This window comes from Aegilops tauschii, chromosome 3 (assembly GCF_002575655.3).
Source record: "Aegilops tauschii subsp. strangulata cultivar AL8/78 chromosome 3, Aet v6.0, whole genome shotgun sequence".
NCBI lineage: Eukaryota > Viridiplantae > Streptophyta > Magnoliopsida > Poales > Poaceae > Aegilops > Aegilops tauschii.
Window position 1 is genome coordinate 109,684,432 of NC_053037.3, and position 72,089 is coordinate 109,756,520.

Here is a 72,089-nt window from a genome sequence, read left to right on the forward strand (position 1 = left end):
AGGCGATGTACCAAGATGGCATCGTTCACTCAGTTTTGCCCTGCAGTTCCATGTATTGATTCATATATTGTATTCTGCATGCAACCTGTTTGCCGATATGCCAGTGTGATATCGTTGATCTCCTAATCGATTTTCTCCGTGCATGTAGCTCTTAGATGGGCTGGTGTCTCTTCTTGGCATTAATCCTCTACCAACCTCCAACTTTGTCAAGCAAGGAAGCTACTGCTGCAAGATCAATTCTTCCATCAGTTGCGATGCGGAGAAGTCATCAAGGTTCGCTTACAGAGCTATCTGATCATACTTACTTGTATTTTTTTTAACTCATCACAACTGATGCTTCTCTGTTACCATCGGTATCCTGGCTAGGATCAGGGACTCAGGGTCTACAATACCATCACAGTTGCCATCAGTATCAGTGCTGAGACCTCAATCAAGAGATAATGAGATTAAAGAAGCTTCATCATTCCAACAGGGTCTGCACACATTTACAAAAACAGAGTGATGTAAATGATTGGTAATTTTTTAAGAAAATAAGAACAATGTCTTGCGAAATGTGAGTGATCTTACTGATCCAATAACTGATCTTGCAAAATTATAGTAGACAAGAAATGATACTATTTTTGGTTTTCGACTTTAGGGAAGCCGAATATTTCTGCACAACAGGGCACGGATATGCAGTGGAATTATTACACCTTTCTTTCCTCAGGTTTAGCATTTAATCAAAAATCATATTTTAAATTAGAGCATGCGATTCTATTGTATCATTCATAGTTTAGTGAAGCAATCTCTTAATGTTCAAAATAACAAACAATTCTAAGATAGTTATTAATTTGGTTTAGATTGCATTTTGGAAGAAGTATGAAGATTTTGGGTAGAATTACACATGTGGTATACCATATAACAGGCAAAGCATTACACATGCTCTAATGGGCTAATATATTTTGTTGGACTTAAATATGCCATATTATTGATACTCTGGTTTCGAGGGCAACTAAGTGAACGTAAACTCTGACTCTGCTTTCGTACTAATATAGTACTATGAGTCACTTATGCTAGGAGTTAATAATGGGGATAATGAAAAGCAAGTTTTTTCTGCTACAAGATACACAACAAAAGTTACAGGCAAATCTTGATAATGCAGAGTGTCTCTCTTTGATAGGGTAGTGTGTGTTGTTGTCAGCCTGATCTTTATGCTGGTAGTCTTTTGTGGGTGCATCTATGCTGGGTTTGTCTGTTTGGTTGGTTTTATGCTGCCAAATTCTTTCATTTTGTTTTTAGTTTATCTTTTTTTGCTACACTTGGAGAGGACAAAAAAAATAATCTGGGTAAACTTGGTATGGTTGTTTTGTTTTTCTATGAGGAATGGAACGGGAGGAGGGGGGCTGCTCCTGTTGATCAAAAAAATAAGTCCACGGAAGAGAAACATTTTCTTGGTGCTGGGTGTACTCGATTATTTGTTTAAGGTGGGTCTAAATGGCCGGGTTTAAAATTAATGATATGGTAACATGCTTACACATAATTTATTTATTTCATATTAATGCCATCGTAGAAATCGGTAGAAAGAATTACCGAAAAAGGCTTTCGCCCCACTTTATATATAAAGCACCGAACCACAAGAAAGAATTAGAAGTACAAGAAAGGTATTTTATTCATTAGTCGTCGAATTATTGCAAGAACAATGGATGAATGAAATTATTTTACTACACAGTTCAGTGTTCATTCCTTCTAGATTAGGGCTTAGCAGGGTAGAAGAGTATTTTCACTACCTGCGAGACAACTAATTATTTTCTTGTGCTTGATGATAGCATTGATGAGCGGATCCCACGGCGTGGCTCAGACGATGACCTTAGTACTACAGTCTACAGAAGGTTCCTCCCTACTCTGAACCTTCGTTGTATTGGTTAACATTAACTTTAGTTTCAATTTGGTTGAGTTGTTTGTTATTGCCCAAACATAGTCTGTTACCAAGTTTTGTTGCATATGTGCTGCTAATACCAGAAATTGTCACCGACGGCTGCATCTATGAAAGGTAGCATAACTGTGGTTGTTTTCTTCGAACCTGACATGACATCCATTTTGCATTGCTCTAATCATGTTTTGTGAATGCATTTTTTGGTTACAGAGACCAAATAGCTCATGGAGAAGGCAGAAACTCACTTTGGAGGACGAGTTCGAATGAGCCCTATATTTTGAATAGTGCCAAAAGGTATTTTCAATAGTGCCAAAAAGTCACTCATGGAGAAGGATGTTAACAAAGCGACAAAAGTTGCATAGATTGAAAAATCAAAGTTGAGACAACTGAATAAAGATGTAAATTAATACGCACCATGCATGTAATTTTTGCCAACAAATACATGAGAAGTACTCATAATAATCCAATAGTAATGCACTCTTATAGATTTGATGTATGCTTCTTCACTATGAATAATCACAAGCTCTTCAACTCATGTTTAGAAAAATCTTGCAAACAGAGAAAAGCCAGGCTTTCCTAAGGAATTTAGGTGTGGACCGACCTCAGACACCAACAACCTGCTCCCAGTATTCTCTTGCTTGGCTTTTTTGTCACCGACCATACAAGAGGTCCATCATATATAGTTGAAGTATTTTATCATTATAAAAGAACTATATTTTTTCTGATAAGATTTAGTGTTGCTTACTTTGATTATCATAGGAGTCATGCACAACATCATCATCAATATGAGATGCTCAGACCTGCTTTAGCTTTTGAGGCTGTTTAATATAATGTCCTTGTCATACCAAGAAGGATTTAGCTGAAGGTTTGTGACTGAGGAGAATGAACCGGTGATATTAACCTAAAGAGTTATTTGGCCACTGATGTCGCACAATGTCTTTATTTCGAAAACCATCACATACTGCTTTTGGTTAATAGATTTGTTTAGTACGAAATGCTTATTACATTTCTGTGAAGGACGATGGCAATATCATGATGAAAAACAATTTAACAATAATGTGTGATACGTTGTATTTTTTATGCACTGTTTGATCACTGGATTTGAAAAAACATCTATCTAATTATATGGCATTTGTAGAACGGAACGCCTCTTTGAAATGCTCTGCAAATGAAAACATACATGAATATGTTGATCCTCATCTTTTTCTATCTCAGCGGATGAAAGTACTATGCACAGCTAGAGGAAGACACCACCATTGCTCTCCATGTGTGGCTGCCAAATGCGAGGGACAAAACACCTCTTTGAAATGCTCTGCAAATGGAAACATACATGAATATGTTAATCCGCATCTTTTTGTGTCTCAATGGATAAAAGTACTATGCAGAGCTACAGGAAGACACCGCCGTTGCTCTTCGTGTGTGGCTGCCGAATGCGAGGTTACAGTTGCTGCATGGTCTCAATTCTTCATTTTCATCCATCGGCTCTGCTGTTGGGAACCTTGGTCAAGACAAATTTGTGAAGCCATGCATGGAAGTGGCAGCAAGGCATAGTCCAAATGTCACAACAGAAAGGAAGTGACAGTGTGTACTGGTAATAAAAAGGGAAGGGAGCCACCCCCTGTGTTTGTGACAGCATAGAATGAATAGTTTGTCTATATATTTGTGTTCTGTACAAATGAAAGGTTTGGGATTGGAATAAGTGAGTCACTAGGGTGCATGCTGATAGTAAGAGAGGTACGACTATACAATATAAAAAAATTCAGATTATGCGTTTATTTCTCTTTTCATGAAAATGATTGTAGTCCGTGGCAACGCACGGGCAGTCAACTAATATTGTTCTAAAGGGCTACATGGTGCGGCCGACCGGCGCCTAGCTCTGGCCAATAATCTATATCTATATCTATACCTACTATTAAAGCAAGGTGATATTCTTGGTTTCGTCCCGTTTAGAGTTTTTTTTACGCGCCGTTGATTATTTTTCTAATATGCGAGGTGGTACTAATTGATACAGCGCCAATTTTTCTTACAATGCGCTCTGGCCCAATAAACAATCAATGGTAGCCCGTTAAGTTTTAAAAAAGCCCTTTCGTACCTATTCTGGGTCATTGGGCCTTTGTCATGTTTGTCCATCCAAAAAAAAAGTCAATTCAATAGGATTCGAACACACAACCTGCAGTTCAGAAAAGAAGTCATGACCAACTCAGCTAGCTCACATTGTGCGTACAGCATAAGGTTGTTTCTTTATTAAATACTACTACATCGCCCTCTTAGGTAAAATCTATCCAATTTATATACACCATCTAAGGGATAATGACGCAGAAGTACGAAAGGGAAGAAAGGCTAATAAAGGAAAGAGAGGCTAATTAACTACACAGACATTTAAAATTAATAAGAAAGATTGATTGACGTAGAGGAAAGGAAATAAGGGAGCGAGAAATAAGCAACGACAGAGAGGCTAATAATATACCTTCTATATATGTGGTGGGCTGCTATTAAACGGATTTCAGAGGGCCAAACATTCTATATGTGTGTAACAAATTCATGACATTTGCCTAAAAAGCAGATTCATAGGATATCATCAATAATTTAAAAAGGGGCATTCCTGAGACATGCATGTTGCATTTTTTTTTTTTGAATTTTTGATTTTTTTGAGATAGCTAACCGCTTATTCCAAGCGGCATGCATGCTCCATATTTTAACGAGAAGGGTCACATTGTGATGCCCTTAATCAATGTATAATGGAAAAGGTAGCCAGAAGGGGACGTACGAAATGCGGAGCTAATGAGAATAATTCAAACTCAACTCCATGCATGTGCCGGGTTGAAAGTCTCAAGAAAAAGTTATCAACATGGTTTTTGGTGCCGATCATTTTAAATTGAATTTGATGTTTGTTTCTGTCCTTCACACACTGGTATTAAACTACTACAACGTAAAAGCGAGAATAAAATTATGTAGATGTGGTTGAGATCTCAAACGCGATCGTTCGCCAACTTGTGCATCTAGGCCATGCAATTCTTTATTATTTCCAGGCTTATGTGAAATGTCGGTCGTGTAGTGGACAATGTGACTATCATCAACGATGGTGACAAAGAAGAGAAGTGGTAACATGGATAGGGCGCAAGGGGTGAAATTTGTTTCTCCCGTTGCAACGCACGGGCTCTTTTGCTAGTATACTTTAAATGCCTGATTGTTAGGCGCGTATGTGGGGGTAGATCCCGAAATAAGTTTTTCTGGGGAAGGGGACGAGTACTGTGCTAATTAAGTTTCTTGAGTGGCCATTTAGTAAAAATAACACCACTAGTAGTCACGTTACTATTGCCACAAGTGACACATGCTCTCTCGTTGTCCTGTCCACGACCTTCATCCAAGCGCAGTATTGACTTTTTGAACTGCATATTCGTCCCTTATTTAACATCACCGTTGCCAGATGCAAGCAATGAAGGCCAGACTCTCGGTTTTCACCCAGTGATCGCACCTGGTACTTGGAATGCACCACCAAATCGGACCTGGTACTTGGAATGCACCGCCAAACCGAAAGTCGTCGCGTGTTGCATGCCACCACTTCTCGAAGAAGATGATGTTGCATGGAGGGGCCCGCCCACACACCATGATCACAAAAACCTAAAATCCAAACTATTCCACGGCAATATATGCCCGGACAGCCGCTCGCATGCATAACCTTGACATGGCATCACCACGCGACCAAAGCCATGCCTTTCAAACACGAACTGTTGCACCACACGGAGAGTCAAACATCATCATGAGAATTTCAACACCTCGCCCGCACGTGCTCCAAAGTCGTTGTGGTAGAGGTCGACGACATTCGGACGTGGCAACACGTAGCCGCACCTTCACAATTTCACACCGCTTCCATTGATGTTGCATCGCCGAGTTAGGCCGCCCCTAAACAGCTCCCGGACCACCACCGGCCACATCAAGGGAGGCACTGATCCGCCGCCAAGAGTCGCCGGCCAGGTCAGCGTACCCTGATATGCCGCAATGGGCGTCCGTGGCCGCATGCCATACCTCATGTACTTCCCACAAACATCATGGAAAGGGGCGCGGCCCCGCGCCCGAGAGCCAACCGCCGCCGCCGCCTGAGGAGAGGGAGCGCCTGACCACCACATCATTGGCATTTGCGCGAGCTTTGCCCGGGGAGTTCTTCGATGGCGGTAAGATGGGAGGAAGGGAGTGGTGGGTGAAGTATTCAGCGGGCTAGGGTTCTCCGTTTTGCCGGGCTAGGGCAACACGGGGTCTGGTTGCACGACCCAGTGGTATAAGACTATCTTCCAAGGATTTTCCACCGCATGAAAAGATTAGGCTGGTTTCTATTCGGCACCTTCTTCACCAGTTAACGTTCGTTAACCGGCACCTCAAGGCGTTCTGCATGGCCCAACCCATCTAAGCTTTGTAGCGAGACAGAGTTGTTCCCGGTTTTGAGAAGCTTCTCATCCGGGTTTTTTTCGTTTAGGTTATTCTGGTGTGGTTTTGTTTGTTTTTTCTTTTTAGTTTTTTTCTTTTATATTTTTCTTTTTCCTTGTTCCTTTTTTAAAATGAATGACCTTTTTTTGAAAACCAAAACTTTTCCTCAAATCCGTGTAATTTTATCAATTTTGTGATTTAAAAAAAATATAAGATCTTTTTTCAAATTCGTGAACTTATTTTTTCAAATCGGTGAACTTGTTTCAATTCCGTGTTTTTTTTCAAAAACCCGCAATCTTTTTTCAAATTCATGAACTTTTTTTCAAAATTGATGAACTTTTTAAAATTGTTATTTTTTTAAATCAATGAACTTTTCCCAAATTGGTGATTTTTTCATACTTCATGAACATTTTCCAGTTTCCCCATCCTGTTTTCAAATTTGTGAACTTTTTTCATTTTTATGTTTTTTTTATTTTTTTTACATACTTTTTTGTGAACTTTTCTCAAATTCGCAATTATTTTCAAAAATAGTTGTAAACTATTTTCAGATTTGCAAATTTTCTTAATTTTTATGAACTTAAATTCAGTGGTCAACCGGTCAATTGGTCAGCCAGCCAACCAGCGAGAATGAGCTAATTCGGCCCACTTCGGCCACTAGCCCTCGCATTGGAGCCCCAAGTAGGTTAAGCGGCGCTGAGGGGCTTTTTTGCTTTGAGCAGGGGCGCTTAAAGAGTAGCATGAGGCGCCCCCTATCAGCTGAGACATATACGATCCTAAATTGAACCTTTTTTTTTAAATCCCAACTGAACTGTTCCATGCTCAAACCGCATAAGAACTCTGCACTTTAGAGCAACTCCAATACGCTGACCCAAACGGACGACCCTTTTTGTCCGCATTTTGTCTGTTTGGATCGGCGGCTGCGTCCGCCCTTTTTTTGATTTGGGTCGGCAATGCCCAACGCCCGCGACCCATTTCATGTTGGCACACAAATTTAAAAAAGGCCCGCGGCTGTAGATCATGCCAGCGACCATGTCGTCGCCCAAAGTTCATGCCAGCACCATATGCCAGCGGCCGGCATACAATGCCAACTCCCAAAAAACACCACACAGTTCATGTTGGCGCACTTGCTAGCGGCCGACACACATGCCAGCACAGAAAAATAGAACGGAGTTCGACCACGCCATCGCGACCGTGGTCATGCCAGCACACTTGTCGGCATACAAAAAGGGATGGCGCCTCGAGAGGGAGTTCACTTGGGAGGAAATCGTCGAAGCTATCAACCACTCACCAAACAACCGCAACCCTGGCCCGGATGGCTTCACTAATGAGTTTTATAAAGTCTTTCACGGTGTTATTAAAACTGACTTGCAACTCTTCTTCTCCCAATTCTATCAGAATCAGCTGGACATGTCTGGCATTAACCTGGCTCACATCTCCCTCCTGCCCAAGAAGGAAACCCCGCTTGAGCTCAAGGACTTCAGGCCAATCTCTAGTACACAGCGTGCCCAAACTTGCAAGCAAAGTACTGACCAGGAGGCTTCAAACTCAGATCCCCGGTCTAATTCACTCCCTGCAATCCGGTTTTATCAAGGGTCGGGCCATTGTGGAAAACTTTGCTTTGGCTGCAGACATGATCCAAGCGGCACATAAAAGGAAGTTGCCCATGGTGGCCCTTAAGTTGGATTTTCAAAAAGCTTTCGACTACGTCAGTTGGTCATGCCTTCTCAGAGTTTTGTCTATCCGAGGTTTCCCTCAGCGTTGGATCAGTTGGATTGAGAATGCCTGCTGTCTATGGCAACCTCTCGCGTCATGTTGAATGGGGAGCTGGGTGACTCTTTTGCTAATAAGCGAGGCTTCAGGCAGGGCGATTCCATCTCGCCGTATCTCTTCATTCTAGTGGCTGATGTTCTGCAACGCCTTTGCTACTCTGCTTTTGAAAATGGCAGTTTGATACACCCTCTTGGATCGGACAGGATGTTCCCAGTTCTGCAATACGCCGATGACAACCTGATCCTCTTCCATGGAAGCATGGAGCAAGCTACCATCATCAAGCAGATTCTATCTGATTTCTCTGGGTTGCAGATCAACTACCACAAGAGCACTCTCATCCCAATTTATATAGATAGCTCTACCACTGATGTGATCGTTGGTTTGTTTGGATGCCCAACCTCAAGTTTCCCTTGCACATACCTCGGCTTGCCCCTCTCTTTGCACAATGTTGGGCATGACTTGCTGCTACCAGTCATTCACAAGGTGGACAAGAGACTATCTGGCTGGCTGGCTACTCTCTTGTCTTGGGGCGGCAGGCTTACACTGATCAATTCGGTCCTGGCCAGCATTCCAAGTTACTTCATGACATGCTTCCGCTGGCCAAAGGAATCCATCCACAAGCTAGAGGGCTTGTTGAGATCGTTCTTATGGCAAGGCACGAGCACAACAAAAGGGGGCCAGTGTCTAGTTGCTTGGCATTTCGTCACCATAACGCGATCTGCTGGTGGCCTGGGTGTTAGAGATCTATCTGCGCACAATCAGGCTCTCCTGACCAAGTTTACAGCTTGGGTTCTTCAACACTCAAATGTTCCCTGCTATCAATGGTTTGCCCAACAATACTGCCACAATACTTTACCCAGGAGAAACTACGTTCGGGACACTGCAATCTGGAATGGTTTTAAGCAGTCCATCACCATGATCCTCGCCTCTTCAAAATGCTCCTTGGGTTCTGGGAGGTTAATCTCTTTCTAGCATGATTGCTAGCTCCCGGTGGGACGTTTAAGCTCTGCCCTACCTACCTTATACACTTTTGCAAGAAACCAGGACTGCTCAGTGGCCTCTCAACGCTCTCAAGAGTTTTGGCACTTACAACTTCACCCCAACCTATCAGCCACGACCAACTATGAGTTACAACTCCTTCACTCACTCCTGGCTTCTGCCATGCCATCGCCAGATCGTCCAGACACCAGGTTTTCTGCCATCAATAACAAGTCTATCACTGCAGCTCACGTCTATGAGCTACTCACCTTCAGAGGAATGTCTTGTGTTTATAGTTCATGGGTTTGTGACCGGATCATTCCCGTCAAGCACCGTGTCTTCTTATGGCTCCTGTTCTGGGGCCGGCTCAACACTCGAGATAATATGATGAAGAAACACTGGACGTCTATCGTGACACACCAGGATTATGATATCCGTCCTGCTTCTGAATCTGCATCCCACCTGGTGCTACGTTGCTATCCGGCTTCAGTGATTTGGAACGTGTTCAACCTGAATGACCTTGCCTCCAGTTCTCTAGACCTCATAAGCTTTGTGGAGCAAGCTGAACAGCGTTGGTCGGCCACTAGTAAGTTTCACATTCTCTTTGCTGCCACCGCTGTCACCACATGGCACGCCTGGAATGACAGGGTTTTCAACTCTAAGAGATGGTCCTCGGCTTGTGTAAAACAGTCTGTGACACAGTTGCTTCATCTATGGCAAAGTAGGAGCTGTGAGCAAGATGACAACGATGCTATAGCCGCTTGGATACATTGCCTAGCTTAAGCTAGTTTCAGTTTAAGTTAGCTAGTTGTATATCTCTCTTCTCTCCCCCCCTCTTACTTGTATCTCTCCAAACTGGCAGCTTATAACCAGGGCACCTTGGTGCTAAATATAAGCTTCATGTAATCACCCCTCCGGTCCCCAGGCTTTGTTGCCTGTTTTGAAATATATAAGGTAGACCATATCTACCTTTCATTTCAAAAAAAGGATGGCGCTCGCCGCCATAGATCACTCGTCGTCGAACTTGAGCATGTCGGCCTTCATCTTCTCGAACCACGGCCTCTTCCTCGACGACACGGTGTTGAGGTCCACCTTCATGATCTCCACGCCCATCATCATGCTAGCGAGAGCCACTTCTTTCGCCCTGGTCTTGGCATTTGCGGCCTCGATCTCTAGCATCTTGGCTTGCTTCTCTGCCTCCATCTCAAGCCTCATTCTTTAGATCTCCATGAAGGCATTCATTTGCTCTTCCTTGTCTTGCCGGTGCTTCTCCTCCCTTGAGTCCTTCTTGGTCATCATGCCCTCCACGGTTGCGATCAAGGCGATCAACGCCATATCCCGCTTGTTCTCCTTCTTCGAGTTGGTCTTCCCTCGCGGCCGTGGCTTCTCGCCCTCCCCAACCTCCTCCACGGCTTTCTCCCCCCCCCCCCCACGCGCCATGATGACGACATATTGGGCCTTGAACTCCTCGTCTTTGATGACTCTCCAACAATGGGAGAGGTTGAAGGACTTGCCTTCGTGTTGGACCTTGAATGCCTCCAAAGCTTTGAATGCCTACAAATGAAATGCATGCAAGCATAAACGGAACGAAAACAAAGAGGGGCGCATGCATGCATACCATGTCTTGCATGCCGATGCCGCTCACGGGGCGTGCCTTGATGCTCTCAAAAGTGGCACAAAACTTGTTGCACTCTTGTTGAATCACCTTCCATCGCTTCGAAATGGACACCCACTGATGAGACCCGAGTAGACGGCGAGTCGTTCGTTGGCCCAATCTTTCACAGTACACGAAAAACAACGACAAACCACGACAATTCTCGTAACAGCAGCAAACAAACGAAGAAGTAGACGAACGGCTCTTTGGATCAAGCAGGACGTCAGAAGACCAAAGTGCACAAAAACCAGCGTATAATCAATCACAGATCAATTCCACGCCAAGCAACTCTAGGATCCCTCGTGGATCAGCAAGCAAATATCTTTAGCGCAACCATAACGTTGCTTTTATGTATGTTATTCAACTCTCAAAACTCCCGTACAAAGGCCTAAGCCTGCCCATTATATAGGCGACGCGCACGCTGACCCCAAACGACCCTAACAAACCAAGCTAGAAGCGGACTCTATCTCTTTCATATTTAAACTAATCAGAATTTAACTAATTAAGTATCCGGCACCTTTGATCACTAGAATCCAAACAAACCTGGAATAGGACTCACGACGTGAACTGCTACTAGAAAATAACCAATGGGACACTACGTTTTTTAACCCATACTACTTATCTACTCCGGCCACGGTTGATTACCATGGTGGGGTCCTGAAGTTTGGCTTGATTTCTTGTGTAACGACAAGTTTAACTGAAACTTCTCCAATGAAAATACTTGGCGCTTCCTCTCCTAGATTTGCCAAACTGTAATAATTAGAAGAAGTTGCCTCCTGTTCTTCCTTCGTGAAAGCACATGGAATAAGACCCAGTATACTTGCAGTTTCCCTCTCCTTTAGTGTTTTCTTCTTCTCACTTAGCAAATTATGTGCCTGCAAAAAAGTAGTAACTACAGAACTAGCACAACTTTGTAATGGCACAACAACAGCATCTGTGTTCACATCATCCCCTCCCCCTTCAAAGGAAACCGTCCTCGGTTTCAGGGCAGTCTTTCCAACCTTCCTCTTCGATGCAACATGTCCATCCACCTTGATTGCGTTGTCAAACATTGGTCGTAGCACACACCGCTTTCCAGCAGCCCAAAATGAATAAGTGTTTGTCCGACCTTCATGTGTAGCACTATGATCATACTGCCATGGTCTTCCCAATAACAAGTGACATGCATCCATCGGTATGACATCGCATATTACCATATCAGTATAATCACCGACAGAGAATTTGACGCGCCCTTATGAGTGACCTTGAGCTTTTCGGTATGGTACATCCACTCGACACGGTGGGGCTGCGGGTGCTTCCATGCAGGCAACCCCAAAGCATCAACTAACCCTTTACTGACTGCATTGGTGTAGCTTCCACCATCTATTATTAGTTTGCAGTTGGTGTTGTTGATCTTACACTCAGACTGGAAAATATTCCATCGCTGCCCCTTATCCTGAATACAGTCTTCTTTCACTCGTTGCACCATTAATGATGGGTATGCTTCGGCAGCTTCAAAACTCACAGTCACTTTTTCATCATCTTCAGATTTCTCGCTAGTTGTGTCATTATTTTTTTCTCCATCACTCATGGACATGTATCCTTCTTGTGCTGAAATTTTTGCGGTTGTTATTCAATCAAGTGAGGAAGAGGTCAACTCAAAACCGAGGACGGTTTTGTTTCAAGGGGGAGAGGATGATACGACCCGTTGTAGTATACACACTAAGGTCGTTGATATTTCACCAGAAGCCGGTTGTGTTCAAAAATACGCTGCCTTTACACTGGAGTATCTACGGCCAAGTTACAAAAATGAACATACAATAGTAGATAGATGCATGCATGCTGAAGCGTTGCAAGCTATGTGCAACAGGAGAGAAGAGAAGTATGTTCAGGTTGAGATGATAATTGCTTCGGCGTTAGACTTTCATGCGTTAAGAGGAAACCAAGCAAAGGAATACTTTAATTATCTTGGTAAGCCTCATTTAGATGGAGGAATTAAGGAGTCTACGATGGATCTTGTTTGTTGGCTTGGCAGGAATAGTTGCCGCGTGAGAAACAAGTACATAAAATATTTTATAGTTCTTTTCTTACCATGGAAGGAACGTGTGTGGAAGGGATGCTTGATACGTGATCAATTCTCCTTGCAAGAATGCGGTTGGGGTCCACCTGTAGAAGACATCATGATGGTACACTCATTTACATAATAAAGTCTGATTTTTTTTAGGGTGGGTCGTTCGGTTGTAAAGGTTATCTTGCTAATCTATAAAGCAAGAAATCTATTAGACAGTTAAGGGTCCAAATACTTTTGTATACGTACGAAGAGTTTTTGTTGGTTAGTCAGCATGTTTTCCAAGCTATGTCACTTGGGTCGGCTCTTAAAGCCTAGGGTGTGCGTCATGTAAGACAGGTTATATTTTTATGAAATAGACAGATGTGTTTTTGAAGGTAGATACCCGTATCAAATTTTGGAGGGATCTTTAGAAAACCTCTTTGTTGCGATTTCTTTGTAGAAATTGTATTACGCGTGAGGTGCCGTCGTCCAGATTGTTTCTCTCGTGCTAAGCCGCAAGGTTCAAACCCTCTACTTCGTGTACATCGCGTGCGCGGGCGAGAGGCTACTGCTGTTTGAAGGAGGAGTGTCGTGAAAGATTGGGCCGCAACAACCGATCAAATCTTGCCACGAGGTTCGGTCTTCATCAGGTGGTATTCAGAGCATCAGGTTGTTCACGACACTATGGAGAAGATGGCGAACGCATCGTTATTCAGTAAGTTAAGCTATGGATTTCAGTTGGAGGAGGAAGGTCGATGGGATGGGCTTTTTCATACTCGTGTTGTGGTACAGGAGAGATCTTGTGCCATGACAATTGACCACATGAGTTTGATCAACGCTGCAAGCATCGAGATGGTGGAGAAGCTAGATCTACCAATGACACCACGAGCACAACCATACTTGTTTCGTTGGGGTCATGAAGAGCTCAGTGTCACACATCAAACAAAGGTACCGTTTTTGCTAGGAAAATATTTTTGCACGGTTTTGTGTGACGTGATTCCGGCATCGATGGTTTCATGTCACTTATTGTTGGGAAAGCCATGGTACAAAGAGCATGATGTTGTATGATTGTCAAACGCACATATATATACCGTCAAGAAGGGTAAGAAGTACGATCTCGTGCCCATGGGTCTGGATCGTTTTATTGCTTGGAGGGAAGAACATCTTGAGAAGATAAGAGAGCAAAAAGAAGAAGGCGAGAAGAAGGTCGAAGGTGCTAAAAATTTGACGGTCATCGTTCAATCTGCACATGAACATATTACTGAAGAGATTGACTCGAAACCGAGGACGGTTTCTCTTCAAGAAGGAGAGGACGATGCGGCCACGTTTAATGTTAGTGTTCTCACTATTTATAAAAGTTTTCCACAGGTCAATGAATTAGAGCGCAGAGATTTATACATGCCAAAATACAATAGTTTTGATGAGAACTACCATGAGAAGGTTGCACGCCTAGTTGAAGTCATGTGCATGCATTCTAGTTGGTTGCATGGTACGGATCAAGCAAAGAAAGGTCGGCTACATGCATGCATGCCAGTTTGCCAGGGAAACAAATTACTAGAAAGGCAATATACACGGGACTCCTACAAGTATGAATCATTAAGTGATGAAGCTAATTCTTTTTCTGAGATCCTGAGAGCACCAGCACAGATATTGCGTCAAGAAATTTGGGAAGCAAACACATATATATATTAATCAGAAGGAAATCAAAGATTGCATCGGTTGTTAAAAATAGAGACCGGAATTACTACTACTTCTGTTGGGGTCGACCACCAGTAAAGATTACGAGCATCAGGAAGTTACTCACGTGGAATTTTACATGTTTACAGGAGATTGGATGGGGCCCACCAAGCTTGCCGATCCCGGAGTTAGTTTAAACTAAGAAAGAGTCTACAAATTAGGAAACATGTGTACGTGTGTCTTTTGGAACCTTTTAGGTATGCGTGTGTTTCAAGTTGGCTACTTCTATAAAGCCTAGGTGTGCGTCGTTGTAAAGGGGGCAGGTTATATTTTGATAATAAACACAATGTGTTTTTAGGGTAATACCCGTATTGAGTTTTGGAGGAAGCTGTCTAAAAATCCCTAAGTTTTGGAGGAAGCTTTAGAAAATCTCTATGTTGCGATTTCTCTGTGAGGAAATTGTTTTGCGCGTGAGTACCGTCATCGAGATTGGTTTTCTCGTGCTGAGCCGCAAGGTTCAAACCCTCTATTTCGTGTACATCGCGTGCGCGGGCGAGAGGTTATTGCTGCTGCTGGTGGTGTGTCGTGAAAGATCGGGCCGCAACAACAGATCGGATCTCATCACGAGGTTCGGTCTTCATCACCCACCCGCGCGTGCTTTGCATTTGGTACGGCGGAAACTTCTTGCGTTCATGGAACTCACGATGGACACGAGTCCAAAAGTTTGTTGCTCGACGCTGACCTTGGGGTCTTGCCCAATGTCCCTCCAACACTCAAAAAGGAGCTTGTCCTCGGTGGCCGTGTATGCCTTCGTCCGCTTGCTCTTGCGCTTCGGCTTCACCCCGGCGGCTTGGTTGGCGAGCCCGTCCTCGAACAAAGGCTCCCCGTCGATGTCCAACTCATCCTCTTCCTCGAGACCGTAGTCCTTCGGAAACTCGTGGTCGAGCGGGAAGCCATCCAAGTCCAGGCCGACCTGATCTTGCATGAAGTCGTCCTGCATGCCAGCTTGATCATAGGCCAATGGCGTGAATGACCCTCGGTCGTCCTGGTTTTGGGTCTCCTCGGGATCGTAGCCAGCCGCGGCGGCACCGCCAGTGGCCGCCGTATCACTTTCGAAGATGATGCTCTGCATGAAACGGTTGGTCGTCTCGTCGTCGCCGGTCGCTGGCATTCTGTCTAACAGCTTGCGGGCGCCGGGGAGCATGTCGGCGATCTCCCGCGCGAATTTCCTCGCGCCCTCCGGATGATGATCCACCGGCCACCGGCATGGCGTTGAGGTCGATGGGCGCGAGCGCGGGCGTGGAAGGCGCCACCATGCTCACCTCTGGCGAGCATTCCCCAGAGAGTCGGGAGGCTTGCGGGTAGACGTGGAAGCCGGGAATCGGGTAAGTCGTCGACGTGTGGGGCTACTCTGGCGGCACCATCCGAGGAACACGGACGAGACGGTGCTGGTCGCGGCCACGGCGGCGTTGACGAGCCCATGCTGGCTAGGGTTTAACCCTAGGTAGATCAACGCCTCCCTTGTTGCCGCCACCACACGGGCGACGGTGTCCTCCTGTTGCGCGGCGGTGGCTATGGCGGCGACGGCCGCTGCTTCGTCCCTTCCTCCGCCGCGTGCCTCCGGCCCTTTCTCTTCGCCGACTCCATGGCCAGCTCCTCGGGCGTCAGCTGCTTCTTCTTCTTGGGCGCGGCGGCGGTCTTGCGTGGGGCGCGGGGCTTGCCTTTGCCGGAGGGGACGAACGTGATGCCGGACGAGGCGAGGGAGGCGAGGCCGGCGGCGGCATCGAGGTTGTCGTCCATGACAAGCGGCCGGGAGCGCGCGCGAGCGGAAGGGTTTTTGGGAAGTGGAGGGAAATGGTGGAGGCTTTGCTACTCACTGGCGGCCCAGAAGTAGTTGGCCCACGGCGCGCGTCCGTCTCGTGTCGACACAAATGAAACTTAAAATTGGCCGGGAATAGGTTGGAAGGCGGACGAAAAGCAGACGCGCGTCCGTTTAAATCGGTGCATTGAGCCGATTTGTCTGTCCGCCGTGATTCAAAGAAACACGTGAGGACAAAATGGGTCGCCGCTTTGGATTGCTGCTCATACTCTCTCCGTAGCGCTTTTGACACTAGAGTACGATATTTTGACAGGCAGTAGATACGTGACCAGTTTCGGAGCACATTTCCTTTGCTGACTGTCCACTGTTTTTTTGGATGGTCAGATTTCCAAGTGACCAAGTCCAAAGAAGACTGATCCCGTTCATACTAGTGCAAGAACCGAGCTGTCTTTACTGAAGTGACAAGTCATGGTAGCAGGTACTCGTAGGCTCGTAGTAGCCTTTTTGCTTGGCACGGTGCCGGAGTAAAGACATACTGTACTGTATTAGTAGGCGCCCCTGCCATGCAGAAGCAGGCTGCCTCCTATGTTCTTCTTCCTTCCATAAGAAGGAGCTCCTATCCATCCATCCACACCAGCGACTCAAACTCAAATCTGCGACGCCCCGAAGGAACCTTGATTAGCGCCCTAGGCTCGACGGAGATGCGCGCAGCTCGAGGGGCGGCACGACCAGCGAGCGGACCCTCTGGCGCAGCGTCGGCTCGCGGAGCTCGGCGAGGCGGCGGCCGTGCGGGTGCTGCAGAGGATCGGGCGGTCCAGGCAGCCGGTGCAGAATCTGTCCGCCTACATCCAGTGGATGATGAAGCACGAGTCAGAGGAGCGCGCCGCCGCCGGCGGCTCCGTGCCGTCACAGCGAGGAGGTGCGAACACTGCCTCTCTCTCTCTCTCTCTCTCTCTCTCTCTCTCTCTCTCTCTTCCTCTGCTTGTGTGTTGGATGGTTGATTTTTATTTGCTTAATCAAGAACTGGGTTAGTACGAGTAGGACTACCGGTGCAAGGCATTGCGATTTTCTTCTTCTTTCAAGAACCGGTCGCTCGGTTTCGGGAGTCGAACGATCGATTTGGATAGAACTAGAAATAGCTTGATTTGGCTGAGAGGAGTAAGGAGTAAGCAGAAGCAGAAGGAGACGAGGAAATGGGAGAAGGAAGAGAAGGCCGTGGATGAACTGTGTCTCTTTTTCACTATATACTACTAGTACTAGTACATTTGTTTTAGTTTTGTACTAACTGGAGCAGTAGTTCTCACTACGGGGATTCGGGGAAGGTTTTGAGTTTTTTGTTTGGCAAAAGAAAGACTAGTGAAGATGGAGTAGGGAATCCATTCGTCATCCGGCAGAAGATAGGCCCGGCTGTAGAGATCCTCTGCAGTACTGTATGGTGCTGTAGTGTGGATGCCATGTGGGGCCAGGTCCCACATGGCAGTGACTGTACAGCACCGTACAGTACTGCAGAGGATCCTAAGGTGTGCTCTTGGAACATTAGGTTAGCGGGGTGTGGCTGTGGCTGTGGCGGCGGGGTTAGGGGAGCCGGCGGGGCCGAGCTCTTGGCAGTTGTGAGGACGAGGAAGCAGGGAGGGGGTGCAGAGAAGCAGTTGGTGAGTACAGCGCAGAAGAGGGAGGGCCGGGTGAGATTCCGTTTGTATTAGCGTCGCGTGGTAGCGCGCGTCTCCTTCATCTTTTACTTGAGCTGTAACCGAGGCTTCCAGTTCAGTTCAAGCATGATGTTCCTTCTTGTTCCTCTTTGTCTGTCAAGCCCTACAGAAAGTTACGTGATTTCGGAGCATGATGTTCCTCTTTGATCCGTGTGTGTGGTGTGGCTATTTATTAAGAGAGTACCAGTATACACCTCACATTATGCCAATTTACACTTCTCCCCGAACGTCACATTCAAGTTAATTTTCTTTCTTTCTAATCGTCTGAATTCATGATCAAGCAGGTGATGCTGTATTGGGGACGGTGAATCATCACATTCACATTTCCTTGGGTCTCCCAACCCATGCCACGATCAATGCCGGGAGCCCTGCCCGATCGACGCATTACAGTTTGCAGCTGCCAGGAAGCTCTGGCCATGGCCTTGCGTCTGGGCCGCAGCATCAGGCGGGGATCGAGAGCCCGGCCCGGCATGCCATTGCTTCACCTACAAGAACGGTGTCCTCCCCAAGCCCCGTGAGGAACATCGTAAAATCTCTGCATCAGTTGGCACTAGGAGGCCTACCGAGAAACGTAGGGGCTGAACTCGATACACAGCCGACACCGGCGCGCATGATGCAAGCAGACCTTTCTCTTGTCAATGCAAACACATCAAAGGCAACAGCGAACCTGCACATGACCACGATGGCGCTTGGGGAGCTAGAGTTCAACGAGGTTTTCTTGATATATGTGTACCTTGGCCGGTAAATCTCGTTTAGTCCTTCCTGCTTCCAGCTTTTGCAAATTATGTTCTGGGTGAGTGTTATATTTTTGCTAACCTGTCCTGCCTTTCTTTTATAGCAACAAGATAGAAGATGTGTGTGAGTTACGAGAAGATTATATTAGGTCACTGCCTTCACTTTCAATGAAAGATTTTGAACCAGAAATTTGGCACAGATTTGGTCACAAGTTTGTAGCCGAATCAGATAGAAGGAGGGTTGTACTATATTTGAACTTGCTCTTGTTCATTACTATCTGTTATATTTGCTCATGGCTGCAGCCAACATATAATATTTTTTAGTAGCTTATGATTTCTCAGGTTTCAAGTTCATAATCTGGAACATAGACATTTGTAGGATTTTCTTCCCATGATGTTCCACATATTTAATTTTGTCAAATACTAGTATTGTTTGGTTAATTTACTTGATACCCAAGAATAGGATCACTAACTACTGCTAGTACCAAGCTGTCATCTCTATATGAAGAACTGATATTAGGATCACAAGTTTTCACTTTGCACTACTGCACCAGGTATTTTATTCCCAAGTTTCGACAAAAGTACATTTTGCTTACCAAATATATCTATGTTTCATGAAAACACAATTTTATGAAATTTCTAGGGAAGCAAAATAAATCAACAGTATAATTATAACCCTTGTCACAGCTTGAATAATGTTCCTATCTGCAAGCTATTATGCATGTCCCGCAACTTGCTGTAGATTCAACTAGTAGTATATGTATACCCCAGTGTTGATTACTATCTGAATGTGAAATTTGTCGTCCCTGTTCAGATAAGTCAAGTATATTTGCTGCCTACCCCAACTTGTTTGGGACTAAAGGCTTTGTTGTTGTTGTATGTTTTTTGTTTTCAGTATAGTACGTGCACTTGTCTTATGGAATTGTTGTTCAACTGATACTTGCAGAACCTTGACTGGGGGGATTCAAGTAAGGCAAGAGTGTATCATTGCTGTTTGGAGATAGCAGATGGCTCCGTAGTTACCATCTTTAAGGTTTAAAAGTTCCCTAGTCTTCCTGTCGTGGAAATTTTTATATTTACTCTTTCCTCTGATATTTTCATATCTCCTAGTGGAATATTTCATTGGTGCCCTGTTAAACATCATCATGTCACGCATCATGTCACGATGACTTGTGTCACGTAGCTTCGGCAGGAGGTAGTTAGGAGATAGTTTAGATTCTCTCTAAACCGCATGTACTTATCTCTATCTCTTATCTCTTCCTTGTCCTCAAGATGTAATCTCTCCAAACTACTTGTATGCATATCCAGGGATAAGCCCCTGTCTATATAACACGCAGGCGCGACCCCGATCAGGGTACGACGCTTCACGCCTTTCGCACATGGTATACAGAGCCCCTTTTCGTCATCACGTCTAGTTCGCTAGGGTTTTCCTACCACCAAAGCTCGCCGCCATGTCCTCCTCTGCTGCAGCCAACTCCAACCTCTCCGGTCAAGTTACCGAGAGGCTATCCCGCACCAACTATGTTCTCTGGCGCACCCAGATAACCCCGCAGATCAGAGGAGCCGGCTTCTTCGGATACGTGGATGGAACCACACCGGAGCCGGCCAAGCACGTCGTCACCAAGGACAAGGATGGGAAAGAAGAGACGATTCCCAATCCCCTCCACTCGGTTTGGATCCGAGAAGATCAATAGGTATTGGGCTATCTGTTGAACAATCTGACAAAGAAGTACTAGTGCAGGTCACATCCATCGATCATGCACATGAGCTCTGGGCGGCACTAGCAGGGATGTTTTCCTCGCAGTCGCTGTCTAGGGTAAACAACATCCGCATCGCGCTCTCTCATGCTCAGAAGGGAACGCAGTCCGTGGCGACGTACTTCGCATATATGCGGTCGCTCGCGGACGAACTTGCTGCTGCGGGCAAGCCTCTTCAAGACGGCGAGCTAGTCTCCTACATCCGCGCCGGCCTCGACATGGAGTACCTGCCCCTCGTCTCCGCCCTCGACGCGCGCACACAGCCGGTCACCATCGACGAGCTCTTCTCCCAGATGAGCAACTTCGACCAGCGTGTTGTGCTCTTCCAGGGGAACGGCGGCTTCAAGTCGTCGGCCAATGCTGCCACTCGCGGCCGTGGTGGTGGCGGCGGCGGCGGATCACGCTACCGCGGCCCACCGCGGAAGGGAAAAACCAGCAACGGCGGCAACTTCAACAGCAACCCCCGCGGCCCCGGCAACAACAACGGCAGTGGGCGGCCCTCCTACACCAACTCCAAGGGCCGTCGCAACTCCCCCAAGTCACGCCCTGACACCATTCGGTGTCAAATCTGTTGAAAACCGGGGCACTCAGCAAAGGATTGCTGGTATCGCTTCGAAGAGGATGAAGACTCCTCCCAAGATGAGAAAGTTGCTGGCGGGGCAGAGGCCTCGTATGGGGTCGACACCAACTGGTATGTTGACAGTGGTGCTACAAACCACATCACCGGCGAGTTAGAGAAGGTCACCATGAGGGAGAAATACCGTGGCCCGGAGCAAGTCCACGCCGCAAATGGAGAAGGTATGAGAATTAGTCATATTGGTCACTCAATTATTAAAACCCCTCACCGAAAAATCCATCTTAGAAAAATATTGCATGTCCCTAGAGCTTCCATGAATCTCCTTTCAGTTCATCGCATTGCCATTGATAACCATGTCTTTCTTGAGTTTCACCCCTATTTCTTTTTGATTCGAGATCAGGTCACGAAGAAAATCCTCTATCGAGGTAGATGCGTTCGAGGGCTATATCCGTTGATTCCCGAGCTTAGGAGATTCAATAAAACAACATGTGTTGTCACCAAGTTATCTTCAACCCGGTGGCATGATCGTCTAGGGCATGCATCTTTTTCTTTAGTAGAACGAGTGCTTAGGAAAAATAAGCTCCCATATGTTGGAGAGCGTAATGTTGAAACAGTTTGTGATTCTTGCCAAAGAGCTAAAAGTCATCAGTTGCCATATCCTGTTTCTATGAGTGTTTCTACTAAACCATTGCAACTTATTTTCTCTGATGTTTGGGGTCGTGCCCCCTCTTCTGTGGGTAGACACACTTATTACGTAAGTTTTATTGATGACTATAGTAAATTCTCTTGAATCTATCTACTTAAAAAACGATCCGATGTTTTTCCAGTCTTTCAAAATTTCCAAGCACTCGTTGAACGAAAATTCGATAGCAAGATCATTGCTGTCCAATCCGATTGGGGAGGGGAATACGAAAAATTGAATTCCTTCTTCCAAAAACTTGGTATTTCTCACCACGTGTCATGCCCACATGCTCACCAACAGAATGGGTCTGCTGAATGCAAACACCGTCATATCGTAGAGGTTGGTCTCTCTCTTTTAGCCGGCGCATCCATGCCCTTGAAATTCTGGGATGAGGCTTTCCTCACAGCCGTGCACATCATAAACATGTTACCTAGTTGTGTCATTAATAATGAAACGCCTATGGAACGTCTTCTTCATACTAAACCCGACTACACCACTCTTCGCGTGTTTGGGTGTGCCTGTTGGCCAAATTTGCGCCCATACAACAAGCGTAAGCTCATGTTTCGGTCAAAACAGTGTGTCTTCATAGGGTATAGTGCTCAACACAAAGGTGTCAAATGCCTTGATGTCTCTACTGGCCGAGTATATATTTCTCGTGATGTAGTCTTTGATGAAACAAAATTTCCATTTTCTGATCTACATCCTAATGTCGGCGCTCTTCTACGTCAAGGAATTCTTCTTCTCCCATCTCACCTAACCGGCGCAGACCCACGGGGAAATAATTGTGATGATACAATATTGACTGACCCTCATAACACCAGTTTGGCTGAGCGTTGTTGTGGAACAGGACAAGAAAATGGCGAAGAAACCGTGCAAAACGGTGAAGAAATCACCCTAAACAGGCAGTATTTCATGTGTCCAGCACCAGGGAGCATATCCCTCTCGGGATCGTCACCGCCGCAGACTGCTGCGCAATCTTCTGCGGATCCGTGCCGCCGCAGGAAACCTGCGCCTCGGGTTCAGCGCCAGCAGACAGCAGCGACCGTGCGGGCGCACCAGGCGACAACCGCGCTAGCAGCGGCGGTCCCGCATCCGCCACGCGGGCTTCTCCCGTTCGTCAAGCAGCGGACACCGGGCCGCGCCAATCAGCACCGGCCACTGGGTCGCCCCTGAGTCGGTGGCCCACGGGAGTGGACCGCTACTATGCGCGCCGTTCCACGAGCCACTCCACCGGTCGGCCTGATCCCCTCATCGGCTCGGGATCCAGCGCAGATCCTTGTCGGCCGGTGTCATCATCGCCCCCTAACGAGCCGCTGGCAGGGGCCGGGTCCCGGATCTTCTGCGCCGGGTCACGTGTCCTCTTCATCAGCTGAAGCCGCAGAAGATCCCGGCTTCATCTCCCGTGGACAGATCTGGTGCAGGACCGAGGCGGCTGATGGATCTTCTGTGCATCCTGCGGCTATACCTTCCTCACAAACACGTACACGTCTTCAAAAAGGGGTAATTAAACCTGTCAATTACAAGCATATTACCAAGTTTGGCATGGCATGTACCACGGGTGAACCGACTTCTTTGCAAGAAGCATTTGGTGATTTGAAGTGGAAAAGGGCTATGGAAGAAGAATACATGGCTCTTCAGAAGAACAAAACATGGCATTTGGTTCCCCCAAAGCAAGGTAAAAATTTGATAGATTGCAAATGGGTATTCAGAATCAAGAGAAAATCTGATGGAACAATAGATCGCTATAAAGCTAGACTGGTTGCAAAAGGATTCAAACAAAGGTATGGCATAGGCTATGAAGATACCTTTAGTCCAGTTATAAAAATTGATACCATTCGTCTTGTTCTGTCTATTGCTGTTTCAAGAGGATGGAGTCTCAGGCAACTAGACGTACAGAACGCGTTCCTCCATGGTGTTCTGGAAGAAGAGGTTTACATGAAACAGCCTCCTGGGTTTGAAAACAGAAAATTTCCCTCTCATGTCTCCAGGCTTGATAAGGCCATTTATGGGTTGAAGCAAGCTCCTAGAGCATGGTATTCCAGGCTCAGTCATAAACTGCAAGCTCTTGGTTTCATTCCTTCTAAGTCTGACACTTCCTTGTTTATATACAATAGGTCAAATACATCTATATTTGTACTTATTTATGTGGATGATATAATTGTTACAAGCTTATCTGATGAGGCAGTGGCAGGACTATTAAAGGATTTGAGTGCTGAGTTTGCTTTGAAGGATCTTGGAGACTTGCATTTTTTCTTAGGGATTGAAGTCAAGAAACATGGTAATGATCTTCATCTCTCTCTCAAGAAAAGTATGCTACTGACCTAGTCAAACGAGTAGGGTTGCAAGGTTGTAAACCATCACCCACTCCCTTATCTAGTTCAGAAAATTTGTCACTTATAGAAGGAGATCCCTTGAATCAAGAGGACAGTACAAACTACAGAAGTCTGGTAGGTGCACTTCAATATTTGACGCTTACAAGACCAGATATTTCATTTGCTGTTAATAAAGTATGCCAGTTTCTTCATGCTCCTACAACAGTTCATTGGACTGCAGCCAAACGCATAGTCAGATATATCAAAAATACTCTGAACACTGGTCTTACTTTCAGCAAATCTCCATCAACTCTGGTTACTGCTTTTTCTGACTCTGACTGGGCAGGATGTCTGGATGATAGACGGTCTACAGGTGGATTTGCAATCTTCTTTGGACCAAATCTTATATCTTGGTGTGCCAAGAAACAAGCTACAGTATCCAGGTCAAGTACAGAAGCAGAGTATAAAGCCTTAGCAAATGCAACGGCATAAATTATATGGGTTCAGTCTTTACTCAGAGAGCTTGGCATAAGACGAATCCCAGCACCATGCTTGTGGTGTGATAATCTTGGTGCTACATATCTCTCTGCAAATCCAGTTTTCCATGCCAGAACAAAACATATTGAGATTGATTTCCATTTTGTCAGAGAACATGTTGCTAACAAACAATTGGAAATCCGGTTTGTTCATTCCAGAGATCAGCTTGCAGATGGGTTTACCAAGGCATTACCTACACTGAGCTTTGAAGAGTTCAAACATAATCTCAACTTGTCCAAGTTGTGATTAAGGGAGGGTGTTAAACATCATCATGTCACGCATCATGTCACGATGACTTGTGTCACGTAGCTTCGGCAAGAGGTAGTTAGGAGATAGTTTAGATTCTCTCTAAACCGCATGTACTTATCTCTATCTCTTATCTCTTCCTTGCTCCTCAAGATGTAATCTCTCCAAACTACTTGTATGCATATCCAGGGATAAGCCCCTGTCTATATAACACGCAGGCGCGACCCCGATCAGGGTACGACGCTTCACGCCTTTCGCACATGCCCAACTGCCCATGTACTACACCAAATATACCCAAACTTGCACAGTGTTATATGTACCTGCAAACATTTCCTATTGAATTTCATTGCCGTGATGTATTCTTTAACATGGATATTGCATGCCACTCAGCGATATGTGGAAACTGTGTACTGGCATCCATACTCTTGTTGATTAATTTTATAGCTGAATGTTGAATGGTCATCATTCAGTATTCATCGTAGGCCAAGTTTGAATGTATTTTTTTTCTCTAATGTTGGAATATTATATAGAGAATATCTGTAGTTAGTTAGTTACCTATGATAAAGGCAAGTGCAGCTTGCCTTGAATTGCAGTAGATAAGTCCTGATTGTTGTGACTGTCCAGTGGACACCATCATTACAATGACTTCCTTCATTCTTATTTGTTTTCTACAACTTATAACCTCTTGTTTGATACTGCACATGGCGTACCAGTACATTCATATATTCCAGAACTTCATGTTGTTTTACTGGGTTTCAGGGGCCATATCTTGAAACCTCGAGGAACAAGCTGCAGAAAGTTGTTGGCGATGAAAACATTCTTGTTGTGAAGTTCTCGGATATACCTGGGCAAAGAAACTTTGGCAATAACGTCGGTGCCTACTATAGTGTTTACCATAAGGTTGCTGAAGATGGCATCAGCTTGGGTTTGCGTCGTTACCGTTATCTCAGTAATTTTCCATATCCTGGAATGCAACCTTTACTGGGATATATGCAAATGCCAGACTAAATAACGGATTTTGAAATATTAAGTGCACTAGTATTACACATGCACACTGATGTCAATTGCAGCTTTCTCTAAAAAAGGTCAATTGCAACATCCAAAAACAAAGCATTCCAGAGTAACCTATAAAGTGCCCGTGATGAATGAATCACCATTAAAGTTACTACTACTGCCAAGGAAAACTACAGAAGCACTGTTGCTAAAAATATTGACACATGCTACAGAGTAGGAGACTGAGTTTTAGCTAGAAGTCAGAATATTTAAATCTTGTCTAGACCACCCAGCTAAATCTTATTCTAGTTCAGTCTTTATTTACCATAGAAGAAGAATTATGCTAGGCTGCTACAAGAGATTACATATAGTTTGGTCAAGTAGAAGCTGCTGACCAACCAGCCTTGGCTGTTAATCAGGATGTAGACACCATGCCTAGAAAACATGCTATGATACCAAGGACCAAGAGAAACAAATACAGAGAGATCACATAATACAACACACCCTCTAGCTGGTGGACATCATGGAAATAAATTAAAAGTGTACTTCTTTCTCCTTGGCGAAAGTTTAAATACATGTTGATCGTGGCATGCCAGTTGTACTCTTCTCATAAGAAAATTATGCCTGTCTTTTTTTGTTTCTCAAGTAACGTATTGAACTGTAAATTACGACATAAGTCTTCCAGCACATCCTAGTTATGTAAACCATAGCGCAGTAAAATTGAAGTGAATTCATGAAAAGTTCCTCTGCTCTTAATTTTTCATAAAAAATCCTGTCTTATTTCCAAGGAAAAGATAGTTTTCAGTTGACGGTTCCGGATTTTGCTAGAAGCCACTCGGTTACTTGGATAGAAGTGGACAGTTCGCTAGTTTTACATGTTTTCCATACCAGTGTGAACCATCGGTGCTACTCTTTTATGTAGCTAAGTAGCTACACTGGTTAAGTTGAATTATTTGTCTTGACTTGTCTGCCTGTGTTGCCAGTTCACAAAGACGGGGGCAAGGAGGAGAAACGAAAAGAGGGAACCAAGAAATTTTCTTCCGGTGTTAAATGCTACTTTCTACGCACTGAATCTGGGTGGAACAGAGATGATGGTTATATCCTCTCCAATAAAACAATTGATGAGGCCCGCAAACTTTTTATGCACGTTCACACTGTTCCCACCTTGGCAAAATATTTGGCCAGGTTAAGAATCTTACTACTTCTGTTCAACAGTAGTAACTATTTAATGCATACCTTTAAGGATATATTCTAGGATATGCCCTGTTGTCAGTGTGCTCTTGCTATCTGCCTTAGAGTTTGGACTGCTGACAAAAATAATCAAAAAGATTTGCTCCATTGTTAAAACATGAAATTTTAATCGATTTGACAACAAGTATGATGTTTCTGCAGAAGTTCACAGCCTACTTTTGTTTTTCAATGTAACTGTGCTTGGGGTGTTTCAACATCCTACACAGTCGAAATAAACAATGGATGCCTTTTGCCTTCTTTTGTGGCTGCAATCACTGTCCCTATTTGTGGGTGATATTTATGTGGTTGCTCTCTGACTGAATCATCAGGTTTGCTTTGGTATTGTCCAAAGCTACAACACTACTACTCCCTCCGTTCCTAAATATAAGTCTTTTTAGACATTTCAAATGGACAACAACATACGGATGTATGTAGACATATTTTAGAGTGTATATTCACTCATTTTGCTCCGTATGTAGTCACTTGTTGGAATCTCTAGAAAGACTTATATTTGGGAACGGAGGGAGTAGATGCGAACGACCTATCAAAGGTTAATGTTATAATTAGCGAGGACATACCTTGCAAGGTAAATATCTCTCTTCCTCTCTGATGTTTTGGATTGGTACTTGACTGTACCATTTACATTTAGTGGAATATTTCAGGATAGAAATGGAAACATTGTTTTCAGTCATGGGGAGCCTTTGATCCACACTGATGGGACTGGCCTAATCTCAGAAGATATAGCCAATAAATGCCCGACGAGTGTCGTCAAGGGAAACTTTTCGAGGACACCTGACCTGCAAGTGTGTGATTCTCTTTTTACCCATATCTGCATGATATATTCCAGCATAGTTATTTTTTCCCAGTTATTTTATCTTTTCTTACAGAAATATTTTTTGGGGATGGTTTAACAGAATGATTGGATTTCTTGTCTCAGTTATCATATGTTTTTTAACAGAAATATTGGATCTCTGTGAAGGTTATTATTTTTGCTAATACAGGAAACATTTTAATATTTCTGTGAAGGTTATTATCCTCTACTTGTAAAATCCTGTACTGAACTTGAAGAGTTTGGCAGGGCAATGTCAAGTCAACATTAGTTTCCCCCACTTGAAAAATACCTTGAGGACATTTCAAGTTGCATTAGCAAATGTATCAGTAGGTTGATGATGCCCATGTCATGTTAACGTTAGTTCGGCTATGTAATCCTTGGACTGAAACATATGCCGAGCTTATTTGTTTCTTCTCAAATGCTCTATTATTTAACTAATCAGTCTTGCTCTTTCGCTCCCTCTCTCTAGCCTCTACTTTTGCAGATCCGTATGTTCTACTCCCTCCGTTCCTAAATATTTGTCTTTTTAGAGATGTCAAATGGTTACCACATACGGATGTATATAGACATATTTTAGAGTATAGATTCACTCATTTTGCTCCGTATGTAGTCACTTGTTGAAATCTCTAGAAAGACAAATATTTAGGAACGGAGGGAGTATAATGGACTTGCTGTAAAGGGAACCCTTCTCGTTGATAGAAGGGTACGTATAACTTAATTTAAGTTTTAGTAGGCTTGTTGTTGTTTAGAAAATGGCAGGTTCAATGAACAAATGGTTGTTTGCAATGTTACCTTGATTAGTACCTTTCTTATTTATCATCTCTGTTGATTATACTTTTTGTGCTTTAAATGCTTCTATTTGTACAATCTATGTTATATTTATTTATTGTATTGGCCTGAAATTTGGTTCTATTAATATGACCAAACTTCACAGTAAAGATTATTTATAATTCTCTGTTATATTGTCATCATCATGGATGAGTTGAAGCAAAAAAATTGGGTTCTTTTGCAAGCAAACCATTTTTCTTGACCTTATGGACTGTCAATTTTCTGAACTTTTTCCATGGAAGTGAAAATTTTAAATTGTATTCTTCTAAGTGAAGTCTGTAAATTGTATTCTTCTCTACTGCAGCTTCTTCCTGGAACTATTAAGATACGGCGGTCAATGATCAAAACAGCATCTGATCCAAATCTACAGGACGAGCAGTCCTTTAACTCACTGGAAATAGTTGGTACAAGGTAAGCAACGTAGGCTTGTGCTTAAATCCAGTAAATGCAAACATGCAAACCAATTTGGTTCGAGTAACTGCTGGGAAAGCTCCCATCAAATTGTGGAAACAAGTTCAGTTCCAGGATCATATTGGAATTGCCACCAACCAAACAAGAAATAGAAATCAATAACATGCTATAAATTTAAAGGAACAGGGAAAAGAGGACAGCTTACAAAGCCCACTGTTCACAACAAAAATTTCCTATTTGTTCCAACTAACTTGTTCAAAACCAAATTTGACTTGGAATTTGAGAGGATATTCATAGCCGTCCCCCTCCCCTCCAATCATTTTGATTTGGTTGTCAGACAATAGTTACTAAAAGATATCAATCTGCTACTGGAGGTGTCCTTCTTCGAGCTTATATGCCGAACAAGTGTTCTGTGTTAATGCATGAGTAGGGTTGTTCATGCTTACCCACTGCTTTTGTTCAGGACGAATTGGTTTATATAGCTAATATTCATAAGTCTAATTTCTCTGTAGTGGTAATCCTTGGAAGTTTTTTCCATCGAAGTATGCTTTCATTAATTGTACGGATTTTTCCATGAAAATTTCTACAGCTGTTGGAATCCTTTCCTTTTGGCTAACACTTGAACACTATTCTTTCTCAGCAAATATCCAAAAAGAGCCTTTACATCAAGGTTTTTAATCGCACTGCTTCACTATGGAGGGGTTCCAGCAGATTATTTTTTGGAGCTTGTAAGGAAGGCACTAAAAGATGTTGAGAAAGCTTGTTATAAAGCTAGTGATTCTCTCGAAGGTCAGTTAAAAATATTGTGAATAGATCTTTTGGTCATGTATGGCAGGAGTTGTATTTTTTTAATGTGAAATTTTGGCTTTCCGACTATCGTACCTTGTCATACCTTGTCACACTGAAGCGTTGGCTTGGAGCTTCTGTTAACATGGCCCCTATTTGCAGTTGCATATAACCATGCCAACTTGGATGATTCCATGTCGGCACGAATGATTCTTTCTGGAATTCAACCTGAAGATGATGCATATTTGCAATACCAGCTGGCTTTTATGAGTCGAGAAGAAAGAGAAGGAATCAAATTAGGAAGGATTCCTATTGAGGAGAGTTACTATCTGATGGGCACATCAGACCCTACAGGGACACTAAAGCCCAATGAAGTTTGTGTGATACAGTAAGTTGTAGCTATATTGCCAATATCCACCATGTCGTCCTGATGTTTTTTGATTTTTCCTCCGTCGCAATTTTTGAATCTAAAAATATCTTAGTCACAGTTTTACATGAACAAGACAATGGTTCATCTCAAATTAGTTTTTCATGTTTATTAGGTAAAGATAAAGATTTGTGTGCGCGTAAAATTTCATGAAAAAAAATTACAACCAGTATTACAAAGTAAGTTAAGTGCTTAGAACTGCTTCTCTTAGAGCACTGCTTGTTTTTTCAGGACACGAAACTTGTCTTCTTTTTACGAAACTTTAAACTCGCATAATTGACAAAATGTACATGTGTGAACAAATTCAGAAGTTTTTTGATTTTTCCTCCGTCGCAATTTTTGAATCTAAAAATATCTTAGTCACAGTTTTACATGAACAAGACAATGGTTCATCTCAAATTAGTTTTTCATGTTTATTATAGGGGTGATCTAATGGCTGCTGGGAGCTTGTACTACCAGGATGAACGATAAATTCGCAAAAAAAAGTTAAAATTTCATAAACTTCTGAATTTGTTCACACATGTACATTTTGTCAATTATGCGAGTTTAAAGTTTCGTAAAAAGAAGACAAGTTTCGTGTCCTGAAAAAACAAGCAGTGCTCTAAGAGAAGCAGTTCTAAGCACTTAACTTACTTTGTAATACTGGTTGTAATTTTTTTTCATGAAATTTTACGCGCACACAAATCTTTATCTTTACCTAATATTAAAGGGAGGATTGTTTTTCCACTTTTTTTTTGTTTGTGATGGGATTCAGATTGTTTTTCGTCCGTTGCAAATCCTCTAGCGCGAGATTGCTTTTTGTCTGGTGGTGCCCTGGTGGGAATCGAACACGCAACCGTAAGGTGGTACGCCTGCGCTGCTCGCCAGTACGACAAGCTAACTTTAGTGCAATATTTGTAGCGCGGGACTTAAAGAAAACAGCCGCAGTGGCAAAACATAAAACAGTGAGCAAAAAGTTATGCGTGAGTGGGATCAATCATGTGACCTCCAGTAAGTTAACAACATCCCTAGCCACTGTACTTCTTCGATTCTTCTGTAAAAATTGCAGCGGAAGATTTAAACCTTTTTGAGTTTTCAAACTATTTTGAAAAGAAGTGAATTTTTTTGAATACTAAACCACTTTTGAATTTTTGGACAATTTTTTTAAAAAGGATTCATTTCTAAAAAATGAACTAATTTTTAAAAATGCAAACATTTTTTAATATTCTGAACATTATATTGAAAAAAGATAAAACCTTGAGTGGGTAAATTGAGCTAGCTCGTACTTCTGTCTATTACCTCCATCCATCATTATTAAGCCAGGTGCAATGAGTACGTCCGTTATTTTTGGGTCATTCATGAAAAATGTTTGATTTAATCTCCCCAGCAGATTGTTATAGAACACCAGCCAATGCATGCGATGGGTTTTCTTTCCTCCAATTGGTGCATTGTATGCGAGCCCAATTATCGCACGTGGCAGCCAAAATATAATATTTACATGGAAACTGCTTATTCATGCGGTCACTGGCTACAGTTAGATGCATTTAATCTTCGCGTGAGGTTGTTTCTTGGTCGTAGATTTTTGCCCCCCCCCCCCCCCCTCCCCGAGCCCTTTAAATCCAAATGAGAGGGTTTGTTTACTTATCAAATTAAACAACCGCTTCTTATTTTCTTACACTAAATTTCATCAGTTTATATACATTTGCAAGTTGTATGAAAAACAATAAAGCTTCGGGAATCGATAGAGGGTGAGGAGTGGGTCCTGATTATCCCTGGAGAAACGAACACACAATTATTTTGTTACAGTTGAGAAGGAAGGATTTAACTCACATATCTAAAAAAAGAAAAAATTAACTCCCAATACTTTGGATGCTTTGTACACAAGATTTTCGGTGAACATGAGATAGATGGTATATAACTAAATATATAATTGCAATCCAACAGTGTTTAACTTCGTCGTGTTGTAAGTTCATCGGCTGCACGTTCACAACCTAGATTTAGGGTTAATACAAATGATTATAAGTTCAAATATAGTGGGGAGTTCCCTTAGGGCAATTGAGTGTGTCAGTTAAACTACTTAATGAGTTGATATGTTGTGCTTGCGCATCCAATGTTTCCTAAATTTAAGTACATATCAATTTTCATCCCCGTTGCAACGCACGGGAATATGTGCTAGTGATACAAAATGTACATGCATAGTTTGTTTCAGAATTTTGTACATTCGAACTCCTGTGCAACTTCGGATTACTCTTTTAATGTTGACATACCAACTTGTACCATCTTTCGAACTTTTGTATGTAGGCTTTACTGTAGAACATCAAGTCTTGTTATTGAATACCCTGCAGTTTTGTACTTAACTTTAGCATAGATGGTTTCATACTATTTCATATCATGAAGATGTCGAGTCATCAGTAGTTTGACTGTCCTTCTAGTAGTACTAGAATAGCTGAAGCAGTATGTTCAGCAACAAATTTTTAATTATATTGTCTGGAGTCTGGCTTCATGGTTACTGAACGATATGTAATACCCCCTCCATCTCAAAATGTAAGACCATTTTTGACACTATGATAGTGTCAAAAATGATCTTACATTTGGGTATACTCCCTCCGTCTCAAAATTCTTGTCTTAGATTTGTCTAGATACGTGTTAGATACATCCGTATCTAGACAAATCTAAGGCAAGAATTTTGGAACGGAGAGAGTACTAATAATGTATTATCAGGTTCCCACAGAATGTGGGACTTCTAGAAGCGTACTGCATTTAATTAATGTTGATAGCAAACCTTTTCGAGATCATTCCAAAGCGAAGTGTCAAATTATATTTTTCTAACTATTTCTTTATTTCATTAAACAGCGAGAATGGACAAATTTCTGGAGATGTTCTTGTCTATACAAATCCTGGGTTACATTTTGGCGATATACATGTGTTAACTGCAACTCCAATTCCTAATTTGGAGAAGGAGATTGTAGGATTTTCCAAATATGTTATAATATTTCCTATTTCTGGTCCACGGTCTTTGGCTGACAAGATGGCTAACAGCGACTTCGACGGTGATATGTACTTTGTATCAAGAAATCCCCAGGTAGGTTTATTTTTTCCTAGCATTTTGCAGTGAACTATTCATTTCAACTATATCTGCTTACCAATGGAATCCACTGGAGAACACTGATTGCTAGTATATTATATTTTTCTTCCATCAAAAGGCTGGAATTTGCGATATTGTTTCTGATAGTTGAAATCATATTACTACTTACCACGTGCATTGCTTGTTTATCTCAGCTCAACTGCATGTTTGTATTACGATATAATGTGGATGGTTTCTACCAATTTATACAATGTATCTACTATGTTTTTCAAAAATTATATTATGATATTTAGGAATATAATGTGATTCATTTTTTCATCTGATCTTTGGTATTTTTTTCAGTAAGTGTACTTCTGATGCACATGTTGTGGCTTCTTTAACTTAATAAGTGAGCAGAGTTAGGCTTGTGTGCCTCTGGGGTCATTTATTTCTTACAACACCCAAAGACATCGTTATTCTTACTTTATATTGTATATTAACAACAAATAAAATAGTGATATTTAGGAGCAGATTGTCATTTAGCACCAAACTTTTTTGTATGTCATCATTCTGCAGAATTATCACTTTGCTTGCATAAATGACCTTTTCAGTTACTTGAGCACTTCAGACCATCTGAAGCATGGGTTCCGAGAAACCCACCAAAAAAAGTCGAACAAAAGAATCCTCGGGATTATGGTGGACCCCAGCTGGAAAGCCTGTTGTTCAAAGAATTTTTGAAAAGTAGATTTGTACCCAGGTATTGTTATCTTATGATTATGTTATTGCCTGGCAAAACCTAGAAGGCTGGATATTGTCTTATCTTATAATGTTAAAAAATGAATTATTTGTATAATTATTGATGATGTTTAATTTGTTGTTAATACATATAGAAAATTTTGTAAATTACTACTGCCACTAGCATTTTCATTTTGCGAGTCAACATCAAGGCTAGTCGAGAACTGAAACGAGTAAAATCTTATGTGCTCTTTTCTTAAAATGAAACTTGGCATGTACTATCCTTCCAAAATCCTCTCAGCTCGTACATTTAGTCCTCGATTTTGACTATTTGGTGTGTGTTATGTTTACAAATTAGTGTGATTTCATCTTTACATAATATAATGATTTAGTGATTCGTCATCTTGGAAATAGTATATGAGTTCAGTAGTACATAACTATATATACGACCACTTAGTACTATATGTGAGATGGATATCATTATTATTAGCAAGATGCATACGTGGACATCAGATCTGATCAGTATGCATTAACTGTCTACTTTCCAGTGACCATTTTGTAGGCTTTATCAATACATATGAATTGTACAAGTAATATTGTTGAACATTATTTGAGTTTATTCTCGCTTCAGTTATACGATAGGTACAGCTGCAGATTGTTGGCTGGTATACATGGATCAACTTTTGGTAGGCCAAGTTCAAGAAAGCAAACGCGAAATGGAAATAAAGGATAAGACGCTTGACTTAGTTGACATATACTATGAGTCTCTGGATGCTCCCAAGACAGGGATCAAGGTTATTTTCAATCCTGATCTCATTTGCTTCCGTCGTCCTTTAGTTTTCTTACTGTCCATGTGCTGTTATTAGCTGGTTTGTGGTTTATAATATCCGAAAAGGCTGCTTTGTGGCGTCCAGCTCAGGAAGGCAAGTCCACAAGGGTTAGTAATCTAGGTGCAGTTGTAGATTCTTTTGCATGCTATCATGTGGTGTCCAGCTCAGAATCCAATTAGAGGCAAAATTTGGTGAAGAATTAGGGGAATCCAGTTGTAGTTGAATTTAGGTGCAGTCAGATTCTTTTGCATGCTATCATATCAAAACTTTAATTGCCCTGGTGCTAATGAATTTTTGTATGGGAACAGTAGGGAGAGCCCTACTGAAGAAATATATTAACATGGAGGGAAATAAAAATGATTCATAGGAGATCAAAACCGTCACAAGGCAGTTATAAAGTATGAACATAAAAATTCTCTGGTTGTATACTTCTCCTGCATGTCCCAACTACTGCCAGCACCGCCAGTGCCATGGATTGCCCACTGAGCCATTTGTCTGTCCGGAAGAGTTCCTTAGCTAGTGATAACATGTCCATGATGATTACCTAAAGAATATATCCAAAATGATGCTAAATAATGTCGTTGCAGGGTTGACTATTACTGGTTTGTCAATTATTCAATTTAGTTGGCATGTGAAACATTGCAAGTCTCTAATGCCGAAAAAGATGACATGATGTGGATTTCAATTTTGGTAGTATAATAATTTTGATATCATTTGTAAAAAAGACCCCTTATTCTACTTTAACTGGTGTTTAATCTTCCCTTCTCCGCCTATCTTTCAAATAGGTCGATGTCCCCGATGCACTGAGGGTCAAAAAATATCCCCACTATATGGAAAAAGGAGATGATCGGTCCTACCATTCAACATCAGTGCTCGGACAGATCTATGACGAAGCAAAAGCATTGTCAGAGCAGTCTAAAGATATTCCTCCAATCAGTAAGTTGCCATGTCCAGTTCCTTTGGTGTATAACTCTCTGTGGCTCTACCTTCTTTGAAATGGATCCTTAGTTCCTTACTGATCACACGTTATGTATCCAGAGATTACAGTAGAGAAGTATAGCTTAGCACGTGCTAGGATACTAGATCATAGAAGTTAGTACCCAAGGACATTGAGACTGTTAGAATAAATCCGTGGCATACCGTTGATCATCCGAAGACCAAGCAATCACACGAGCACGACACCGAGATTTGTTAACGAGGTTCACCGATATGGCTACATCCCCGGGGCCTGACTATGGGCGCTCCTCCCCATGACACCGCTACAATACCGCACCCGGTAGCCCTGGACACCGGCACAAGCCGCCGGCTTCCCCTGCGTTCCGGTGCTATTATGTTGGCATAGGTTACATCGTGTGTCTACCCCCACTATATATGAGAGGCCTAGGATACAAGTGTCCTATTAGGACACGACTCCATATCCTATCTAAACACAATACTACTACAAGTCCAACTGTAACCTACGTTATACATCATATTCGACACAACTCTAACAAATTCCACCTTGGCGAATATTCTCCACCACCCTGAATTTGTCAATGCGTCAAACTTCCATGTACATTGGACTTGAGCTTATCCCATGAGTACCGCTGCTACTCCAAAGACTCCATATGACTCCACCTGCAACTTGTAGTCCCTTCTTTTCTTAACCACAGTCAATGCTCGAGCGAAATTAAGTTCCACATTACTCTAGTTTGCGCTCCCAACTTTCAGAGCATTAGTCCAATGCCATCACACACTGATCACTGACCTGCGTGAAAGTGAACAACTCACATATTGGGTATCATACATAAGAGTTACCTGAACTCAACATCACCGCTCTTCCTTGACCGCCTGTCTGAAACTTGAAGGAATTTCACCATTGCTTGTAGTCATCCCGAGTCAAATTCGCAGTTGTCTCATCACATGTATGACCACCAGAGCCCTGGCCCGTCTCCATGTCCCGTGCATACCGCACGCCTCGCCGCTATTACCGCGTCGAGCCTCCGCTGTCCCGGTTGAGTCTCAAGGGTCGCGACCCACACCACTCAACCCCCACTGCAGAGTACCACCGATCATCACCGACTGATGACGAGTTTCACGCTTCCATCAGACCACTGGGCTCCAGTCCGAACTACGTGTCCCTCGCTTTTTCCCGCTGAATTGGCTTCGACTCTCTGTGCACTAACGCCGTAGCCCCTCAATCCAGCTCCACCTTCGACATGACTCCATGGTAGATGATCAGTCCACCCTTGCGCCCGGTCGACTCCAAACTCTCATGTGCACCGTCTTAAATCAACCCCGCGCCATAGTCTTGTCGAAGCCACACAAGCCCTCGGGGCCTGCACCATGTGTTTCCACATGCAGAAGTCGGTCACCATCGGCATCACGCTCCTATGTCGTCGTCGCCGATCCCACCACCGTCTTCTGTACCAATCGACTTACGTCGATCCGTCAGACTGTCCAAGTCTGACCCAGCCGAACTTATCCGACTGCATGACACATTCGAGACTCCCAAATCGTCTTTCGCGAATCTCCATCCATCACCTGATAATTCCATCTTAGCTGACATGACTTCCTGCAACACATTCAAGCATCTCTATTGCGCCAACAAATCTTTCACCTTTGTCCGCCACAACCCAAGGTTTTCAGTCCAGTCAACTTCTCCACCTCAAACCTGATACCCGTTGGCGCCATAGTCCTTTGTACGGCTCCCTGCGAAAAATTATCCGAGCTTTACACACGTTGCCCCAAGTACACGAACAGAACCTCCGGTCTTCCGCGTACTACTAGCAATTCCAACCAAAAAAGATCCTTCTGGTCTTCACGTGGCTCCCGTGGCTCAACTCCAATGCTAGCTTTGCTTTCCCATGACCTTCCGCTTTCTGATGGCTGCTTATCCTTGATGGATTTTCTCACGCACAAATCTGATCCCCTGCCTCCAGGGACTCGGTCCCGATTTTTTTTCTTCAAAACAAATCATCCACGGTGTTGCATCTGTACGCACACGCCACAAGTCCATGCAAACTCCAGCCTGCTCTTGGGCAGCACCTGCGCCGCGCTTCTGGCCAGCTTCGGCCTTGGCCCCCTGCTGCAGCCACATGCCCACATGGGCCGCACCGCCATGAGCCTCGCCTAGGCTTTCACTGCTACACGCACCAGCCGCCAGACGCCATCGATCCCACCAGCACCTATGCGCACCGCCTGATGCTCACCCGATTGATCCATCAGATCGATCGCCGCACATCCCACGTGCATGCGTCATAGGAGCCTTCTGTTGTTCCGACGCCCTTTGCAACTCACCGCCGCCGACGCATTCGGATGATTCCGATTGCTTATCAACCGAGGCTTTCATCCGCTAATCCGTTCACCACCGTGACGAAATAAACAGCAAACCAGCTTCGTCTCCTCTAGATCGACACAACTGCGGCCTCCAAATAACTTAGCTCTGATACCACTTGTTAGAATTAATCCGAGGCATACTGTTGATCATCCGAGGACCAAGCAATCACACGAGCACAACACCGAGATTTGTTAACGAGGTTCATCGATATGGCTACATCACCGGGGCCTGACTATGGGAGCTCCTCCCCATGACACCGCTACAATACCGCACCCGATCACCCTGGACACCGGCACAAGTCGCTGGCTTCCCCTGCGTTCCGGTGCTATTATGTTGGCATAGGTTACATCGTGTGTCTACCCCACTATATATGAGAGGCACGACTCCATATTCTATCTAAACACAATACTACTACAAGTCCAACTGTAACCTACCTTGTACATCATATTCGACACAACTCTAACAGAGACATATGTGTACACGTATTTCTAATTACTTCTGTATACACTCTGTTACAATAGGTTAAGTTGTTTTCTGTAGACTCTGCTATCATGACATTGATTGGGTGTGGCATACACGAATCCATCTTTTCAGACTCTGCTTATCTTTTTATTTTTGCTGAATAGGGGTTCACGCTGCCACGGTCTTTGCATCATCGTGATGCACACAATCATGACTGTGCCTACCCTTGATATGTTTCCCATATCCATTATGTTTTTCAGATATATCGCCCGTGGCGTGCTTTACAGAGGTGGCCGTGGGGGTAACCAAAGAGCGCAAGGAGCAGTGGAAAAGGCTTTACGACGAGTATCGAGGAGAGAGCACAGCCCTCTACGATAAGAAGTACAGCAAAGAAGAGAGAGACGTGGGGTTTACGAAGCTTTACCAGGGAAAAATATCAGGTGCTACGGGAGCACCTAAGTTTAGGTGCTCCAAGAGCTTCTCGGCCATTGGATCTGAAATCCAACGGTCATCTACAGATGCGCTGGACCCGATTTGCAATAACAAATTTCTGGGAGTGTTTTCTGAATAAAAGCGTGAGCTCTCTCCTTGGCCTTCGGATCTCAGATCTAAAGGTTGAAAAGCTCCTGGAGCATCTAAGATTAGGTGCTCCCGTAGCACCAGATATCCTCCCGCTTTACCAGAAATACACGCGGGTAAGCATCCTGCGTAGTCAATATGCAGAGATTGGCTCCCGTGAAAAACTCTAACCCGGTTACCCTTACAGATGTTGTACGACGCCGAGGAGTTCGACCCACATGGGCCGCACCGCCATGAGCCTCGCCTAGGCTTCCACTGCTACACGCACCAGCCGCCAGACGCCATCGATCCCGATTGATCCATCAGATCGATCGCCGCACATCCCACATGCATGCGTCATAGGAGCCTTCTGTTGTTCCGACGCCCTTTGCAACTCGCCGCCGCCGACGCATTCGGATGATTCCGATTGCTTATCAACCGAGGCTTTCATCCGCTAATCCGTTCGCCACCGTGACGAAATAAACAGCAAACCAGCTTCGTCTCCTCTAGATTGACAGAACTGCGGCCTCCAAATAACTTAGCTCTGATACCACTTGTTAGAATTAATCCGAGGCATACCGTTGATCATCCGAGGACCAAGCAATCACACGAGCACAACACCGAGATTTGTTAACGAGGTTCATCGATATGGCTACATCCCCGGGGCCTGACTATGGGCGCTCCTCCCCATGACACCGCTACAATACCGCACCCGATCACCCTGGACACCGGCATAAGTCGCTGGCTTCCCCTGCGTTCCGGTGCTATTATGTTGGCATAGGTTACATCGTGTGTCTACCCCACTATATATGAGAGGCACGACTCCATATTCTATCTAAACACAATACTACTACAAGTCCAACTGTAACCTACCTTGTACATCATATTCGACACAACTCTAACAGAGACATATGTGTACACGTATTTCTAATTACTTCTGTATACACTCTGTTACAATAGGTTAAGTTGTTTTCTGTAGACTCTGCTATCATGACATTGATTGGGTGTGGCATACACGAATCCATCTTTTCAGACTCTGCTTATCTTTTTATTTTTGCTGCATAGGGGTTCACGCTGCCACGGTCTCTGCATCATCGTGATGCACACAATCATGACTGTGCCTACCCTTGATATGTTTCCCATATCCATTATGTTTTTCAGATATATCGCCCGTGGCGCGCTTTACAGAGGTGGCCGTGGGGGTAACCAAAGAGCGCAAGGAGCAGTGGAAAAGGCTTTACGACGAATATCGAGGAGAGAGCACATCCCTCTACGATAAGAAGTGCAGCAAAGAAGAGAGAGACGTGGGGTTTACGAAGCTTTACCAGGGGAAAATATCAGGTGCTACGGGAGCACCTAAGTTTAGGTGCTACAAGAGCTTCTCGGCCATTGGATCTGAAATCCAACGGTCATCTACAGATGCGCTGGACCCGATTTGCAATAACAAATTTCTGGGAGTGTTTTCTGAATAAAAGCGTGAGCTCTCTCCTTGGCCTTCGGATCTCAGATCTAAAGGTTGAAAAGCTCCTGGAGCATCTAAGATTAGGTGCTCCCGTAGCATCAGATATCCTCCCGCTTTACCAGAAGTACAGGCGGGTAAGCATCCTGCGTAGTCAATATGCAGAGATTGGCTCCCGTGAAAAACTCTAACCCGGTTACCCTTACAGATGATGTACGACGCCGAGGAGTTCGACGATAGCCTGAGGAACTACAACGAGCTGTTCGGCGAGGCCTGTGCCATCTACCAGATCGTCTATGAGTACGCGCAGAGTCAGAACAAGGCTACATTGTGCGGCTTTGCGTGGAAGGTCGCCGGCCGCGCACTGTGCCATCTCCACGCAATAAAGCGTGGCGGGGAGACGGTGCTCTGCTCGCAATCCGTCCTCCGGGACGCTTTCAAGAAGAACCGTTGAGGTCACGTGAGCTCCGCGGTTTTCAGTCACAAGCGTGTTATGCTGCCCTTGCTAGCGATCTAGTACCCGTGAGGGGGTCTACGTGCTAAATTGTTGATACTACCTGCGTATTGATCACTATCGTCCTTTTGTAGAGCTTTTATGCATATTCTGAGTTTCTGGAAAACTCTTTCATTTACATGATTACTAGCACATATGACCATGCATGAAAAAAAAATTTACTCCCTTCATGCTTTTATATTATGGGACAGAGAGTATATGTTTCTAGTATAATATGTATGGCTCAAGACGCTCTATTGGTCTACATTCTTTATTTGAACATGGCATCTAATCCGTGTATGAGCTTATACTTTTTCTCACCCTCATTGATAGTGGTTGCGGTGTTTACCTATTACAGTGCGCTCAAATGTAATCAACCCCAAGGTAATGACACAGACATGGCACCATTATCAATGCGATGCTCTCCTGGTCCAACACCGTCACCCACACTAATCTAAACTACGCATCGTCCTCGTCAAAGATGTCCACTATCTTTGTGTCGGGCGCCGGCTCCTCTTCCTCATCCATGTAGACAAGCATCTCGTCGATGTCCGTTTCCTGCACCGCCTGGATGATACGGCAGTTGGCCTCTGCCTCCGACTGGAGGGAATCGAGGATTGCCTGTTGCTCCGCCCACAGGTCCGCGTCCCCTGCGTCCTCCTGCTCTGTGTCCGTGTTGACCTCCATCACCACCACCTCCTCCTCCTCGAACTCCTCTTACGGATCCACCGCGTCCGATGGTAGCCCCGCGGTGATCCGGGCTTCGCGCCTTGTCCGGATTTGCTCAAGGAGGTGCAATCGGCGCTCTGGAGTTAGATAGCTCACCTGTCATGGTGGTGGCATCGCTACTTGATTGTGCTGGCAGACGGCAAGTGGCCGACATTTGAAGAGTGCGGCGGAGAGGGAGAAAGATGGATGAGCTCAGGCTGGTGGCGTCAAGAGGGTGGAAGTGGATGTGGCTAGGGCTGTGGACGCCGTCCGGCTTACATAGCCGAACTTTGGCCCTCAGGCGGCGAGCCGGAGCGGCGCCACGGATCGTTCACTCCCCACCGGAGGAGACAGCCGTCAGACTGTCAGGTTTCCGGGTGTTTTCCCCATCATCGGTCTAATGTGGTGGATGTGCTCGGTCGCGCCCGGGCCTCCCCATAACTGCCCCATATTTGGGCTGGATATGAGGAATGCTGGTGGGCGTTTGAGGCCTGTTTGAGGTGCCCATTTGGGTCGTTTTCTTTTTTTGACCGATCACTGACCGGGCCGTCCGCCCGGGCGTTTGAGAGGGGTTTGGGGGTGCTCGGCTGTAGATGCTCTTAAGACGAACAGAACATATTTCTAGCTCGTGTGTAACGCGTCCATTGTTGTTGTACTTTTTCTCTTGATGCAAAGATATATGGCCTTGATGTGTCTGTATACACGCCTGTTCAAATATTAGGCATATATAAATTCAGAAAATGTTCCTATTTTTAAATTTGTCCGAGAATTTATAAAATGTTCTTGTTTTTCAGAAAGTATTCAGGATGTTAAGATATGTTTCCATTTTAAAAAAAATCTCACAAACTCAGAAACTGTTTGCGTATTCAGAATATTTTGGGAATTTCAAAAAAAAATCGCACTTGTCAAAAAATGTTGCCAGTATCAAATTTCGTCCACGAATTTAAAATCTATGTTTTTTAATGTTCGTGTTTTTCAAAAAATATGTTCAGAATGTAAAAAGAATGTTCTCGTGTTTGAAAAATTGTGCCCATTTCAAAAGGTATTCACATTTCTCAAAGAAACCTTGTTTAAAATTTCAAAAAATGTTTTTAGAATTGTGGATGTTTCTAGTTCTTATACATCAGGCTGTCTGTCTAAACACCCAAGCTTTTTTTTTTCTCGAATACGCACCAGTGTGCGTATCATTCATTAAAGAAGAAAGAGGGAAGACTCCCAAATCCACGATTACAACATATAATTACATGCCGGGATTTACCGACACCACCAGGCTACCTAGTCACTACTCACGATCCGGCCCACCGTCTTCTACTTCAAAACCTACTGTGTTGCCTTTCATGAGGCCAGCCCTAACCCACAGAGCACCCTCCTCTCTATCCTAAGTAAGACCACGGTGAGTGACGGGCTAGCCCCATTAAACACGATGTCATTTCGATGCTTCCAAATACTCCACATCCCAAGTAGGCATTTAGCGCGAGTGGACTTCCGATGGGCAGAGCAACGATCCTGACGAAGACACCAATCGCCAAGGCGTTCTCCATCCTGGGGCTCAAAGTCAGGCCTGCTCGTTTCCCCATCCAATGCCAAACCTGCTTAGCAAAGACACAGCTAACTAGGATGTGTTGAATGGTTTCGTCATGTTGGTTGCAAAGTGGGCAAGAGTCCTGGTGAGGTAGTCCACGGCGGGCCAACCGGTCCGATGTCCATCATCTATTCTTGAGGGCAAGCCAAGCGAAAAAACAACATTGCAAGGGCGCCTTCGACTTCCAGGTGAACGCCGCTGATGGGGAGACCACACGCCCCATGAATCCTGCGACATAGGCAGATCTAGCCGAAAACTGTCCGTCCTTCTCCCAAGACCATGTCACCACGTCCTCAACATCATTCGTAAGCTGTCTTCCCGAGATTAAGGGCCATAACCACAAGAACTCGTGCAGTGCTTGGGGTGAAAGGTTGGGGCCAACGTCGGCAACCCAACTGTCATTGAGTAGAGCATCGACGACTAACTTTGATCTTCTTATCCGGTCCGGAATCAAGCCATGTACTGTGGGTGCAATCTCCTTAATTCTCCACCAGCTGATCCATCTCGTATCCCAGAAAAGGGTAGATTTTCCATTGCCAATTGTAGTGTGTGCCGCCGCGTGCACTAAGTCCAGAGCTTCCGCCGGTACAGGGATGTTAAACTCGGCCTAGGGTCGGGATCGGTCCGCTCGCTGCAGCCAAGCCCATCTGGCTCGCAGGGCCTTGTTAAGCCATTGCAGATTCGGGATCCCCAAACCACCCGCCCATTTGGGTGTGGACACAACGTCCCAAGCAATGGCGCAGTTGCCCCCTCTCGCATCTTTTTTACCGCACCACAGAAAACCTCTGCAAATCTTGTTAAGGGCCACAAGAGTCTTCGCAGGGAGATCAAGCGCTAACATGGAATGGACTGGGATCGCACAGACCACCGAATGGATTAGGAGTAGCCGTCCACTTTTTGGCATAGTCGCCGCCTTCCAGAGAGGCAAACTGTCGCCCACTCGATCCACCAGCGGCTGGAGCTGTACCGCATTTTGCTTGCGAAGTGTCAACGGCAGACCCAAATATTTGCACGGAAAAGGAGCAATAAGGCATCCCAACATAGTGGACAGAAGCTCGATCTCGTCTTGAGAACATCTAATGGGGAGCACCGTACTCTTGGCCATATTGACAGACAAACCAGAAGCTTGGCCAAACAGATGCAAGATCGTCCTGCAGGTGGATGCCTCAAGTTCAGTTGGCTTGATGAAGACCACGACGTCATCCGCAAACATGGAGACACGCTGCTGCATGCCAGAACGAGCCAAAGGTGCTAGAAGGCCATGCTCAGAAGCATACTGGAAGAGTGCATAGAGGGGTTCCATGCAGAGGATGAATAGCGCCGGCGACAGCGGGTCACCCTGTCTGAAACCTTGACACGCCAAGATTGGCTTGCCGGGTCAGCCATTAATTATGATCCGCGTGGAGGAGGTGGCTAGGAGTCCACAAATCCAAGTCTGCCACTTGTGTCCAAAGCCCAGTCGACGCAAGACCTCAATCAAGAACGGCCACTGTATGGAGTCAAATGCTTTGGTGATGTCGAGTTTGAGCAGGGCCGTTGGATTCCTCAAAGATGCAGGCGCCGTGCCGTGCACTGCACGAGCATGAAGTTATCGTGGAGAGAACGCCCTTTGACAAAGGCGCTTTGGTGGCATCCCATGAGCTTTGGAAGCTCCACAACAAGTCTTGTGGCAAGGATCTTGTCAAAAAAATTGATCGGGCCATTAACCAAGATGATCGGCCGAAATTCTTTTATATCCACCACTCCGGCCACCTTCGGAAGGAGAGAAACGAGTGCCTTATTGATGTCAGCCATGCCCCTCGTGTCTCCCAGGTGAAAATAATGCAACGCCCGCATGAAATCGTCCTTGATGATGTGCCAACAGTTGGCAAAAAATCTGCCAGTAAGACCGTCCGGACCGGGAGCTTTATCTAGGAGCATCGTCTTGATGGTATTTTCCACTTCCTCTGCTATGAAAGGCTCTTCAAGGCTCGCGAGATCCAGGGAGGGAAGGTCAAGCAAATCCAAGTTTATCGTTGCCTCCCTAAGTGGAGCTCTCCCGAGTAGGTCAGTGTAGTAGTCATCCACCATATCTGCAACATCTTCCTGCCCAGTGTACATCGTGACATTATGTTGCATAGCCGTGATCACATTCTTACGTTGCTTATGTCGGGCCTTCCTTTGAAAGAATGTCGTATTGGCGTCACCTTCAGTGAGGTACAACAGGCGTGATCTTTGCCTCGGGATAGTCCTTTCGAGCGAGCACAACCCCAATAACTTTTTCTTCAGCAGCTTGCGCAGGGCATGTTCCTCATCCGAGAGAGATCTCGACTCCACGGCCACATCCAGTCTCCCAATAACCCCCATTGCAATTGATAGCTGCAAGCGAACATTTCCAATCCACCTATCACTCCAGCTTTGTAGGGCTTTTGCGGTGGCATGAAGTTTATTATCCAAGACCACAAAAGGATTTCCTTCAGATGGAACCGATTGCCAGGCCTCATGCACCGTGTCCATGAAACCATCGGCTTTGGGCTAGAAACTTTCAAACTTGAAACGTCGCCCAATCTGAAATTCAGCATCGAGGTCAACAAGCAATGGGCAGTGGTCAGAGGTTGCCATACTCATGGCAGCTAGCAAGTTCCTTGGGAATATATCTTCCCAGGAGTTAGTTATGAAGATGTGGTCTATCTTCTCCATGGTTGGGTCGCTAGTGGTCTTTCTCTTAAACACCCAAGCTGATCAGCTCCAGTCGCTAGTGACAATCTCGAACCAGATTAGGTCTTGAGTTCAAAACCTCCTAATGGATGAAAAAAGGTGGAAAAACAGCCCACCCTTTATAATATATTAATATTAGTGTAATAGTATAGATTAGTGGTCTTTCTCTTGCTATATGGTTAAGCGGTCTAGGCTTTGGGAAAACTCTCTTTTTTACCCGAGAACGGTTAAGTGTTCTCTATGGCTCTCTTTGATTTTAGTTTAGAGTGTCCTCTAGGTTTTGCAGGTGTTTTTTATCTCCTAAGAATACATATATATTATTCGTACCAAGATAATCTTCAATATATGAAGTAAAATGCATCATCAAATAGTGCTTCAACTAAAATTTACATCATTAAAAAGTGTTTTTTAACATCACCAAAAACCACTGATTCCAACAAATAATGTAAAAATAGCTCCAATAGATGATCTAAAATAGGGAAGCCACACAACAACCACTCCACAATTTCATACACATTTAAACCAAATAACATCAAAATCATCTCAAATAAATCATAAAACAAACATAACAATAATTTCATCAATCCAGAACATCAAATGCAACATAACTACAACAAAGTTCAGCACATAATACGACAAAGTTCATGAAAATTACAACAAACATAGAGATGAAACTAGGGATTTTGTTTCCTATGCCATGCCCACCACTCCTACATGATATCTTTTTGAAGATGTATTGGACACTCTGATGTCATGGTACACCTGCATAAAGCGTTCAATTAGGTCTTGCCTTCTACTCGGCCATACCCGTACTCCCATGAGGTCATGGAAGATGTAATTCAAATTTTGTCCATCCTCATTCTCAATGATCATGTTGTGCACGATCACACAAGCTGTCATGATGTACCAAAGGTTCTCTCTTGATCCTAAAACCTGGACGGTCCTTGCACAACAACAAATTGGTATTGCAAAATCCCAAGAGCCCTCTCCACATCTTTCCATGCCGCCGCTTGAGCATTATAAAAATAAAGTTCTTTATTACCTCAAGCGCTAGATGATCCGGCTTGCCTGCTCCCTCCCCATGCTCCCATCCGTGCTCCCACTTCATCCAATGGCTGTCTTTTTCCCTTTTTCTTTTTAATCTAATCATCTCCCCCCTGATTTTAAGGGGATGGGGCCGGGTCTTAATTTGTTCCAATCAAATCAAGCCACGTACGCGGGAGCACGGATGGGAGCATGGGGACGGAGCAGGCAAGTCTCGTCCGGCGCTAGATATTGGCTTCACGAAAGTAGCCTACCTCGGACAGATCCCATCCGCAAGATAGTACTTGCATGTGCGGCCATTTGCTTGGAAGGTGACCGCGGTGCTTCTCCATTGTCTAACTTTGCAAAGAGAGGTGATCGGTTAAGCACGTTGATGTCATTGTAAGATCCAGGCATACCAAAATATACACGCCAAATCCATATCTTCTGATCGGCCACAGCCTCAATAATGATGGTGGCATCTTCGTTGCGTCCTTTGAACTATACATGCCATGATACAAGACAGTTCTTTCACTTTCAGTGCATGCAGATCATGGAGGCAAGAATATCTGGAAACCCACGGGCTTTGTTCATCTCCAAAAGTTTCGAGTGTTCGGAGTATTGGGTGATCCAAATACTCTGGGCCCAACACTTCTACCACCGTCTTTGTAGATTGCTTGACCAAAAAGATAGAAGTGCTTGCCAAATGATCATCAATGAAATCTGCGAACACCATAGGCCATCATGCGCAATATAGTAGACCATCTGCTCAGTGCTACGTCCAAGGAATCTGGTCCAACTCCTCCCCTGCTCGAAGGATCGGTCATGATGCTTCAAAGAATTGCATATATGAAGAAACAAATCCTTGAACATCCTAAACCGACGTCGAAAGTACCTCTTTGAAAAACTGGTTTAGGAGCAACATAGTTTTGCATCAATCTTTCGTGAGCCTCTATCTGCTATCTCCGTACGAACTCATAGCCACGCTTGATTCACCGTGTTCATTCAGTTTATCTGTCTGTTTTAGATCACATTACGACATTAGACCCAGAATTAGTTACTCGCCTCGTCCTGCCCTGATAGAAATCCAGCAGAAGAGAAAGAAAACGGCGAAAGAACCGAAGCAGCGACGACGGCACAAGTTTTATATCAGGCAGGCTTGTTAGCCTGAAGTACAAAATACAGCCCATGTGACATTGACATACTACCTCTCAACTCATGCATGCTTCAACAGTTTCAAGACTGTTGATGCCGCAGTACCAAACAGCCTTCTGGATTGATGATGACTTGTCAATTGCGGAATTCTTCCCAACAAACCAAGATTGCTACTTGGAATTGAAGAGGATCCTTCGGCTGCCTTATTCAGAATTTCATCCATCTCTCTAATGGTTTTCAATTCTATCATGGGACTGGGGCACGCCCTTGCTTCCAACTGGGAAAATAACACTGCTTTCCAGTGTGGGACAAAGCTTCTCCTTGCCTGTTCGAGCTCCCATCCTCTAGGCTGTTTCTTTCTGGCAGCCTGCATCATCGGTCAATAAAGTTGATGCTAAAGATCCCAACACAAATACTTCAGCGTGACCCACTGAGATCTTACATATTTTTTGGATTTTTTTTCATAGTATATCACCTGTCTACCATGGCATGCAGCTGAACTAAGCTATTCAAGGAACATGTGAAGTGATAGGGAGATACAACATTGACATTGCCTCTAGAATTGCTCTTTCCTTCACAAATGCAGTCATATTTTCGAATTCAAGGGAAAAGAAAAACAATTTTTCTCACATGCATCGAGTAAACCCAACGCCATAAAATTATTGAGCATCACTGCTAAGATCATGCAAGTAGGGATGAAAAATAAGCAAACTGGCACTACCAAGTGGATGCAGACCCCTTGTTGTTATTTCCAATGAATATTAATTTTATATTCAAAAGCATAGCAGCGTCATTGACCAAGACTCCAACCAAGAGCCATAATCTACTCCCTCCCTCCGTCCCATAATATAAGAGCGTTTTTGACACTAGTGTCAAAAACGCTCTTATATTATGGGACGGAGGGAGTAGTTTATAGTCTTTTTTTCTGTGTCAATGCTGTTCAAATTTAGATACTTGCACTTAGTTTTTTCTTCTGTTCATTCTAGCTTTTCTTTTTGGTGTGCAGCTTCATGCGAAACACTTAAGTTCCATCAGCATTTTAGACACATGCGGATCACAATTGGCATCTGTTAAACAATCTTCTGTCACGTTACATGTTGAGGAACTTGGTGCACAAGTCTAGGTAGTTAGGGAGATCTCTTTTTATGTTTATCTTTGTATCTCTCTACTCCCTTATCTCCATGTATCTCTTCTGGTTGTTGCAACCGAATCATGTATGCCTCTGCGAGAGCTGGCCTCGCCCCAATCAATATATAACCACGGGCTGTCATGTATGACAGTTGAGACGCTTCTACGAATCCTAACATGGTATACAGAGCCTCCCTCTTCCATCTCATCTAGCCATCATCTTCAACCTTCGCCCATCTCCCATCGCCATGTCTTCCTCCAGCCAAATCATCTCCTCTGGCCTAAACAATACAATCTCAGAACCTCTTACTCGCACAAACTATGTTTTGTGGCGAGCCCAAGCCCGATCTCAGATCATAGGGGCAGGTCTCTTCGGATACCTTGATCAAACAGTCCCAGAACCACCAGCCACCATTACCTCCAAAAACGCAGAAGGAAAAGATCAAACCATACCAAACCTAGCCTACTCCGCCTGGTTGATTCAAGATCAACAGCTTGTGGCATATCTGCTCCGCAACCTCTCCAAAGAAGTCCTAGTACAGGTCGCTTCCCTAGAAAAATCACATGCCATCTGGTCTTCTCTCGCAAACATGTTTGCGGCTCAATCCAGATCACGCGCCAACAATTGTCGTGCTGCCCTTTCCAATGCCCAAAAGGGCTCCCAATCTGCCGCAGCCTACTTTGGTCAGATGCGCGCGCTTGCAGACGAACTTGCCATGGCTGGAAAGCCGCTTCTCGAGGGGGAGTTAATCTCTTTCCTCATCTCTGGCCTCGATATGGACTACCAACCTCTTATATCTGCATTAGACGTCCGCACTGAGCCTCTCTCCATCGATGATCTGTTCGGCATGGTGTCGAACTTTGATCAAAGGGTGGAGATGTTCCACGGCTCTGGATCGGGTGCTTTCAAAACATCCGCCAAGGCTGCCTCTCGAGGGCGCGGTGGCTTCTCCAAAGGCAACCGTGGCGGCTTCCCCAAGGGCGGCAACAACAACGGCAACAACGACGGTGGCTATGGTGGCTACCGCGGCGGCGGTGGTGGAAACTACTACAACAACTACGGCGGCGGCGGGGGCTACTACAACAACAACGGCCCTCCGCGCCCTTTCTACAACAACAATCAAGGGCGTCGTTTTGCTGGGTATGAAGAGTACGAAAATAAATGTCAGATCTGTAAAAAAACTAACCATATTGCAAAAGAATGCAAATGGCGCTATGCAGAGGACAACTCCCAGAATAAGCGTGTTGCCGCTGCAGCTGATATCTCCTATGGTTGTGCCGACTCAAACTGGTATGTTGATTCGGGCTCCAACGAGCACATTACCTCAGATCTCGAGAAGCTGACCATGCATGAGAGATACCACGGCAAAGATCAGATCAACACGGCAGAGAATGCTCCGGGTATGATGATAAGTCATGTTGGTCAGTCTACTGTTAAAACCCCACATTGTGATATCCAGCTTAAAGATGTTTTACATGTTCCCGCTGCATCAAAGAATCTCGTTTCTGTTCATCGCATCACTCTTGATAATGGTGTCTTCATAGAATTTCACCCATTCTTCTTTTTGATCAAGGATCAGGTCACGAGGAGGGTCCTCTATCGCGGTAGATGTGTGCAAGGTCTCTATCCGTTGATTTCCAAGTTTTGCAAGTTCAATAAACAAGTTCATGGAGCCTTCAAGGTCTCTTCAGAACGATGGCACAATCGTTTAGGCCATCCGTCCTTTTCTATTGTTTATCAAATTCTTAGCAAACATAAGCTCCCATTTGTCGGTGAGCATGATCGTGAAACTATTTGTGATGCTTGTCAGAAAGCAAAAAGTCATCAATTGCCTTACTCTATTTCTACTAGTGTGTCAACAAAACCCTTGCAACGTATTTTTTCCGATGTGTGGGGTCCTGCCCCCTCTTCCGTTGGTAGACACACATATTACGTAAGCTTCATTGATGATTACAGCAAGTACACGTGGATTTATTTGCTTAAAAAACATTCCGATGTCTTTCAAGTATTCCATAACTTTCAAGCCCTAGTTGAGAGAAAATTTGATCGCAAAATCATTGCCATGCAATCGGACTGGGGTGGTGGGTATGAGAAGTTAAATTCCTTCTTTCAACAAATAGGAATTTCCCATCACGTGTCTTGTCCCCATGCTCATCAGCAGAACGGTTCCGCTGAACGCAAGCATATGCACATTGTTGATGTAGGTTTCTCCCTTCTTGCTGCTGCATCTATGCCGTTAAAGTTTTGGGATGAAGCCTTCCTAACTGCGGTTCATCTTATAAACTTGTTACCTAGCCGAGTCATCAACAATGAATCCCCGACCGAACATCTTTTTCATACCAAACCAGATTATGCCTCTCTCCGTGTGTTTGGGTGCGCCTGTTGGCCAAATCTACGTCCTTCCAATAATCACAAACTCAGCTTCCGGTCCAAACAGTGCGTCTTCCTTGGCTATAGTGCCCAACACAAGGGGGTCAAGTGCCTTGATGTTGCCACGGGTAGAATATATATCTCTCATGATGTTGTATTTGATGAAACAAAATTCCCCTTCGAAACCCTTCATCCCAATGCCGGTGCCCTCCTAAAACAGGAAATTCTTCTTCTTCCAACTACTCTTTCCGGTGTTGATCATGGGGGTGAAAACAATAGTACTGATCAACCTTTGACTACTCATCATATTTTGCCTGAGTATATTGCTGCAGATCCATCTTCAGAAGAAAATTTGGGCTCAAACAGTGGAAATGGCCATTATTTCATGTGTACCCCGGCTGGGAACAACGAAGCACGAGGCAGATCCGCCCCGGGATCACCGCTGCATGCAGCAGGTCGATCTGCACCGGGATCTACAACTACAGCACCTGGTCCCTCTTCGGTTTCCGCACGTACGGACGTGGCCAGCGGGACCGCGGGCGGCCGCATGCAGCCCACCAGCTGCAAAGGCAAAATCGACAAATTTAACCCATGGATGAAAAGAATTCACAAAGTGAACTGTTAACGAAAAAAATTCATCCGGCTGACCCTTTTGTGTAGCGCCCGACAGATAGGCGCCACACTACACTGTGCAGCGCCTGATTGACATGCGTTACACGTCTGGCCAGCGTCGCACTCCGAACTGCCTAAAAATTGCTAAGTCAGTGTGCAACGCCCAACAGCTAGGCGCTACACTGTAGTGTATCGCCTATAGCTTAGGCGCTACACTAATGGACTTTGAAAAGGAATCGTGTCTCGTTGGGGCTAGTGTTAGTCGGTCATAGTAGTTGCATCTTCTTGGACTAAAGTCAGCTCGCAAGCAGACGCCCTTCCCACACTTCCAAATATTCACCTGCCTACTGTACAGCTCGTGACATACTGCACTTGCAGCTTGATGCGATCTTGCTGCGGTGGTGCCGATCGATCGCTTTGGATTTCGGAAGATTTGGCAAATGTTTAACCCAGCACGTTGCGCCTGGGTGACTGACTCACTGACATTGCATGTTCATGACACTTTCAGGGGCTAGCGCTTTCAGTTCAAGATTTTCACTATATGAACCCATGAATCCATCTCAAAATCAACGTGGGATGGGATCGGTTGCTTTTTTGACTGGCTAGCTAAATCACAGCTCATCTAAAGGCCATGTGTTCTTTTGCAAAGAAAGAATTAGTGCGTGCATGTGTACGCACGTCTCTAAACCATACAATCAGCTGGAAGAGAATACAAAAAATGATTAATTCTAAAAAAAGTGAAACAAGAAAGATTAAGACGTGATTTTTTTAGCGTTCTACAGACCAAAGAGAGCTTCTTTCACCGTAGCACAGTGCGTGGCTAGGAGAGACACGACACGACAGTGCTTGTACCTGCCCTGCTAATTCAGATTTCTTGCGGTTGACACAACAGTAATCTCTATGTATAGTGCAACCCAGTTTTATATGCATTTAGACAGTAGTCAGATATTTTGAACATGGGGTGGCTAGCTAATCCCTGACAAGCCCCTCCTTCCATGCTACAGAATCTAAGTGAGACAAACCCTTGATTGTGCAACGCCTACGCCTTAGGCGCTACACTGTATAGTGTAGCGCCTAGCTTTAAGGCGTTGCACATTGACTTAGCAATTTTTAGGTAGCTTGAAGTGCGACGCTGGTTAGGCGTGTAGCGCCTGTCGGTCAAACGCTGCACAGTGTAGTGTGGCGCCTGACTGTCGGGCGCTACACAAAAGGGTCAGTCGGGTGAAATTTTTTCGTCAACAGTTCACTTTATGAATTCTTTTTGTCCACAGGTCAAATTTGTCGTTTTTGCCAGCTGCAGAGGCGACAGCGCCCAGCCGCGCCAACAGGAGGACGGCGCGTGGCGGGATGGGACACGCGGTCCAGCACCAGATTCCTCTGGGTCCACATCTCCTGGCCCCGCCAGCGTGGACCGGTCGCACGAGCCGCGGTCGCCCGAGCCGCGTTCGCCCGCCCCTGCGACAGCGACAGGACCCCCTTCGGGATTGGGGTCGCCAGCACCTGACGCTGACGCAGAGGAGACACCACCTCCTGGATCGCCTGCGCCGCAGCATCTTGTGATCCCTCCTGTGGCGCCACGCACCAGGCTACAAAGGGGAGTTACTTCTCGCCTAAATTATAAAAATTTCTCTAAATTTGGAATGCTGTGTACTACTGGTGAACCTAACACTTTGAAAGAAGCTCTTAATGACTCCAGGTGGAAAGCAGCCATGGATGATGAATTCAGGGCACTGAAGAAGAACAAGACATGGCATCTTGTTCCTCCTCAGCAAGGCAGAAATCTGATTGATTGTAAATGGGTGTATCGAATCAAGAAGAAATCTGATGGTACCATAGATCGATACAAAGCACGACTTGTAGCCAAGGGCTTCAAGCAAAGGTATGGCATAGACTAGGAGGACACCTTTAGTCCGGTAGTTAAAGCTGCAACAATACGTTTGGTACTGTTAATTGCTGTGTCCAGGGGATGGAGTCTTAGATAGCTAGATGTACAGAACGCGTTCCTTCATGGTGTTCTGGAAGAGGAAGTGTACATGAAACAACCTCCTAGGTTTGAAGACAGAAATGCACCATTCCATGTATACAAGCTTGACAAGGCCCTGTATGGATTAAAACAAGCACCTAGAGCGTGGTATTCACGGCTGAGTATGAAGCTTCAAGCACTTGGGTTTGCTCCATCCAAATTTGACACCTCCCTGTTTATCTACAGCAAGTATCAAACCTTTATATTTGTTCTTATATATGTTGATGATATCATCATCACTAGTTCCTCGAATGGGGCAGTATCAGCCTTACTCAAGGATCTAGGGCCTGAATTTGCTCTTAAGGACTTGGTAGACTTGCATTTCTTTTTAGGCATTGAGGTGAACAAAATAAACAATGGTATTCACCTGTCACAAGCAAAGTATGCAACCGAATTGTTGAATAGGATTGGAATGGAAAACTGCAAGCCTACACCAACACCTTTATCCAGCTCAGAAACTCTATCCTTGACAGAAGGAGAACCTTTGACTCAAGAGGACATCACTGGGTACAGAAGTCTGGTTGGTGGTCTTCAGTACTTGACTCTCACCAGGCCTGACATTTCTTTTGCAGTTAATGAAGTGTGTCAATATCTTCATGCACCAACCACAGCTCATTGGACAACAGCCAAGAGAATTCTAAGGTACATAAAGAACACTTTGACCACAGGTCTTACCTTCAGACGCTCATCTTCCACACTTGTCAATGCTTTCTCAGATGCTGACTGGGCTGGCTGTTTAGATGATAGAAGATCAACAGGTGGTTTTGCTATTTTCTATGGTCCTAACTTAATTTCATGGTGTGCCAAGAAACAAGCTACTGTTTCCAGGTCAAGTACAGAAGCAGAATACAAGGCCTTAGCAAACGCAACAGCAGAAGTTATTTGGATTCAGTCTATGCTCAAAGAGCTTAGAGTGCAACAAGCCCAACCTCCTTGTTTATGGTGTGATAATCTTGGTGCCACCTACTTATATGCTAACCCAGTTTTTCATGCCAGGACCGAACACATTGAGATAGATTTTCATTTTGTAAGAGAACGAGTTGCAAACAAACAGCTAGATGTCAGGTTCATTCCCTCCAAGGAACAAATTGCAGATGGACTTACCAAGGCCTTGCCAACCAGAAGTTTTGAGGAATTTAGACGTAATCTCAACCTAATCCAGTTGTGATTAAGGGGGAGTGTTAAAACATCTTCTGTCATGTTACATGTTGAGGAACTTGGCGCACAAGTCTAGGTAGTTAGGGAGATCTCTTTTTATGTTTATCTTTGTATCTCTCTACTCCCTTATCTCCATGTATCTCTTCTGGTTGTTGCAACCGAATCATGTATGCCTCTGCGAGAGCTGGCCTCGCCCCAATCAATATATAACCGCGAGCTGTCATGTATGACAGTTGAGACGCTTCTACGAATCCTAACAGGATCTACTCCCTCCGTTCCTAAATGTAAGTCTTTTTTAGGAATTTCACTACAAACTACATACATATGTATATAGACATATTTTAAAGTGTAGATTCACTCATTTTACTCCGTATGTAGTCCCTAGTTGAATCTCTAAAAAGACTTATATTTAGGAACGGAGGGAGTATAAAGTGGCAAATGAATCATCTGATTTTATAGGCAATACAAGCTTGGCCACAGATAACAGGGTATATAAACTATGAAGTAAGATTTGACATACTGGGAACCTTCATTCCGAAAATATTTCAATCCCCATTTCAAAATTATTTGCAAGTAAAAATTACTGAGTGAAACGATTTGATTTGTTGATAAGTTTTACCTACTTTTTGACTCATCATCAGTAAAAAGATACCTGGATCAGGGGAGTAAAAAGGTCTATGTGTCATTATTTCAATCTAACGTGTCTCATCTTTAGTACCATGTGATGCAATGTAGATCTTTCTTCTTTTCCTAGTTATGTATCGTTATTATCCTGCTTTCACTGTAACATCTTTTGGTTGCCATGATACAGATAAACATCACAGTTTGGACTAGCCCTTGGAATTCAGATGATTTCAGCTAACAAATTAGCACATTCAACCCATGATAAATCTCACCAGAAAAATGTCAAAAGAAGATTGCTAGTCATTGCATAAAGCCAAAGCAAGAACATTAAAGAATACGTCTCTAGTGACAGGATACTTCCCATAGATTCATCAAGTATTAAGTTTTAGTGTGACACCCTGCGGACAGAAATTGGATAGCGAACAAGCCTACCGCGTACAAATAGAAACACTCCAGTTTTAGAATATCTTTACCTTCTCAGCTGTAGCATATCCACCATGTTTGTTGGGCAACATTTTGTCCGACAAACAGGACGATTGTTGAACATAGGGGCAGCTACAAGAAAAAAATTGAATAACTTAATGAACATAACTCAACAGTGTAGTTTTATGCAAAAATATAATAATAAAAAAAGATGAAAAACAAGTGTAGAAGACAGTACATATTTTCTATGTTGATGCATTCTCCAGTAGGACAAAAACCATGGTTATTCAGAATCGATGAGACACGTTTCAGAACTTCATCGTGAGCCACCTGCATGGCATAGGGGACCTGCATGACACATTAAACTTGTATAAGAAAACGCCACTGAACGTGACCGTTAGAGCATCTACAGCCGGACGCCTCAAACACTTAGGCGGACCGCCCAGTCAGTGACCGGTCAAAAAAATGCGACCCAAACGGGCGCCTCAAACCGGCCTCAAACGCCTGGGCTGACCGACACCCCTCGTATCCAGCCCAAATCTGGGGCAGCTATGGGGTGGCCCGGGCGCGAACGGTCGCGTCCGCCACATCAGAGCTGGCCCACCTGACATCATATATATTCATCCTCATCCGCTTCCTGGAGCAAACCCTAGCCACTCCACTCCACCCCCAAGCTCCCACCCGGCGATCTCCGGCATGGCGGGAAGCGGATCTGACTCCAGCCAGTCCGGGTCCGTCGATTGGGGTGCCGTCCCGTGTGGGATGGTGGAGGCTCTCGCAATGCGTAGGGGCGTTATTATGGGCTCTTTGAACTACTAGAAACAAAATCACTATCGAGCACAAATTTCCTTCTCACCCTGCTGACATTATTTTTAAATGCCACCTGTTCCTCCAGACTTGGATGCCGTTGGGGAAACGGCGGGACGCTGAGCGGATGAAGGAGGCCATGGAGCGGATCCGTTTGATCCAGATTGCCGCTCGTCACTAAGTTGAAGAGGATCTGATCTGTTTTGTTTTGTGCTGGCCGCCTGTTAGTTGTACCATGTTGCCTTCTTATTCAGGCTAAGGCCGGTTGCATGGCTTCGGCCGTTAACTATCTGCTGTTTACCTTGTTCTGTTGGATGCTGCCTGTTGGGGGGCTTTATTAATTTAAAGCCGGACGCTCCTTGCGTCTTCGTTCTAAAAAAAGGAGGCTCTGGCTGTCCGTATTGCCCTCCACCACTCCCAGGAGGACTGCGCCTGACAGACGGGGGATCTGTCCTGCGCGAATCCATTGCATCGGTTTAACGGGCGCTGATATCCTTAAATTTACTGCTAAATCTTGCAGCGCCGCCATCCTCGTCAGAACAGCTGCCCTTATAAAAAACTTGTGTTGTCTGTGAACTACAAGTGATCTCCATTTGGGCACAGCAGATTTTCTTGCAGGTATGTTTTATTCTGTTCTCAGATTGGATTGTGCTGCAATATTTTCAGACTTCGTCGTGATTATGAGTGCAGCTTTAAACAACATAATGTATATGAACTGCTGCTGAGAATACAACTAGAAGGTTCTTACAAGTATGCTTTCTAAATTAAATATGTTTTAAGAATTAATGAAGTACGAATTTTAGCTAGATAGTAATTAATATGAAGGGTGCGAACGTTGTCTGGAGACAAGGACACATTGTGCACAACGAAGATGTAGTGACCGAAGGCATGGCAACGTAGGCAATAATACTACAAATTGTGAAAGTGTTTGCTATAGAGCATGCATGCAATGTTTGTTATGCTTGCTACTTGATTTATTTATTCCTATTCTCAAATCTTAACCTTCCTATCTCCAACATAATATATCCAGCGACTTCGTGTATATGCCCATCTCCTGCTGCCATTCACCGAAAAAGGCTTTCGCCCCGCTTTATATATAAAGCAATGACCGACTACCACAGCTCAGATACAAACGCACACCACCACAACACACGCACACACCCAAGGCTGGATACATAGGCGCTGAGCGCAGCAACACTACCCCTAGTACTACAAGAGCAACCGGAGTCCTCAACCGTGGACACGCCAACGCGAAGAGAAGAAGCCACATATGACGAACCGTGTGCTCCAAAGCGGCGCCTTCAAGAAGGTTACGACACTAGAGCGCCGTCACCGCCCGACCCGAGGTCAGAGTTTCCCCTGGAGCAACACGACGGGCAATGAGAGCCGCGACGACGCCTTCAAGAAGGGAGCGAGCTTCGCCGCTGCCAGTCTGTCCGAAGATCGAACAGGTTTTCGCCCCGGCCAACACTCACCACCACCGGACGCCACATCCCATTGACCACGCCGCACACACGGCCATGGCTACCGGGCAGCACCTAACCACGGGCTCTGCCCAAGAGCACCGCGGAGCCACCACCAGGGCCGCCGCCCTGGCATCCAAGACCTGGACACCACCTCACTCGAGACCCACCGCTACCCCAACCAAAGATACGAGCGGAAAAGAACCGCCTTTCGCACCCCTGGGCTGCCCCCAACGCCGAAACCCAGAGGCTGGCCAAAATTGGCCTCCATCGACCCGTCCTGCTGCCGGGCGCGAGACGAGCATGGTCCTGCTGCCGGGCGCGAGACGAGGTCGGTCCTGCTGCCGGGCGCGAGACGAGGTCAGTCCTGCTGCTGGGCGCAAGACGAGGTCGGTCCTGCTGCCGAGCGCGAGACGAGCGATGGACCGAAGTCGGGGGAGGGCCGAACCTTCGACGGAGGTAGCAACCAGTCGACGAGGAGAGGGCCGAAGGTCGAAACGGGCCGCCTAGAGACAAGCCGACGCCGGAAAGCCAGCCGCCGCCCCAGTCGACCCGCCGAGCTGCTGTGGAGCCGGCATGGTGAAGCCACCACGCCGCCGCCGCCCACAGCCGGGATGAAGGAAATATGCCCTAGAGGCAATAATAAAGTTATTATTTATTTCCTTATATCATCATAAATGTTTATTATTCATGCTAGAATTGTATTAACCGATAACATGATACATGTGTGAATACATAGACAAACAGAGTGTCACTAGTATGCCTCTACTTGACTAGCTCGTTGATCAAAGATAGTTATGTTTCCTAGCCATAGACATGAGTTGTCATTTGATTAACGGGATCACATCATTAGGAGAATGATGTGATTGACTTGACCCATTCCGTTAGCTTAGCACTCGATCATTTAGTATGTTGCTATTGCTTTCTTCATGACTTATACATGTTCCTATGACTATGAGATTATGCAACTCCCGTTTACCGGAGGAACACTTTGTGTGCTACCAAACGTCACAACGTAACTGGGTGATTATAAAGGTGCTCTACAGGTGTCTCCGAAGGTACTTGTTGGGTTGGCGTATTTCGAGATTGAGATTTATCACTCCGATTGTCGGAGAGGTATCTCTGGGCCCTCTCGGTAATGCACATCACTTAAGCCTTGCAAGCATTGCAACTAATGAGTTTGTTGCGAGATGATGTATTACGGAACGAGTAAAGAGACTTGCCGGTAACGAGATTGAACTAGGTATTAAGATACCGACGATCGAATCTCGGGCAAGTATATGTTGTTATGCGGTTTGACCGATAAAGATCTTCTTAGAATATGTGGGAGCCAATATGGGCATCCAGGTCCCGCTATTGGTTATTGACCGGAGACGTGTCTCGGTCATGTCTACATAGTTCTCGAACCCGTAGGGTCCGCATGCTTAACGTTACGATGACAGTTTTATTATGAGTTTATGAGTTTTGATGTACCGAAGGAGTTCGGAGTCCCAAATGAGATCGGGGACATGACGAGGAGTCTCGAAATGGTCGAGACATAAAGATCGATATATTGGACGACTATATTCGGACATCGGAAAGGTTCCGAGTGATTCGGGTATTTTTCGGAGTACCGGAGAGTTACGGGAATTCGTATTGGGCCTTAATGGGCCATACGGGAAAGGAGAGAAAGGCCCCAAAGGGTGGCCGCACCCCTCCCCATGGACTAGTCCGAATCGGACTAGGGAGGGGGCGCCCCCTTCCTTCCTTCTCCTTCTCCCTTCCCTTCTCCTACTCCAACAAGGAAAGGAGGAGTCCTACTCCCGGTGGGAGTAGGACTACCCCCTTGGCGCGCCCTCCTCCTAGGCCGGCCGCCTCGCCCTTGCTCCTTTATATACGGGGGCAGGGGGCACCCCATAGACAACAATTGATCTATTGATCTCTTAGCCGTGTGCGGTGCCCCCCTCCACCATATTACACCTCGATAATATCGTAGCGGTGCTTAGGCGAAGCCCTGCGTCGGTAGAACATCATCATCGTCACCACGCCATCATGCTGACAAAACTCTCCCTCAACACTCGGCTGGATTGGAGTCCGAGGGACGTCATCGAGCTGAACGTGTGCTGAACTCGGAGGTGCCGTGCGTTCGGTACTTGATCGGTCGGATCGTGAAGACGTACGACTACATCAACCGCGTTGTGTTAACGCTTCCGCTTTCGGTCTATGAGGGTACGTGGACAACACTCTCCCCTCTCGTTGCTATGCATCACCATGATCTTGCGTGTGTGTAGGAAATTTTTGAAATTACTACGTTACCCAACAGTGGCATCCGAGCCAGGTTTTATGCGTTGATGTTATGCACGAGTAGAACACAAGTGAGTTGTGGGCGATATAATTCATACTGCTTACCAGCATGTCATACTTTGGTTCAGCGGTATTGTGAGATGAAGCGGCCCGGACCAACATTACGCGTACGCTTACACGAGACCGGTTTCACCGTTGCGAGCACTCGTTGCTTAAAGGTGACTGGCGGGTGTCTGTCTCTCTCATTTTTGTTGAATCGAGTGTGGCTACGCCCGGTCCTTGCGAAGGTTAAAACAGCACCAACTTGACAAACTATCGTTGTGGTTTTGATGCGTAGGTAAGAACGGTTCTTGCTAAGCCCGTAGCAGCCACGTAAAACTTGCAACAACAAAGTAGAGGATGCCTAACTTGTTTTTGCAGGGCATGTTGTGATGTGATATGGTCAAAGCATGATGCTAAATTTATTGTATGAGATGATCATGTTTTGTAACCGAGTTATTGCAGGAGCCATATGGTTGTCGCTTTATTGTATGCAATGCAATCGCCCTGTAATGCTTTACTTTATCACTAAGCGGTAGCGATAGTCGTAGAAGCATAAGATTGGCGAGACGACAACGATGCTACGATGGAGATCAAGGTGTCGCGCCGGTGACGATGGTGATCATGACGGTGCTTCGGAGATGGAGATCACAAGCACAAGATGATGATGGCCATATCATATCACTTATATTGATTGGATGTGATGTTTATCTTTTATGCATCTTATCTTGCTTTGATTGACGGTAGCATTATAAGATGATCCCTCACTAAATTATCAAAGTATAAGTGTTCTCCCTGAGTATGCACCATTGCGAAAGTTCTTCGTGCTGAGACACCACGTGATGATCGGGTGTGATAGGCTCTACGTTCAAATACAACGGGTGCAAAACAGTTGCACACGCGGAATACTCAGGTTAAACTTGACGAGCCTAGCATATAACAGATATGGCCTCGGAACACGGAGACCGAAAGGTCGAGCGTGAATCATATAGTAGATATGATCAACATAGTGATGTTCACCGTTGAAACTACTCCATCTCACGTGATGATCGGACATGGTTTAGTTGATATGGATCACGTGATCACTTAGAGGATTAGAGGGATGTCTATCTAAGTGGGAGTTCTTAAGTAATATGATTAATTGAACTTGAATTTATCATGAACTTAGTACCTGATAGTATCTTGCTTGTCTATGTTAATTGTAGATAGATGGCCCGTGCTGTTGTTCCGTTGAATTTTAATGCGTTCCTTGAGAAAGCAAAGTTGAAAGATGATGGTAGCAATTACATGGACTGGGTACGTAACTTGAGGATTATCCTCATTGCTGCACAGAAGAATTACGTCCTGGAAGCACCGCTGGGTGCCAGGCCTGCTGCAGGAGCAACACCAGATGTTATGAACGTCTGGCAGAGCAAAGCTGATGACTACTCGATAGTTCAGTGTGCCATGCTTTACGGCTTAGAACCGGGTCTTCAACGACGTTTTGAACGTCATGGAGCATATGAGATGTTTCAGGAGTTGAAGTTAATATTTCAAGCAAATGCCCGGATTGAGAGATATGAAGTCTCCAATAAGTTCTATAGCTGCAAGATGGAAGAGAATAGTTATGTCAGTGAGCATATACTCAAAATGTCTGGGTATAACAATCACTTGATTCAACTGGAGTTAATCTTCCGGATGATAGCGTCATTGACAGAATCCTTCAATCACTGCCACCAAGCTACAAGAGCTTCGTGATGAACTATAACATGCAAGGGATGGATAAGACGATTCCCGAGCTCTTCGCAATGCTAAAGGCTGCGGAGGTAGAAATCAAAAAGGAGCATCAAGTGTTGATGGTCAATAAGACCACTAGTTTCAAGAAAAAGGGCAAAGGAAAGAAGAAGGGGAACTTCAAGAAAAACAGCAAGCAAGTTGTTGTTCAGGAGAAGAAACCCAAGTCTGGACCTAAGCCTGAGACTGAGTGCTTCTACTGCAAGCAGACTGGTCACTGGAAGCGGAACTGCCCCAAGTATTTGGCGGATAAGAAGGATGGCAAGGTGAACAAAGGTATATGTGATATACATGTTATTGATGTGTACCTTACTAATGCTCGCAGTAGCACCTGGATATTTGATACTGGTTCTGTTGCTAATATTTGCAACTCGAAACAGGGGCTACGGATTAAGCGAAGATTGGCTAAGGACGAGGTGACGATGCGCGTGGGAAATGGTTCCAAAGTCGATGTGATCGCGGTCGGCATGCTACCTCTACATCTACCTTCGGGATTAGTTTTAGACCTAAATAATTGTTATTTGGTGCCAGCGTTAAGCATGAACATTATATCTGGATCTTGTTTGATGCGAGACGGTTATTCATTTAAATCAGAGAATAATGGTTGTTCTATTTATATGAGTAATATCTTTTATGGTCATGCACCCTTGAAGAGTGGTCTATTTTTGTTGAATCTCGATAGTAGTGATACACATATTCATAATATTGAAGCCAAAAGATGCAGAGTTGATAATGATAGTGCAACTTATTTGTGGCACTGCCGTTTAGGTCATATCGGTGTAAAGCGCATGAAGAAACTCCATACTGATGGACTTTTGGAACCACTTGATTATTAATCACTTGGTACTTGCGAACCGTGCCTCATGGGCAAGATGACTAAAACACCGTTTTCCGGAACTATGGAGAGAGCAACAGATTTGTTGGAAATCATACATACAGATGTATGTGGTCCGATGAATATTGAGGCTCATGGCGGATATCGTTATTTTCTCACCTTCACAGATGATTTGAGCAGATATGGGTATATCTACTTAATGAAACATAAGTCTGAAACATTTGAAAAGTTCAAAGAATTTCAGAGTGAAGTTGAAAATCATCGTAACAAGAAAATAAAATTTCTACGATCTGATCGTGGAGGAGAATATTTGAGTTATGAGTTTGGTCTTCATTTGAAACAATGCGGAATAGTTTCACAACTCACGCCACCCGGAACACCACAGCGTAATGGTGTGTCCGAACGTCGTAATCGTACTTTACTAGATATGGTGCGATCTATGATGTCTCTTACTGATTTACTGCTATTGTTTTGGGGTTATGCTTTAGAGACGGCTGCATTCACGTTAAATAGGGCACCATCAAAATCCGTTGAGACGACGCCTTATGAACTGTGGTTTGGCAAGAAACCAAAGTTGTCGTTTCTTAAAGTTTGGGGCCGCGATGCTTATGTGAAAAACTTCAACCTGATAAGCTCGAACCCAAATCGGAGAAATGTGTCTTCATAGGATACCCAAAGGAAACTGTTGGGTACACCTTCTATCACAGATCCGAAGGCAAAACTTTTGTTGCTAAATTCGGAATTTTTCTGGAGAAGGAGTTTCTCTCGAAAGAAGTGAATGGGAGGAAAGTAGAACTTGATGAGGTAACTGTACCTGCTCCCTTATTGGAAAGTAGTTCATCATAGAAACCAGTTTCTGCGATGCCTACACCAATTAGTGAGGAAGTTAATGATGATGATCATGAAACTTCAGATCAAGTTATTACTGAACCTCGTAGGTCAACCAGAGTAAGATCCGCACCAGAGTGGTACGGTAATCCTATTCTGGAGGTTATGTTACTAGACCATGACGAACCTACAAACTATGAAGAAGCGATGGTGAGCCCAGATTCCGCAAAATGGCTTGAGGCCATGAAATCCGAGATGGGATCCAATTATGGACTTTGGTTGACTTGCCCGATGATCGGCAAGCCATTGAAAATAAATGGATCTTCAAGAAGAAGACTGACGCTGACGGTAATGTTACTGTCTATAAAGCTCGACTTGTTGCGAAAGGTTTTCGACAAGTTCAAGGGATTGACTACGATGAGACCTTCTCACCCGTAGTGATGCTTAAGTCTGTCCGAATCATGTTAGCAATTGCCGCATTTTATGATTATGAAATTTGGCAAATGGATGTCAAAACTGCATTCCTGAATGGATTTCTGGAAGAAGAATTGTATATGATGCAACCGGAAGGTTTTGTCGATCCAAAGGGAGCTAACAAAGTGTGCAAGCTCCAGCAATCCATTTATGGACTTGTGCAAGCCTCTCGGAGTTGGAATAAACGCTTTGATAGTGTGATCAAAGCATTTGGTTTTGTACAGACTTTTGGAGAAGCCTGTATTTACAAGAAAGTGAGTGGGAGCTCTGTAGCATTTCTGATATTATATGTGGATGACATATTGCTGATTGGAAATGATATAGAATTTCTAGATAGCATAAAGGGATACTTGAATAAGAGTTTTTCAATGAAAGACCTCGGTGAAGCTGCGTATATATTGGGCATCAAGATCTATAGAGATAGATCAAGACGCTTAATTGGACTTTCACAAAGCACATACCTTGACAAAGTTTTGAAGAAGTTCAAAATGGATCAAGCAAAGAAAGGGTTCTTACCTGTGTTACAAGGTGTGAAGTTGAGTAAGACTCAATGCCCGACCACTGCAGAAGATAGAGAGAAGATGAAAGATGTCCCCTATGCTTCAGCCATAGGCCCTATCATGTATGCAACGCTGTGTACCAGACCTGATGTATGCCTTGCTATAAGTCTAGCAGGAAGGTACCAAAGTAATCCAGGAGTGGATCACTGGACAGCGGTCAAGAACATCCTGAAATACCTGAAAAGGACTAAGGATATGTTTCTCGTATATGAGGTGACAAAGAGCTCATCGTAAATGGTTACGTTGATGCAAGCTTTGACAATGATCCGGACGATTCTAAATCGCAAACCGGATACGTGTTTACATTGAACGGTGGAGCTGTCAGTTGGTGCCGTTCTAAACAAAGCGTCGTGGCGGGATCTACATGTGAAGCGGAGTACATAGCTGCTTTGGAAGCAGCAAATGAAGGAGTCTGGATGAAGGAGTTCATATCCGATCTAGTGTCATACCTAGTGCATCGGGTCCAATGAAAATCTTTTGTGACAATACTGGTGCAATTGCCTTGGCAAAGGAATCCAGATTTCAAAAGAGAACCAAGCACATCAAGAGACGCTTCAATTCCATCTGGGTTTTAGTCCAGGTGGGAGACATAGAAATTTGCAAGATACATGCGGATCTGAATGTTGCAGAACCGTTGACTAAGCCTCTTCCACGAGCAAAACATGATCAGCACCAAGGCTCCATGGGTGTAAGAATCATTACTGTGTAATCTAGATTATTGACTCTAGTGCAAGTGGGAGACTGAAGGAAATATGCCCTAGAGGCAATAATAAAGTTATTATTTATTTCCTTATATCATCATAAATGTTTATTATTCATGCTAGAATTGTATTAACCGGAAACATGATACATGTGTGAATACATAGACAAACAGAGTGTCACTAGTATGCCTCTACTTGACTAGCTCGTTGATCAAAGATAGTTATGTTTCCTAGCCATAGACATGAGTTGTCATTTGATTAACGGGATCACATCATTAGAAGAATGATGTGATTGACTTGACCCATTCCGTTAGCTTAGCACTCGATCATTTAGTATGTTGCTATTGCTTTCTTCATGACTTATACATGTTCCTATGACTATGAGATTATGCAACTCCCGTTTACCGGAGGAACACTTTGTGTGCTACCAAACGTCACAACGTAACTGGGTGATTATAAAGGTGCTCTACAGGTGTCTCCGAAGGTACTTGTTGGGTTGGCGTATTTCGAGATTGGGATTTGTCACTCCGATTGTCGGAGAGGTGTCTCTGGGCCCTCTCGGTAATGCACATCACTTAAGCCTTGCAAGCATTGCAACTAATGAGTTTGTTGTGAGATGATGTATTACGGAACGAGTAAAGAGACTTGCCGGTAACGAGATTGAACTAGGTATTAAGATACCGACGATCAAATCTCGGGCAAGTAACATACCGATGACAAAGGGAACAACGTATGTTGTTATGCGGTTTGACCGATAAAGATCTTCGTAGAATATGTGGGAGCCAATATGGGCATCCAGGTCCCGCTATTGGTTATTGACCGGAGACGTGTCTCGGTCATGTCTACATAGTTGTCGAACCCGTAGGGTCTGCACGCTTAACGTTACGATGACAGTTTTATTATGAGTTTATCAGTTTTGATGTACCGAAGGAGTTCGGAGTCCCAAATGAGATCGGGGACATGACGAGGAGTCTCGAAATGGTCGAGACGTAAAGATCGATATATTGGACGACTATATTCGGACATCGGAAAGGTTCCGAGTGATTCGGGTATTTTTGGAGTACCGGAGAGTTACGGGAATTCGTATTGGGCCTTAATGGGCCATACGGGAAAGGAGAGAAAGGCCCCAAAGGGTGGCCGCACCCCACCCCATGGATTAGTACGAATTGGACTAGGGAGGGGGCGCCCCCTTCCTTCCTTCTCCTTCTCCCTTCCCTTCTCCTACTCCAACAAGGAAAGGAGGAGTCCTACTCCCGGTGGGAGTAGGACTCCCCCCTTGGCGCGCCCTCCTTCTAGGCCGGCCGCCTCCCCCCTTGCTCCTTTATATACGGGGGCAGGGGGCACCCCATAGACAACAATTGATCTATTGATCTCTTAGCCGTGTGCGGTGCCCCCCCCCCCACCATATTACACCTCGATAATATCGTAGCGGTGCTTAGGCGAAGCCCTGCGTCGGTAGAACATCATCATCGTCACCACGCCGTCATGCTGACAAAACTCTCCCTCAACACTCGGCTGGATCGGACTTCGAGGGACGTCATCGAGCCGAACGTGTGCTGAACTCGGAGGTGCCGTGCGTTCGGTACTTGATCGGTCGGATCGTGAAGACGTACGACTACATCAACCATGTTGTGTTAACGCTTCCACTTTCGGTCTACGAGGGTACGTGGACAACACTCTCCCCTCTCGTTGCTATGCATCACCATGATCTTGCGTGTGGAAGAAAGGGATAAGACTGCTGCCATTAAGGCAATGAAATTGACGAGGAAGTAGGAAATTTTTGAAATTACTACGTTACCCAACACAGGACCGCAGCCGCGCCGGGCCGGGGCACCAAACCCACGTCGCCGGCCAGAAAAGAGGCGAAATCCGGCCGGCACGCAACACCACCACCGCCACCATGCCGACGATGACGAGCGTATCAGCCGCCGCATACCGCCGGCAGGCCCTTGCCGCTCCCGGCCCGCGCCGCGAGCAGCCGCCACCGTGCAGATCTGGCGTGCCATCCCCGCCACCGCAGCAACCACCGCACGCCCCGCCACCAACCACGCCACCCGAAGCCCAACAGCAACACAGGAGCCCACCACGACCCCGTGCGCCGCCGCGCCCAGGATGGAGGGGCTGCGCCGCGCCAACCCTAGCCATCATGGGAACGCGAGGGCCCCGCCGCCGCCGGCTCCGGTCGGGCTTTGCCCATCCGAGCCCCGGGGCGGCGGCGGGGGAGGCGGGGGAGGGAGGGCAGGGGCTAGAGGCGCCGGATATGGAGCCCCCCGGTCGCCGCGCGGGGGCGACATGGGAGGGAGCAGAGGGAGGAGTCGCCGTGAAATGAAATTCACAGCATGGAAATGATTTTACCTTTTGCCAATGCGGAGGGGAATCGCGCGCCCTGCTGCCATTCATGACCATAACAGGTAATTTGAGCTTAATTCAACGGCCAGAGAAGCAGTGCCCCATTGAATAACTTAGTAATTTGGTTGCCATAGTCTGAGGGTGAAACTTCCCCAAACAGGGCATATGGAAAACAGTTTTAAATGGGCTGGCAAACAAATAAAGGATATGACATGGTAATCTCAATGCTAGATCTTCATGGAAATCTAAGGTTATCCTTCCTTTCAAAATTAATATTGTGAAAAATTATTGCAGGGGTTCAGCTGATGGTATTACGTTCCGAATGAAGGATTTTATGTGACAAGGTTGTTTTCTTTTAGGGCGACAAGGTTGTTTACGTTGAGTATATGTGGATTGCACAACCTTCTCTGTCATTTCAGACTTTTCGTTCTACTGGTTGGTGTATGAAACTTATCAAAACCAAGAGGTCTTGAGTTCAAATATCAACTTTCACAATCTAAGTAAAAAAATTGTGTGCCCTCTTGCTGTCCATGTATAGACCTTATCGAGGCACGCATGAGAGGGGGTGTTGCAGTATATGTAGATTGCCCAACCTTCTCCATCAGTTTGGATTTTTGTTTATACTTGTTGGTGCATTAACTTAATAGTTCAAAGATCCTAACTCAACCTATAGAGTCTATTAGGCACGCTGGATGCTGTGTTCTTTCTCTAAATCAATGTTAGTATATTTCCATAGTTTAAATTGATCAGATTAATGCATTGATTTCCTATAAGCCCATGCTTACCTTAATATTAGTACATATTTAGTAGAAAGACAAGAATAGAGGCACTATAGCTGAAAATATAAACGGTTTGGTACCTCTGGATGTGCCCGAATGTATGCATCAAGCGCTTCGCCAGCTTCGCAAATTACAATGACAAGCAGCAATGCCATACGCCTAAGCTTTTTGTCCACCTTCAGCTGGTGCTTCTTTCTAACTCTGTTTTGAGTAATCTGTGAATCTATGGCAACAGCATCCTCTGTACCAACATGAGAGATAACACTAATCCCATCTGTCTTGCTATTGCCATTTTCCTTGAAATAAGATCCCGTGCGGATCTTCTTTTGAGCTGCCCGGAGCAAAACAGCTGTTTCGGCAAGCTTTCCATCCTTTATGTATTTCGAGAGCTCAGCAAGTAGATCATCTGTTCTTTCTGCAATCAGTCTGACTGTATCCAGGAAGATCTTCTGCAAAAGACACCAAGATGGATCAAAAACTGAGTATCTTTGGCGATTGGCGTTATACACAAGAAAGTAGCGCCAAATAACTTCCATCAGTGTTTTAAACGCCAAGCAAGAGAAAATTGAACATTCAAATTTTTTAACAGCACCTTGGAGTCGCTACTTCTATATCTTGATTAAAAAGAAAAATAATTGTGAGACATGGATTATACGAAAGAGTAAGACAGAGAAACTATATATCATATCAGTGGTCACATATTAGAACTTCCATTTATTATGTCACTTTTTATTATGTTGCAGTAGTAATTCGTGTTGGGATGGATCTGAGACAAACCATTATGGGTTGGCACAGAATTTGGAGCTGCCAGAGATAGTTGAATAAATAGTGGTACTATGCATCAGCAGGAAAGTGAGACAAACCATTTCAGGTAAGCAAAGCAGTTGAATGAGCCTGAAGACGTAGTCGGTATTCTCTTTGTCAGGTAACAAGTTTTCCTCAAGAAACTTATGGCGGCAAGCGTTCTCGACAGCCACATGTAGTGGGAGTAGGCCCACGGTGACTTCAGGGCCAGTCGTGCGCAAATTGGCCGATGCGCCATAGCGGAAGAGCAACTTGATCATGTTGGCGGAGAACATTGCAGCAGCTACGTGTAGGGGAAAGTACCCAGATGAGTTCACGTAGTTGGGATTGGCACGGTGCCCATTGAGCTCAGGAGCCTTGCCCTCCAAGGCAACTTTCACGCATCGCAGAGCATTTTGCACAATCATCTCATTGAAGGTATCTGGAGTTATGACGAAGCTCCAGGCCAATCCCCGTGTCTCATGCTTGAATAAGTTGAGGAAAAGCCTGACACTATCCTTTTCCAGGATGGGCACCAAGCGGGGTAATTTATCAACGAAGGCATCATTCACTGACTAGATTTATCCATACAGAAATGATAAGGGTGAGAAGGTAATCAATTTCAAATCAACAAAACATAACATGAAAAACAGATGACATGCTGCAATGCATGGTCATCTACAGTACAAGGTGCTTAGAAAAACAAGCAGGTTTTTCTTAAGCACTTGTGCTTATTGATAGAAGGCAGGTGCTTAATTAGGCACCCCTGGTATAGAAATAAGCACAGGTGCTAAGCAAAACACAAACAATGGATAGACCAAGTTAAATATTCATAGGTACTGCAGGTTAAATACAATTATTAAATGATTTTTCAATCCAATTATAGTAACAGAGACAACAAATAACCTGAGGAGTACGGTCTGGGATGATCGTATGGGTTGCTCTGGAGGCAGCAAGAAAAGCATGTTTTCGACTCATCCACTGAGACGAAGAATGTGCCAGCATGACGAGGCATGAGTAAGAAAAAGAAACAAAAGAGAGAAATATCATAAAGGTGGTTTAGTTACTGCACCTGCTTGATTAATTTGATACGCTCAGTAACGTCTTTAGCAGGAGCAGGAACACGAGGAGGATATGGAGGATTCCACGGATCGTTCTCTTCCGTGCTTGATACATCCTTACCTCTACCATTATCTTCATCATAAGCAGATTCAGTTGCCTTGTGCATCATCTCCATTGGTGAAGCCAAGCAAGGAATTCCAGTTTCAGAGTTTATTTGCCTGAAAATAAGTGTAGCCTGGAATTACAATCCATGTTGTTACCATATATCTTGTTTAGTTTCATGTTTTTTATTTAGAGAATTTGTGCTAGGCAATATGAGGCCGGAACACTGAACTTTTACAAAGAAACCTCAAAGCTACACTTAGTGTGGCACTTTTATTCATCAGTAAGCAACTAGTCCAATCATGAAGGATCGACATCCTATCCAATCCTTAACACTATGCTCCCTAATTTTAGAGGCCTCACAGCTGCCAATTTTGGATTCTGTCCCCGATTTTAACTCATTCGTACGGCCCCTTTGAGGCGGCTGGATCGAGGATTTCAGCGGGGAAGATGAACAGTGGCAGTGGAGGTGCTGGACGATGGCAAGCAGGTGGACGCCTCCTCTCCTTCCCGCGTGGTGGAGGCA

At 44.8% G+C, this 72,089-nt stretch overlaps 2 protein-coding genes across 2 annotated transcripts; both read left to right on the forward strand.

The window, feature by feature from the left end:
- Positions 1-16,824: 16,824 nt before the first annotated feature.
- On the forward strand, positions 16,825-19,637 carry LOC123497824 (probable RNA-dependent RNA polymerase 3). Its single transcript, XM_073511638.1, has 4 exons — positions 16,825-16,848; positions 16,952-17,180; positions 18,255-18,711; positions 18,809-19,637. The coding sequence occupies exons 1-4, from the start codon at positions 16,825-16,827 to the stop codon at positions 19,026-19,028; spliced, it is 930 nt and encodes a 309-aa protein (XP_073367739.1). The 3' UTR covers positions 19,029-19,637.
- Positions 19,422-41,182, forward strand: LOC109770706 (probable RNA-dependent RNA polymerase 3). The gene is made up of 18 exons (XM_045234158.1): positions 19,422-19,464; positions 19,519-19,580; positions 19,651-19,737; positions 25,575-25,764; positions 26,792-26,993; positions 27,368-27,389; positions 27,701-27,841; positions 29,003-29,109; positions 29,750-29,898; positions 30,058-30,283; positions 33,155-33,383; positions 33,977-34,122; positions 34,732-34,894; positions 35,716-35,866; positions 38,972-39,151; positions 40,431-40,610; positions 40,777-40,865; positions 40,937-41,182. The coding sequence occupies exons 1-18, from the start codon at positions 19,422-19,424 to the stop codon at positions 41,180-41,182; spliced, it is 2,613 nt and encodes an 870-aa protein (XP_045090093.1).
- The last annotated feature ends 30,907 nt before the right edge of the window (positions 41,183-72,089 follow it).

Excerpts from the sequence above, each read along its gene's own strand:
- LOC123497824 (XM_073511638.1), top strand. The coding sequence starts at position 16,825 with ATGCAGAAGCAGGCTGCCTCCTAT. Across the intron at positions 17,181-18,254 it reads CGTGCCGTCACAGCGAGGAG|GTGATGCTGTATTGGGGACG; the intron begins GTGCGAACACTG and ends ATGATCAAGCAG. Across the intron at positions 18,712-18,808 it reads ATATATGTGTACCTTGGCCG|CAACAAGATAGAAGATGTGT; the intron begins GTAAATCTCGTT and ends TTTCTTTTATAG.
- LOC109770706 (XM_045234158.1), top strand. The coding sequence starts at position 19,422 with ATGCATGTCCCGCAACTTGCTGTAGATTCAACTAGTAGTATAT. Across the intron at positions 29,899-30,057 it reads AGCTAGTGATTCTCTCGAAG|TTGCATATAACCATGCCAAC; the intron begins GTCAGTTAAAAA and ends CCCTATTTGCAG. Across the intron at positions 34,123-34,731 it reads AAAAGTAGATTTGTACCCAG|TTATACGATAGGTACAGCTG; the intron begins GTATTGTTATCT and ends TTCTCGCTTCAG.